The sequence below is a fragment of the Ruditapes philippinarum genome, unplaced genomic scaffold (genome assembly GCF_026571515.1).
Source record: "Ruditapes philippinarum isolate M1 unplaced genomic scaffold, ASM2657151v2 ctg4923_1_1_1_1, whole genome shotgun sequence".
Classification (NCBI taxonomy): domain Eukaryota; kingdom Metazoa; phylum Mollusca; class Bivalvia; order Venerida; family Veneridae; genus Ruditapes; species Ruditapes philippinarum.
Window position 1 is genome coordinate 85963 of NW_026856337.1, and position 72089 is coordinate 158051.

Sequence of the window (72089 nt, forward strand, 5' to 3'; positions counted from 1 at the left end):
CTGGTCCACATGAGAATGTAAAATCTCACTACTTTATCTATAAAATACAATATGGCGACGCAACATTTAGAAAATATTGCATGTCAATAGGTATCATTTATTTCAGCTGCACTAAATCCACGTAATCCGCGTGGAAGGTTGTTTAAATGTGTCTTCTTACAGACGTTAGAAGACAGTTTTGAATAGCTCTGCTTAGGTTATAATCGTATAAATTCGTTTAATTGGCAATTTGTAGTTAAGGCTAGTGTAGCTTATTCAGGCTTGCACACAATTTCCTTTTCAAATGTACTTACGAGTATGTGGTTGAATTGCAAATTTACAAATATACGAACATAAAATGATATTGAAAATATAAACATAAAGTTCGCTAGCAGAAAAATAATTTCATTACAATAATAAAGTTTATATTTTTCTTTAATTAGCGCTTAAAATTTGGTATACGATGTTTTACACACTTAACCAATCTCGAATCAGAGTTTACATGGCCGCATTCGACAAGGCGTTGTCAGTTTTACCTTTTACAGGTCCATGCACTTGTAAGTGTTAATACATTGGTTATCATTGACCCTAGGGCTACAATTTAACAATGTTGTCGCGGTCTGTATATAAAAGGTCTATGCTTGCAGTATTAAGGCTTTAATTTTTTTCTTTAAATTTCTGTTCAAATTTAGTGATCTATTTAGTGCAACGAGCTTTGACCCCAGGTTCATGATTAGGATAATATTGTTAGTGGTCCGCCAGTCAATATAAACCAACTATCTATTAAGAAAAACGGACGATTGCCCTTTGGTCGGTCATGTACAGTTCTATTTAGGGGGAGCTGTTGTTCTAAATGGACAAAATATCATATTAAAAGCTCACAGATATTCAATCTGATGAACTCCAAACTTTGCAACACCTTAAATGTATTTATTCAATACGATGAATTCTTTTAGTAGCTAATCCCATGACTTAAAGACGTTAGCTACGTTATCAGAGAGCTTTGTAACAACGCACTTTGGGGTCAAAGTTTGACGTTAAACAGGTACATATGTATTTTTGAACATCAGACAAACGACCACACTTTGGGATCATGATAATTAAATCAATAAAAATGAATTTAAGTGATAATTTAAGATAATATCTTGTAGTTGATGTAAATTTTAAACTAAAAATAAGGACTTGTGACAAGTCATTAAAACAGAAAAAAATGCACTGACATTAACTGCATTTTATTACATCCCATTCATATTTTAAAATGGGTTCAATATGGCACTAAAGGTTATCAAGTAAATGGCTGATAGAACAGGATATTTTTCGAAGCATCTTTTATTTTCTAGGAACCCATTCACAATTTCAGTACTATAATAGTTTGTTATATTTTTAGATATTTCAAGTGGTAAAATTAATAAAACATTTACCACTTAAGCAACAAACACATATTTTTATTACTGCTACACTAGAATTTACAGGACACTTAGTAAGATAGATGTATACAAGTATTGACCTTCATCTTGAACTCCACCTCAAATATTTCAATGTCGCAGATCGAAAATAACTCAGTACTCAGTATTTAAGTAGAACTCAGTTGACACCTTCAGAACTCTGGAACCCAAAGTGCGTTGATATGTAGCATTTACCGCACTTTGGGGTCAATTTCTCGAGTTCGACCCAAAGTGCGTTTGACCCCAAAGTGCGGTGTTACAGAAAGATGCTTTCCTCTCAGTATTGAAATAGGAAAACTTGAGATTACAATGGAATTTATCATCAAGTTCATGATTATAACACATTTTAAACAATCTTTTTCTAGCACTTACAAGAGTATAAGGAAGCTTAAATTTGTTAACCGCCTCCGTGGTCGAGGGGTTAGAGTCGATGACTTCTAATCCAGATACCTCTCTGGCGTGGGTTCGATGCCCGGGAGATGCTTTGGTGGTTTGACGCGGAGGAAGGTAGTCTAGTACTGGTGTAACTCTCCAGGAACGATGGTTAGGAAACTACCCGCCTATATGACTGAAATACTGTTGGAAAAAGGCCTAAAATGAAACAAACAAACAAACTTAAAATTGTTTGTTCTGAGTTTACATAAATGCTGAGCTAAACAACCCGTACAAAGAAGAATAATCATAGTGTCAAAATGAACCTCGTTCTTCTAACATCAGTACCAACAACGTCTTCTATAACATACCTAACCAGAATATTTCTAGTTTTTTTTTTTTAAATGGTGGTGAAATTAAATTAAAGTCTTTCAAATTGTAATGTAAAAAATTATATATCTATAATTAACAGAAAATTCTAGTTTTTCCTAAAAATGCAGGATTTATTTATATCTTGTGGTTGGTATGAAAATTATCATATTTCACTCGTGGCTACCGCCACTGATTGAATATATATTTACTTGTAAAGAAACTCTACCTTAAACCAAATATAACAACGTTTAAAGATATAGGCAAATTACAGAAGAAGAAGAAGAAGAAGAAGAAGAAGAAGAAGAAGAAGAAGAAGAAGAAGATAAAGATGAAGCTCTATTCTTTCATAAATATCACAGTTCACAATTTACAAAGCCATTATCGCACATAGTCACATTTTTGGTAAATAAACATATGAATTAATATTGGTATTAAATCATTACAATAAATTTGTCAATATAATAAAAATAGATGAGAAAAAACTGAATACACTACTCTTGCAAGCTTTAAATGTGTTTTACTCGTACTTACTTCCCTTGCATTTCAAAAATATCTAGTATGTGACTAGCAAAAAAACAACGAATAGTTGTGTTCCTAGAAATGTGTCTGTACAGTAATAATCTGTTTTTGTTGATAATTAAATAATCGTACAACTCGAAGAAAATAAATCCTATATTTATTATAGAAAGTCCACTACGTATGAAATGGCACAGCTCTCACAATAATTATAGTTATTTATTTATTCGTGTATCACAAGTTATCCATACTAATCATATGATTTTACAAAAAAACTCACTAAAAGCACAGCTTTAAAGTTTTTATTTCTTTATTATAAATTTTAAGGCAAATACAGTACAATTAAAATACATAAACCAACCCTTTGTAAAAAAAATTCCTCTTCGTGACTTGTGTGACATAATTGTCATTTGAAGTTCTTATCAGTGAATGAAATCTGACTACGTGAACTAAATTAGCAGAGATTCTACTAAAGTAAGGTAAGAATGTCAAGTAATGATAACAAGCATGTGTACAAGTTCACAAAATTATTCCCTCTATCTATATGTGCATTATACACTTTAAAACAGTTCATGACGACATTTTAATGAAATCTCCTTCATCATGGTAAGCATTTACTTGACTTATTATTAAGCTTTTGTTACAGAATTTTGCTAACTTCAATGAGAATTTTACATCTGACAGTATGTACATATGATAATATACGTCACATACGATTGTCTTTATGGAAGTTTGGGACATAAAAAAAATAATTCCATAACTTTTCAGATGTTTGAAGTTTGGAACAAACTTTACATATATAGTACAATTCTAATTGTAAGCTGTCATGTAGCGGTATCATTGAACTGTTATTGCACCACACACGACAACGTAAACCCGGTGTTTCGAAACAATTTCATACCTGCTAAAGAAGTTCTGATAGAGAACAAATGTTTCAAAGGAAGTATACATGGAGATTTATTTTGTCCGGAGAATTTACCGGTATGTTGAAAAATTTAATTCCATCTATATCATAAAATAAATGTTAGGTAATGTGTTTGAAAAGAATAATCTTGTTCGAATAAATCAGTCAATAATATCAAAATAGATACAATGTATATTAGAAATAGAGTAACAGGGCTGGTATAGACTAAAGTTGCGAATTAAAACAATATTTTTTGTCAATAATCAGATTAAAGTTTGTAGCTACTATTCATTGACGACGCCGGTGAGCGGCGTCGTCTGTTATGGATTGCTTTTTTATTTTGGCCTATGGAAGGAGTTGTTATTATAAGCAGTTAATGTCATGTTGTGTTAATTAGTTTTTTTTTTATTCGTAAAAATCAACTAAACAAATATGTTGTTATATTTGCACACCGTACAATCAAATGGGCAGACAGCTGTTCCAGCGTCGACAGCTGTACCAGTATATACATGTCGGCGTTGGGAATGCAATTGACGTACGGTAAGTATTCATATATTTTTAACATATCCAAACTGTGTTCAAGTAAATCAATGTTATGGATTTATAGTCAACATCCAAAGGAGCATGCTAACAATTTTCTGGCCCTGTGCAAGCTTTACTTCACGTGAATTTTGACTGAAAATAACCGCACTATCCGATGAGATGCGGTATTTTTAATTTAAAGTCACAAAAACTTAATATATTTTTTCATGATAATAAATCCTTTTTTCATACGATTCGTAAACGTCAACATTTCGTCATTAAATATTCCAAACCATACCTTCAAAAAAGCTTTTCTGTTAAAGTATTTAAGGTATTTAAGTTTGAGTGTCATCAAAATTTTAGTAACGTCATCAGCTGTTTGCCTCTTTTTAATGATAACATCGACAGCGATTCATCGGCAAGAATGAATAACGCTGAAAGCTGTTCAAAGAAACAATTTTCAGCGCTTTTGTGCTACAATAACTAGGAAAGAGTAAAACTTTTTTGTTCATTTAAAATATTACTTCATTCATGATACTTTCTAATTATATTATTTTTATTATTACTTTCTATTATTTGTTGTATCTTAGCTCAGAGGCCTTTATCTCCATTTACCGCACTGTACTTCAATATAAAAGGTAGCAAGATCTATTAATATGTTTCTGAAATATTAAATTCAAAGAAAGTAAAGGCAAATTTAACGCTTAATACGAATACTCTGTAATATAAATAAAGGCATCCATCAAGTGAAAATTTTGTTTTTAGCAGCTCCAAAAATGAATAATATCAGAGCCTCTATAAAGGTCCATATCATTTACTTGATTTGACATTTTATATTTATCTTAGTCCCGGCTCAACATGAAGTGCCTCAACGCGAAACTTGTTTAATATGCATTTCCGCTTTTCAAAGTATCTATAGACGGCACAAAATTATGCTCATATGAATGTATACAAGATTTCACGTATCATATCTGTCTTACTTTTTACCCGTTAACTTAATTGACATAAATTTTAAGTGTTAACAATATATCTCTAAATATCATTAAAAGGGAAAAACACTTTGACTTACCGCAAACGTTAACGATACTTCTTTGCAAGGCGATCTGTTTTATACTTTTATTGTTATTAAGTGTCTATGTGGTTTTCCAAAAGTCAGTTTTTTTTCTAATAGCACATGAAGGTAAAGTCAAAGAATAAACATATAAACACACAGTAATCTGATTGGAAATCCCCCGCATATACAAATCATAGATATGAATGATTTGATGTTCGTTCTCTTTTGTACCATAGTCTGAATATGTATATCCTATAAAATGTAACCCATCTGCAAGAATGCAAACATGGCATCCGCATTATTCATCCATGCACTTTCATATCTCGGGTTACACAGCCATTCACTGCATATGACTTGTCAACTATATGCCTTTCTTATATAATACTTGATGGATGCCTTCATTTACAAGACTGAATGTTCGTATTAAGCGTTAAATTTGCCTTTGCCTTTTGAATTAAACATTTCATAAACCCATTACACGAACTCCACTGAGGTTTACAATTATAAGCCTAAAACATGAAGTTTTATTTTTTCACATAGATAAACATGAGCACATAAAACATAAATATTAATAAAATATAACCAAGAAATATAGAAGAAATACATTGGAAATCATATGTTTGTGCTATTCTCCTTCCGATTTGAGTGAAAAGCGTTTAAACTCTTTTCAATTTTGGGTCATTTTTCACTATTTTTATAATTATCATATATTCTGGAAAAACGGAGCAAGCTAATGATCGGAAAATTTGCACATAAGTTATTAGAATAGATCTACATCAAATGGAGAAATAATCTCAAAAAATTATTTCCAGTCCCGTTATGTCAAAAAACCTTAGTGCCTTTAATAGATCTTGCTACCTTTTAATATTGAAATACAATGCTGTAAATGGAGATAAAGGCCTCTCAGCTACGATACAACAAATAATAGAAAATAATAATAAAAATAATATAATTAGAAAGTATCATGAATAAAGTAATATTTTAAATGAACAAAAATTTTTTACTCTTTCCTAGTTATTGTAGCACAAAAGCGCTGAAAATTGTTTCTTTGAACAGTTTTCAGCGTTATTCATTCTTGCCGATGAATTGCTGTCGATGTTATCATTAAAAAGAGGCAAACAGCTGATGACGTTACTAAAATTTTGATGACACTCAAACTTAAATACCTTATAACTTTAACAGAAAAGCTGTTTGGAATATTTAATGACGAAATGTTGACGTTTACGAATCGTATGAAAAAAGGATTTATTATCATGAGAAAATATAAGTTTTTGTGACTTTAAACTAAACTATTTTCAGTCAAAATGCACGTGAAGTAAAGCTTGCACAGGGCTAGAAATTTGTTAGCATGCTCCTTTGGATGTTGACTATGAATCCATAACATTGATTTACTCGAACTCAGTTGGGGTATGATAAAAATATATGAATACTTACCGTACGTCAATTGCATTCCCCGCGCCGACATGTATATACTGGTACAGCTGTCGACGCTGAAACAGCTGTCTGCCCATTTGATTGTACGGTGTGATTTGTATTTACTAACGTTATGTAAAAAACATGTGCATTATGATATTATTTTCACGACATTGCAGGCTCAGTTTAACAGCTTGTCCCTTAGCTTTATTGGCAATACTAAACCCCGGATTTCGAATATCGTTGTGGTGTACATTGATGCCGTATTCTTTTTCATTCATTTATATTTTTTCAAAATTTTCCTTCAAGAAGAACGTTCACCTGCAAATGAGTATTAAGATTGGTAATGGAACTGTTGTAAACGATTATCCTATTGATTTTATCCATATTACGTTTATCTACTGCACAGACTAATTGTTTTTACAAAGTGAACCATTATCCGGATGTTAAAAGCTGTCCGATTTTTTGCAATTACTGCTGTCACATGGCCATCAGACTTTTTATGAATACTTTACCATTACTTTGCATGGCTTAATAAAACTGAGCCTGCAACATTTCATAATTTTGCTGTTTATGGTGTTATTTTGGGTTTCAGGTTTTCTCTATTTTAAGGGGAAGTAACTCATGTTTACTAAATTATTTGTTCTTTTCTGTCTATCTTAGGTATTACTTACTATTTTTGTTGTTTGCTTTTCTTGTATATCCTTTAAATAATAAGAATTGTCTTTAGAACTAAATGCCGTTTCATTGTTTAAATAACATTTCTGCAACATTAAAATTTTTGGCCGCCAGCCGCTGGCCGCTGACTTCACAAAAAAATGATAAAATAAAAAAATCTCAAAAGTGATTTTTTTCCTTTTTATATATCCTTTAAATAAATGAGAAATGTCTTTAAAACTTCATTAAATGCCGTTTTATTGTTAAAATAACATGTTTGTATTCTAGTATGCTTAGACATATTCTGTAGTATTTTAATAAGCATGAACTAACCTAATAAAGGCTTTTAATTTTCTATAAACTGGCCTTCTGTACATTTTATTATCTGATATAATTAATATAATTGAAATTAAAAATATATATTGTACATTGTTTCGGATCATGTACGGCTATGTATATACTGTAATATTAATGATGTATATAGTATAATAATAATTTCGTGTGAACCATTATAAATGATTACATATTTCAGGTGACTTATTGGTCCATTGGGCCGGGTATTATGTTAAATTATTTATTCCCGTTATAATTTATGTAAATTTTCATAAACATGTCATTACAATAAAATATAACTTGCTTATTTATATTAAGAAACTTAAATACATAAAAACTACAAATTCTAAAACAAGTAATTGACAGACAGTAAAGCTACAAATTCTAGTACAGTTGATTAACATTGATTAACAGATATAATTACTACACTGATTAACAGACACTAAGGCTACAAAATCTAATACAGTTGATCAACAGATATAAATAATATGTACAACGTCCAATTCAATGTAGTTGATTACCAGGCAAAATACTACAAAGTCTAATATTGTTGACAAACAGACATAAATACTACAAAGTCTAATACTGTTGACGAACAGACATAAATACTACAAAGTCTAATACTGTTGATTAACAGACATATATACTACAAAGTCTAATACTGTTGACGAACAGACATAAATACTACAAAGTCTAATACTGTTGATTAACAGACATAAATACTACAAAGTCTTATACTGTTGACAAACAGACATAAATACTACAAAGTCTAATACTGTTGACGAACAGACATAAATACTACAAAGTCTAATACTGTTGATTAACAGACATAAATACTACAAAGTCTAATACTGTTGACGAACAGACATAAATACTACAAAGTCTAATACCGTTGATTAACAGACATAAATACTACAAAGTCTAATACTGTTGACGAACAGACATAAATACTACAAAGTCTAATACTGTTGACGAACAGACATAAATACTACAAAGTCTAATACTGTTGATTAACAGACATAAATACTACAAAGTCTAATACTGTTGACGAACAGACATAAATACTACAAAGTCTTATACTGTTGATTAACAGACATAAATACTACAAAGTCTAATACTGTTGACGAACAGACATAAATACTACAAAGTCTTATACTGTTGACGAACAGACATAAATACTACAAAGTCTAATACTGTTGATTAACAGACATAAATACTACAAAGTCTAATACTGTTGACGAACAGACATAAATACTACAAAGTCTTATACTGTTGATTAACAGACATAAATACTACAAAGTCTAATACTGTTGACGAACAGACATAAATACTACAAAGTCTAATACTGTTGACGAACAGACATAAATACTACAAAGTCTAATACTGTTGATTAACAGACATAAATACTACAAAGTCTAATACTGTTGACGAACAGACATAAATACTACAAAGTCTTATACTGTTGATTAACAGACATAAATACTACAAAGTCTAATACTGTTGACGAACAGACATAAATACTACAAAGTCTAATACTGTTGATTAACAGACATAAATACTACAAAGTCTAATACTGTTGACGAACAGACATAAATACTACAAAGTCTAATACCGTTGATTAACAGACATAAATACTACAAAGTCTAATACTGTTGACGAACAGACATAAATACTACAAAGTCTAATACTGTTGACGAACAGACATAAATACTACAAAGTCTAATACTGTTGATTAACAGACATAAATACTACAAAGTCTAATACTGTTGACGAACAGACATAAATACTACAAAGTCTAATACCGTTGATTAACAGACATAAATACTACAAAGTCTAATACTGTTGACGAACAGACATAAATACTACAAAGTCTTATACTGTTGACGAACAGACATAAATACTACAAAGTCTAATACTGTTGATTAACAGACATAAATACTACAAAGTCTAATACTGTTGATTAACAGACATAAATACTACAAAGTCTAATACTGTTGATTAACAGACATAAATACTACAAAGTCTAATACTGTTGACGAACAGACATAAATACTACAAAGTCTAATACCGTTGATTAACAGACATAAATACTACAAAGTCTTATACTGTTGATTAACAGACATAAATACTACAAAGTCTAATACTGTTGATTAACAGACATAAATACTACAAAGTCTAATACTGTTGATTAACAGACATAAATACTACAAAGTCTAATACTGTTGATTTACAGACATGAATACTACAAAGTCTAATACTGTTGACGAACAGACATAAATACTTCAAAGTCTAATACTGTTGACGAACAGACATAAATACTACAAAGTCTAATACTGTTGACGAACAGACATAAATACTACAAAGTCTAATACTGTTGATTAACAGACATAAATACTACAAAGTCTAATACTGTTGACGAACAGACATAAATACTACAAAGTCTAATACTGTTGACGAACAGACATAAATACTACAAAGTCTAATACTGTTGATTAACAGACATAAATACTACAAAGTCTAATACTGTTGACGAACAGACATAAAATACTTCAAAGTCTAATACTGTTGATTAACAGACATAAATACTACAAAGTCTAATACTGTTGACGAACAGACATAAATACTACAAAGTCTTATACTGTTGACGAACAGACATAAATACTACAAAGTCTAATACTGTTGACGAACAGACATAAATACTACAAAGTCTAATACTGTTGATTAACAGACATAAATACTACAAAGTCTAATACTGTTGATTAACAGACATAAATACTACAAAGTCTAATACTGTTGACGAACAGACATAAATACTACAAAGTCTAATACCGTTGATTAACAGACATAAATACTACAAAGTCTTATACTGTTGATTAACAGACATAAATACTACAAAGTCTAATACTGTTGATTAACAGACATAAATACTACAAAGTCTAATACTGTTGATTAACAGACATAAATACTACAAAGTCTAATACTGTTGACGAACAGACATAAATACTACAAAGTCTAATACTGTTGATTAACAGACATAAATACTACAAAGTCTAATACTGTTGACGAACAGACATAAATACTTCAAAGTCTAATACTGTTGATTAACAGACATAAATACTACAAAGTCTTATACTGTTGATTAACAGACATAAATACTACAAAGTCTAATACTGTTGACGAACAGACATAAATACTACAAAGTCTAATACCGTTGATTAACAGACATAAATATTACAAAGTCTAATACTGTTGACGAACAGACATAAATACTTCAAAATCTAATACTGTTGATTAACAGACATAAATACTACAAAGTCTAATACTGTTGACGAACAGACATAAATACTACAAAGTCTAATACCGTTGATTAACAGACATAAATATTACAAAGTCTATTATTGTTAATAAACAAACAAAAATTTATACTACAAAGTCTAATATTGATAATTAACAGACATAAATAGTACAAAGTCTAATACTGTTGATTATCAGACATAAATGCTACAAAGTCTAATACTGTTGATTAACAGACATAAATGCTACAACGTGTTATATTGTTGACTTACAAACATAAATACTACAAAGTCTAATGATGTTGATTTACAGACATAAATAAAATAAATATTACAAAGTCGAATACTGTTGATTAACAGACATAAATACTACAAAGTCGAATACTGTTGATCTACAGACATAAATTCTACAAAGTCTGATAATGTTGTTTTACAGACATAAATACTACAAAGTCGAATACTGGTGATTAACAGACATAAATACTACTACGTCTAATACTGTTAATAAACAGACATAAATACTGCAAACTCTAATATTGTTGATTTACGGACATAAATGCTACAACGTCTAATACTGTTGATTAACAGACATAAATATTTCCACGTTTAAAACTGTTGATTTACAGACATGAATACTACAAAGTGTAATACTGTTGATTTACAGAAATGAATACTTCATGGTCTAATACTGTTGATTTACAGAAATGAATACTTCATGGTCTAATACTGTTGATTTACAGACATAATTACTACAAAGTCTAATACTGTTGATTTACAGACATAAATATTACAAAGTCTAATTCTGTTGATTTACAGACATAAATACTACAAAGTCTAATACTGTTGATTTACAGACATGAATACTTCAAAGTCTAATACTGTTGATTTACAGACATAAATACTACAAAGTCTAAAAGATCAGCACAAATCATTAAAAAGCACAATTATTTATCTGCACAAGTTATTTATCTTTTTATTAGCACAAATTATATATATATTCATCATTGGGATCAAAATTCAGCACAAATTTTTATCATATATGTTCTGCAATTAAAGCAGCAAAAACTTATTAAGATAGCACAGACAACAACAAATCTTTCAAGCAACAAATCCGTATTAATGCTTGTACGGCATAAAATAATCAAAGTGCTGCAGCACTGAATGCTAGGAAAATGCAACCGGAGAGACATTAAGCCATTTTTTAGAAAAAAAAAACACAAAAGATATAACAGAGAAAATTTGTTCCATACAAGTTCGAGATTTGTAGAGCATTATATTTTATGTGCCCCAATCTGACATAATTCAGATTTTTTACTTTCAAGCAGAACAAGTCCAAATTTTTAAATACAGAATGAAATTTATGCCTAAAAACTCTGGTCAAACTTGTAAATCAGTGTCCTTATCGATTTATTCCAAGAAATGATATGTAAATAGAAAAAAAAACTTTCAACGAAATATTTCTAAAATAAAACCATGCAAATAAACTTCAAGCATAATACATAATACATGTGAGAATGTTAATTAGAATTGCTTCGTGTTATGTCATAGTGGGCATATAGACAATAAAATATAAGTCATTTGTATTTTTATTTTTATTTCTCTTGGATATGTCTCATTAAAAATATTTTTGGTTAAAATCATCAGCAATTAATGGTGTATTTTTTTTTCATTTACAAGGTTAAGATATAGAGGCCAGAGCACATCGTTTTTATTTTAATTTAAATGTCACTTTTAAGCACTACAGTGTTTAGTTGTCCCTTTCAATTTCACACTAAATTCCATTTTCAACTTGTTTGCTTCTTACAATTGTATAGAATTTCTTAAAATATTGCATGTAAACAAAGTAAGTATCCGCTGGTTTATTACATGTATAATGTGTATTCCCTAATCGCTTGTCCGAAAGTTAGCACATGTGATGCAGAATCTATTTTTAGAATAGTGTTATCTTCAGGTCGAAGGCTATTATAATCTCATAGCAGGTTAACTCATACCGTGACCTAGAAAATTATGTAAACAAAACACAAGAATCGGAAGTAGAACTGATATGAAAGACTACATGGTGGTAAAGTGTTGAAAACTCCTTTGTTACATGCATTTTCAAAAATAGATATTTATAATACTAGTCTAATTTATTAATAACTGCTGGATATTCAGCTAAACCCGCGGTATGAGTCACGAAAAGAGTTCTTCTTTTATTAATGCGCGAGTTGTTCTAAAGTCACGAACAACTTTTGATCTGTTAATAAAAATGTTTTGTTTAATGGAGAAATATTTATTTCCTACTTATAATTTCTATGAGTTATTGAGCTTACTCCTTAATTATAGCATAATTTGCTGCCCTACCTTTTCGACAGCGGTAAATCGTTTCAGCAGTTATTTGCATAATTGCGCAATAATACTACGGGGCTACAGCGTTTTTATCAATCAAATACGTTTATATTTTAATTTGGATAACTTAATTTGAAATTGAAAAGGCTAAAAATGGAAGTTTTTAATATATCCCGACAAAGTATGGGAGTTTCATAGGATCAAATTCATGTACTATTTCTTGGGCTGTTATTCGGTTGAGGACACTTGCGCGATTGTAGCCGACGAAATCCCATGTGTAGATGACATAGCTCTGAACGCGCCTGAGGGCACGTCCGTCGCAAAAAAGAGCGATGAAGAACAGAGCAGTGTTTTAACAGATATGTCAAACACATATTTTTCCTCTAGCCCTCTTTCTTATTATTCGTCCCTTTTGTAAAATAAAATATGGTGAAAGTAAAACAATATTGTTTTTGTTGTGTTTTTATTTGGCATTTTACAGTTATGCTTACCATTGGAAAATCTACAAGCTTGTGATGACTCAGCATTTAGTGAAACCGGTAGGTAACTTTACAAATCAGTTTTTAGCTACCTCTAATGTTCAAAAAGAATTATTAATGACCCGGTCACTCCGCAAGAACTTTAGAAGTTTTTGAAGAGGGCACCGAACCGAATTTCGACAACGCTCGTCACCGCACACAAAATAGGGAAAAATCGAAAACACGGGCGTTGCCTTAGCGGTGCGCCGCTGAAGCTGGCGTTGCAATAGCGTTGGCTTAACGGTAGCGAGCGTTGGTTTACGGTGACGCGTTGCGTTGATAGAGCGGCGTTCTGCGCACGCCGGCGTTGGCTTGGCGGGGGTTTAAAGTTGGTTTAGCGGCAAACCGCTTTAGACTACGGAGCTGAACAGATCGCTTTGATCATTCCTCAGCTCCACCATCAACTTGTCATACAGTCCATGAAATCTCAGTATCCACTGTCTGACTCACACAACTCTGTCTCTCCTTCTTCTCTCAACAGCTTGTTGCAATCTGAGGAGGTTCTGATTCTGCTGCTGGACTAGTGCACCAATCATAGCAAGTCTCTCAGCATTCATGGAAGTAAAGTTTTACTGTAACTTTGAGCAAATTCGATGTAAATGAGTTCTGCCCTCAACGGCAGCTCGATTCCATATGGGCTCTTGGTTCATCCCCCCCCCCTCTTCCTTAATTATAGCTACATTCTGGTCCCGCTCTGACACCTCTATAACAACGCCAAACCGAAGTTCATCACCGCAATGGATCGCTGCTTCAACGCCCAACACCGTTTCAGCAATCCCGTGGCCGCTCATAAAACGTTTACAACCGCTCCACTATAGTTTGTGCAACGTTTAAACGCCGCTCGGGTAAAGCTGGCGAAGCATCGGTGGTCTAGCATTTAAGATTTCTGCGTTAGCCTATCGGACTCAAGCGTCCATGAACTTGCGTCTAGCGGTACTAAACTTTGACTGGCGTTGTTGGAGCGGTGGTGAACTTTGCCGGAACGGAAAATTTCGCGCTCCTCACCGCTCGCAGCTAGCGTATACGGCGTTGCCTTAACGGAGACCAACTTCTGGTGTACGGTAACGAGCGGTGATAAATTCTTTTCATCGCTCAAGGAACGCTCCTGCAAAGTGTTTGCGGTGTGTCCGGGCCTTTACGTTTATTACGAAAATATCAATTAGTGCTAAAATAACATTATCTATCGCAGACATAGTCTAAAATTATCTACCTCTTTTTTACGTGTATATGAATCGTCAAAACATCCACGTGTATTACATAATTTTGTGTCTCACTAATCGTATATAGAATTATCTATCTCACTAATCGTATATAGAATTCCATATCTAACTACTCGTATATGGATTTATCTATCTCATTAACTGGGCGTACATATTTAACATCGTTGGTTCATTACCTGGGCTTACATATTTAACATTGTTGGTTCATTACCTTGGCGCACATATTTAACATTGTTGGTTCATTACCTGATTGTACATATTTAACATTGTTGGTTCATTACTTGGGTTTACATATTTAACATTGATGGTTCATTACCTTGGCGCACATATTTAACATTGTTGGTTCATTACCTGGTTGTACATATTTAACATTGTTGGTTCATTACTTGGGTGTGCATATTAAACATTGTTGGTCCATTATTTGGGCGTATATATTTAACATTGTTGATCTATTACCTGATTGTACATATTTAACATTGTTGGTTCATTACCTGGGTGAACATATTTAACATTGTTGATTCATTGTCCGGGCGTACATATTTAACATTGTTGGTTCATTACTTGGGTGTATATATTCAACATTGTTGGTTCATTACTAGGGCGTACATAATTAACATTGTTGCTTCATTACCTGGGTGTACATATTTAACATTGTTGCTTCATTACCTGGGTGTACATATTCAACATTGTTGGTTCATTACTTGGGCGTACATATTTAACATTGTTGGTTCATTACCTGGGTGTACATATTTAACATTGTTGGTTCATTACTTGGGCGTACATATTCAACATTGTTGGTTCATTACTTGGGCGTACATATTTAACATTGTTGATCAATTACCTGGGTGTACATATTTAACATTTTTGGTTCATTACCTGGGCGTACATATTTAACATTGTTGATCAATTACCTGGGTGTACATATTTAACATTGTTGTTTCATTACCTGGGCGAACATATTTAACATTGTTGATCCATTACTTGGGCGTACATATTTAACATTGTTGATCCATTACCTAAGTGTACATATTCAACATTGTTGGTTCATTACTTGAGCGTATATATCTAACATTGTTGCTTCATTACCTGGGTGTACATATTTAACATTGTTGGTTCATTACTTGGGCGAATATATTTAACATTGTTGGTTCATTGCTTGGGCGTACATATTTAATATTGTTGATCCATTTCTTGGGCGTACATATTTAACATTGTTGATCTATTTCCTGGGTGTACATATTTAACATTGTTGATCCATTTCCTGGGTGTACATATTTAACATTGTTGGTTCATTACTTGGGTGTATATATTCAACATTGTTGGTTCATTACTAGGGCGTACATAATTAACATTGTTGCTTCATTACCTGGGTGTACATATTTAACATTGTTGCTTCATTACCTGGGTGTACATATTCAACATTGTTGGTTCATTACTTGGGCGTACATATTTAACATTGTTGGTTCATTACCTGGGTGTACATATTTAACATTGTTGGTTTCATTGTCCGGGCGTACATATTTAACTTTTGTTGGTTCATTACTTGGGCGTACATATTCAACATTTTTTGTTCATTACTTGGCGTACATATTTAACATTGTTGATCCATTACCTGGGTGTACATATCTAACATTGTTGGTTCATTACTTGGGCGTACATATTCAACATTGTTGGTTCATTACTTGGGCGTACATATTTAACATTGTTGATCCATTACCTGGGTGTACATATTTAACATTGTTGGTTCATTACCTGGGCGTACATATTTAACATTGTTGGTTCATTGCTTGGGCGTACATATTCAACATTGTTGGTTCATTACTTGGGCGTACATATTTAACATTGTTGATCAATTACCTGGGTGTACATATTTAACATTTTTGGTTCATTACCTGGGGCGTACATATTTAACATTGTTGATCAGTTACCTGGGTGTACATATTTAACATTGTTGCTTCATTACCTGGGTGTACATATTTAACATTGTTGGTTCATTACTTGGGCGTACATATTCAACATTGTTGGTTCATTAATTGGGTGTACATATTCAACATTGTTGATCCATTACCTGGGTGTACATATTTGACATTGTTGGTTCATTACCTGGGTGAATATATTTAACATTGTTGGTTCATTACCTGGGCGTACATATTTAACATTGTTGGTTCATTACCTGGGCGTACATATTTAACATTGTTGATCTATTACCTGGGTGTACATATAATATTGTTGGTTCATTACCTGGGCGAACATATTTAACATTGTTGATCCATTACTTGGGCGTACATATTTAACATTGTTGGTTCATTACCTTGGCGTACATATTTAACATTGTTGGTTCATAACCTGGTTGTACATATTTAACATTGTTGATCCATTACCTGGGTGTACATATTTAACATTGTTGGTTCATTACCTGGGTGTACATATTTAACATTGTTGATCCATTACCTGGGGTACTTATTTAACATTGTTGGTTCATTACCTTGGCGTACATATTTAACATTGTTGGTTCATTACCTGGGTGTACATATTTAACATTGTTGATCCATTACCTGGGTGTACATATTTAATATTGTTGGTTCATTACCTGGGCGAACATATTTAACATTGTTGATCCATTACCTAGGTGTACATATTCAACATTGTTGGTTCATTACTTGAGCGTATATATTTAACATTGTTGCTTCATTACCTGGGTGTACATATTTAACATTGTTGGTTCATTACTTGGGCGAATATATTTAACATTGTTGGTTCATTACTTGGGCGTACATATTTAACATTGTTGATCCATTTCTTGGGCGTACATATTTAACATTGTTGATCCATTTCCTGGGTGTACATATTTAACATTGTTGATCCATTTCCTGGGTGTACATATTTAACATTGTTGGTCCATTACCTGGGTGAACATATTTAATATAGTGATAACCAGAATCATCTAATTAAAGTATTTATATAAAATAAAATCATATTTGCAAATGTTTAGATTATTGTAAGTATATGTTTAATTAACTCTCTCTTTATATCAGTTAGCATGACTACTTGATAAGAGAAATGTTCTTTATGTTTTAGGAAAAAAAATAGATAATGATGCTGACACCTTATTACCAGGTACAACACATGGATACGCATACGAAAAACGTTTCTTAAGTAAGTATTGAAGAATTTAGGAACAAATTTAAACTTATATGTTTGAATTCTTTACTAAATGTTCACCTCTTGAAATTTTAACTGATGCAAATAGCTTTCTATAAGTGTAGGTAAGCGAACAGCATGGATCCTGATCAGACTGTGCGGATGCGCAGGCTGGTCTGGATCCATGCTTGTCGCAAACCCATTATATTGGTTTTGTCATGACGCGGCTCATATGTGAATGTTTGTATTTAGTTTCAGATACATACTGGGGATCTTGGAGCACGTGGGAAGACTGCCAGGTAGCCTCGTGTAACGTATCTGGGTTCCGATCACGACATAGAGAATGTCTACCAAAACTAACACAGGAACAATGTATTGGTGAACCTTTACAATTTGAACATTGTACTGAAACGTGTACAGACCAAACAGGTTTTTACGTTGTTCTTTTTTTGTTCTTATCTCGTTTATTTTCATTATATTTTGTATGTAAACTTATATAATTATACTAGAAACGTTTAATAAATAAGGATAAACTTATAACTTAGACCTCATTTAATTTGTAAAACTATCAGAATATATACATTTTGTACATTCATTTCAACAGTGTTCAACCCTACTTGGGGGTCATGGTTTCCATGGGACGAATGTTTGGCGACACAGTGCGGGTTGGCTGGAGTTCGCAAGAGAAAACGAGTGTGTCTGCACAGCACAGCACCTGAAGACTGTAGCGGATTCGACACAGAATTAGACTCTTGTTTCAAATATTGTAAAGGTATGTTAATGTAAATTTAATTGCATATTTGACAACTTTGTTTGAGTGGGTTTACACCACGCGGTCATATGGAGACGTTCTTAGAAAGACCCCAGGTGCCCGTCCGTGCATTACTAGTGGATATTTATGCGTCCAAAAAATATATGAATGTAAAAAAATGACTTTTGCGTGAGGAAATATTTGCGAAAATATGATTTTTTTAAAAATTTAATACTGTTTTTGCGATATCATTAATTAAGTAGGTACATGTAAAGAATATGCCGTTATTGTAGTCGTTCTATTCAGTTGTTCAATAGCTTTATAATTTATATAATTATTTGAAATACATGTATATACATTGTTGGTTTGATTAATAGCCTGATCACACATTTATTTGTCATATTAAAAATCATTTTTTTGTTATATGAATAACTTTTTATGTTATCATCACATAAGCTTTTTTTTTTCATTAAAACATAAATGATTTGTTAAGACCAAACGACGTAAACATGAACAATGAGAAAAATTAATTTCCTGAACTATCAAACGTATTAATTTAAAATGCTGTATGAAAACGTGTTTTCAAACGATAGAAGGAAGTTTGCCTAAAAAGAAAAATTATTTTTGCGCGATCAAATATTTGCGAATAATTTCAATTCACAATCAAAGCACAGAAGGCGCTTAATTTGATGTCTGTAAGGTGAAGGTTGTGAGATTTTAAACCAATTTGTTTTTGTATAGTGCCAACCAAGCTCTTCAGTGTATTAACTGTAGTAAATTGGCTATAAGAGTAATTGCAACACTGATAGTCAATTCAATGTTTATTTGACTTAAAAATTTAAAAAATGAGTTACCTCAACTGGGATTTGAACTCTAGACCTTTCGGCGTGCAGACCCCTCGGCCACGGTGAAGTTAAATGTTACGGCATGAAGAAAACCATATTATTTCAAATAAGGGTTTGTAACTATTATTTCGACGCTAAACCTGTTGTTTAACACAGATGTAAATAATCAAGGAGCTTACTGTAAGCATGTATATCTATACAGAATGAAACAATATTAGAAATCATCGACCATTCGGGAACTTCTTAGCTTGAAAATTGATGCGCCTGTCATTTGACAATCTTTACGCATTGATCTCCCCTGAATTTTTCGGTGTAAGTGTATCATAAAGGGAAGTAACCGCTTCAAAAAAGTGTACTACTTTAGGCATTTGCAATTAAATTTCGCTACCATTATTTGTTTGGTCTGACAACCCAAACAAATAAAAATCGCAAATATTTCCCCGTCGCAAAATTAACCAATTATACGAACAGGCACCTGAGTAGAACCACCGACGTTCCGAAAGCTAGCTGGAGAGCGTCATCACAAGTCATGAAAGAATCCAAAGTCCCTGTCACATATATGATAACAATGAATTTCAACAAAATAAACGTTGCACAAAATTATAAAAAAGAAATCTTTATGATTTAATCAGTTCGTGAGTAACACGTAACTCATTGTAATCAACGATAAACCATAAAAATATATTTTCACTTAAATTCATGAGCATATTTATCATTTCAAAACTCTTGACCTTATCAGTTTATATTTGAACGCGAGGCGGTTTTTGTAGAATATATTCAAGGATAACATTGGAATTAGATAGTCTGATAAATATTTACTTGTTCAGTGTTGTTTTAGTTGATAGTGTATGGTCAGAGTGGGGGCCATGGGCAACATGTTCCAATTATACAACTGGTTTTACACGCAGGTAAGTGAACATAGTATATTCTTTACGTCCACTCTTCTTTGCCGGTAAACAGTGTGATGTTAACTTAATGAAAGTAATTAAATTATAAAGTATATAATATTAAATATAAAACATTTAACCATTGTACTAGTATCACCAGGTGGTTTCTATAAGATCACACCTGATACCATGGTTTCTATAAGATCACACCTGATACCATAGTTTCTATAAGATCATACCTAATACCGTGGTTTTCTATAAGATCATACCTGATACCGTGTTTTCTATAAGATAACACCTGATACCGTGGTTTGCTGTAAGATCTCACCTGATACCGTGGTTTTCTATTAGTTTACACCTGATACTGTGGTTTAAATAAGATCACAACTGATACCAAGGTTTCTATAAGATCACACCTGATACCGTGGTTTCTATAAGATCACACCTGATACCGTGGTTTACTATAAGATCACACCCGATACCATGATTTTCTATAAGATCACACCTGATACCGTGGTTTCTATAAGATCACACCTGATACCATAATTTCTATAAGATCACACCTGATACCATGGTTTCTATAAGATCACACCTGATACAATGGTTTCTATAGGATCACACCTGATACCATGGTTTCTATAAGATCACGCCTGATACCATGTTTGCTATAAGATTACACCTGATACCGTGGTTTTCTATAAGATCATACCCGATACCGTGGTTTTCTATAAGATCACACCTGATACGGCGGTTTCTTTAAAATCACACATGATACGGTGGTTTTTATAAGAATACACCCGATATGCGGTTCCAAAATATCACACCTAATACCTTGGTTTACTATAAGATCACGCCTGAAACCGTGGTTTTCAATAAGAATTAGCACCTTGATACCTTGTTTGCTATAAAGATTCACTCCTGATAACCATGGTTTATATAACATCAACACCTGTACTGTGGTTTATAAGAATCAACACATGATTACAGTGGTTTACTATAAAGATCATAACACCTGATACCTAAGGTTTCTATTAAGAACACCCCTAAAATAACCGTGGTTTCTATAAGATCACAACTGATACCGTGGTTTCTATAAGATCAAACCTGATACCGTGATTTCTGTAAGATCACACCTGAAACAAAGGTTTCTATAAGATCACACCCGAAACCATGGTTTTTTCTATAAGATCACACCTGAAACCATGGTTTCTATAAGATCACAACTGATACAGAAACCATGGTTTCTATAAGATCACAACTGATACAAAGGTTTCTATAAGATCACACCTGATACCGCGGTTTCTATAAGATCACAACTGATACCTAGGTTTCTATAAGATCACACCTGATACCAAGGTTTTTTTATAAGATCACACCTGAACCCTTGTTTTCTATAAGATTACACCTGTTACCTTGGTTTCTATAAGATCACACCTGACACCGTGGTTTTCAATAAGATCACACCTGATACCAAAATTTTTATAAGAACACACCAGATACCAAGGTTTCTATTAGATAACACCTGATACCGAGGTTTCTATAAATTCACACCTGATGCCAATGTTTCTATAAGATCACACCTGATACCGTGGTTTCTATAAGATCACACCTGATACCATGGTTTGCTATAAGATCACACCTGATACCATTGTTTCTTTAAGATCACACCTGATACCAAGATTTCTTTAAGATCACACCGGATACTGTGGTTTTCTATAAGATCACACCTGATATCGTGTTTTCTATAAGATCACACCTGATACCAAGGTTTCTATAAGATAACACCTGATACCTTTTTTTTATAAGATCACAACTGATACCGTGATACCATAGTTTCTATAAGATCACACCTGATACCAAGGTTTCTATATGATCACACCTGATTCCTTGTTTTCTATAAGATTACACCTGATACCTTGGTTTTTATAAGATCACACCTGACACCGTGGTTTTCAATAAGATCACACCTGATACCAAAATTTTTATAAGAACACACCTGATATTGTAGTTTTCTATAAGATATTACCTGACACCGTGGTTTGCTATAAGATCACACCTGATGCCAAGGTTTCTATAAGATCACACCTGATACCGTGGTTTCTATAAGATCACGCCTGATACCATGGTTGTCTATAGGATAACACCTGATACCCTGGTTTTCTATAAGATAACACCTGATACCGTGGTTTTCTATAAGATCACACTTGATACCATGGTTGTCCATAAGATAACACCTGATACCCTGGTTTTCTATAAGATAACACCTGAGACCGTGATTTTCTATAAGATCACACCTGATACCATGGTTTTCTATAAGATAACACCTGATACCATGGTTTTCTATAAGATAACACCTGATACCATGGTTTTCTATAAGATCACACCTGATACCATGGTTGTCTTTAAGATAACACCGGATAACGTGGTTTTCTATAAGATAACACCTGATACCGTGGTTTTCTATAAGATCACACCTGATACCGTGATTTCTATTAGATCACACCTGATATTGTAGTTTTCTATAAGATCTCACCCGATACCGTGCTTTTTAAAGATCACACCTGATACCAAGATTTATTTGAGACAGGAAAATAATTTTTTTCTATACTGTATAAATTATAGCCTGAGTATACTATCTTTTATTCATTTCATTATTCAAAAATTTGATATAGACTTCGACAGTGTGAACCACCACCAGAAAAAGGAGGTACTGTATGTCCGGGGGGAAAATCATGGGACATTATTAGCTGTGCTGACCGTAAGTTATTCAAGTTCATTTTTAAATATCTCTCTACGTTCTAATAAGAGAAATTCTCATGGAGAGGAAAATGGTCTAACAATGATTTTATTCAAGAAGGAAATAAGTATGACAAAAGTGTCATATTTATCAGTGTATACAGACATTTGTCTACAAATAATGTTTCTTTATCAAATAGACAGTTACTGTTTATGATGATTTTTATTAAAAGTTTGCTGGGCAATTTATGACAAAAATTAATTAAAAAAAAAACTTATTACTTATTGTCGAGAAGCATAAGAAGGAAACGCTGATTCAGGTATTTGTCCAATATGTATGTTTTTTGGAAACTAAACAATGTTTAACAAGACACAAATGATAAATACCTTTAAATAACAAAATAAGAATAATAGCATCTTGGGGCATAATGGGCCTTTAACATGAATAACAATTGAAATCAAGATGCTATTAAATATTACTCAATCTCCTACGCTACGTAGCGAAGAGAAACGGGGCGAAAAACGATGATCTATTTTAATGAGATTGAGTATTACTTGTTTTATTTAATTAATTTATACAAAAATGTTGTAAGGTGCTAATGTTTAGAAATTAAGCAATTGTACTTTGATGTAGTATCTGGCTGGACATCCTGGGAGGCCTGGAGTATCTGCTATACAACTTCAGGCATTGATATCAAATTGAGGTAACTTATCAACATGCTTAACTACACACTTGAATTTTGATTCTTTTTTTTTATTTTTTATTTTTTTATCAAATTTGTAATATTCGATATCTGTTCACTTGATTTAATGTATTTTTTAAGTTTTGTATTCAATGCATGAACAAACTTAGCAATTATGTGTTTATTGAATGTCTCCCTTCTGCTTATCGTTCATGCTTTCATGTTTAGGCAGTAAAAATGTACCGGGGAACAAACACGATTATGAGCATGTTTGCATTTGTTATTATCGACAATTTACTGTTGTTAGTCCCCTACCGGATAACCGGAGGGGACTTAGGTTTACCCTCCGTCCGTCTGTCTGTCCGTCCGTCCGTCCGTCTGTCTGTCTGTCAGTCCGTCCGTCCACAAAACTGGATCCCGCGATAACGCAAAAAAGTACTAAAAATATTTTTATGAAACTTGATATATGGATAGATAGCAGTATGAAGATTATGCACGTCTATTTCTTTTGTTCCTATGTTGAAAATTCTGGTTGCTATGGCAACAAATAGTCTGAAAATATGGCAAATTTAACACATAAACTGGATCCAGTGATAACTCAAAAAGTACTGAAAATATTTTTATGAAATTTGAAATATGGGTAGATGGCAGTCTGGAAATTATGCACATCTTTTTCTTTTCTTCCTGTGTTGAAAATTCTGGTTGGTATGGCAACAAATAGTCTGAAAATATGGCAAATTTAACACATAAACTGGATCCAGTGATAACTCAAAAAGTACTGAAAATATTTTTATGAAACTTGAAATATGGGTAGATGGCAGTCTTGAGATTATGCACATTTTTTTCTTTTCTTCCTGTGTTGAAAATTCTGTTTGCTATGGCAACAAATAGCCTGAATTTCAAGATTTCTGATATAAATTTTTCAGCTTTTTCACTATAAGTTCTTTATTTTTTAAGGTGTTTACTTCAAACTTTAAATATAAGTTTCTGGTCATCAACCACATCATATGTGACAATGTTTACAAATCTATCACAAACAATATCAGTATTACCTTCCTTGAACTTAGAATATTTATGAAAAAAAATGTTGTCTTTTTTAAATAACTTCTTTATTTCCTAATGTATCTACTTCAAACTTCATATATATGTTTCTTATTATCACTCAACATTTTTGAGAAGGTTAAATACTCTAGCAAGACTATTTTCAGAACTATGTCCCCCTTGAACTTAGAATTTTTTCGAGAAATTGGTATTTTTTACTCCAACTTCTTCATTCCTTATAGGATTTACTTTAAAATCCCACATCGTAATAATATGACAAGGTTGTATAAACATAATTTTCTTACTAGGCAAGGACACTGAACACATTACTGTGATATAGACAAACATAGATCTCAAAAGATTTATGTTCATTCATGTCATTCATTCACTGGTAAAATTGAATGGCCAATGGCCCATCAGAATGTTGCTGGAGTTCTAACCGGTAGGGGACTTATGGATTGCTTGCAATACTATGATAATTGCTTGTTTTATTTCTGTTGTATCATATTATTTTAACTTTTGTTACATTAATGTTAAATTCATATTACACACAATCCTTTGCCTTAAATTACAAATACCGGTAATACAGTCATGTACACAATGTGTGCTACGACGAACTAAGATTGTTCGTGAAGTTGATATAGCGCTATGTACATCAGGATTTTTAAACGGCACTAGAATGATTTTCTTAGAAATAAATTAACATAGATTTTGACTGCCTAAATCACACATAGTATTCAACAAAACAGTATAATATTTCATAACATGACAGTGTATTACAGCATTTATATATCAACAATAATTTTCAGCAGAGTGTATACGGACTCACAATAATATGTAGCAAACAACATGGGACATAATTTTCTTCAGTATTATTAATAATAATATCAGTAATATTATGAGATTATAATACATTGTTAAATACATTACTGAATTTTGTTGGAGTACACAGCCTATAAAGTTCTTGCAGGTTAGTACATGTACGAGTCAAACAGAATCAGTTAAGTTCTCTACTATGTATATATATTTTTGACTTTTGAAATGAGGTAAAATGGGATACAATATGAATTTGATTTAGGAATTATTCTAAATAACGTTGATGTGGGTTGTTTCGGCTCTGGAAAAGGAAACAGACTTAATTCGATAATGATTTCTATTGGAACGTCACGTGGTTTAAATGTTGAATGTTCATTGGTTATATTTTATAAGTATTGATTTTGTATTTTAGGAGCAGGATATGTACAACGGGACCGTGTCCTGGTAAAAAAGTTGATGCTACTTTATGTAATGGTGAGATAATGCAATAATTTGTTCTCTTGGTAGTGTAAGGTCCCTTGTTGTGTGGTCACTTAATTCTAGACCCGTCACGGTCGCTTGAACTAATGTACTTAATGGCTGATTAACAAATTGTTCTTGATAAATAAATAAATCACTTTCCGTAAAGTCATTTTTTGAATTACATTTTCAATACGAGTTAATACCGAGTTTTGCAAATTTCTTCTAATGTAGAAAATAATTGTAAGAGCTAATTGTTATGTGTCTGTACAAACAAACAGAACCTCCTGTATATTCGGACTGGGGTACATGGGGTGCCTGTTCAGTTACCTGTGGAGAAGGTGATCAAACGCGGCAACGTAATTGCATCGTTGTAAACACAGCAAACAGTAACACTTCGGCCGACAGTCTATCCTGTGCCGGGAACTCTTCGGAGTCAAGAAAATGCATGACCCCTTCATGTGCTGGTAGGTGAATATAAACCTAAAAACTAGACACTCATACATGTATTATTTGATTTGTGGTGAACATAGAAAATCTAAATTCATATTTATGCAAATGCCAAATTTGGAAAGAAAAAATATTTCTTTCACAAACTTATCAGTCTCCAACGTTTCGATAGGTAAAACTCCTCTTTATGAAAGAGATTGCTAGTTATTTTAATAATCACATGTTTCTTCGTTACACTACGTTATTGTTATTTACAAGTTTTTTTTCTTCAAATGATCAAATATTTTTGCTGAACCTTTTGTTTAGCATAGATATGAGACATTTGTTTGCTTTAAAAGAAATAATATTGACAAAATACATCATGAGCATATGCTGCATCATAGTGAACTCATTTTAATTGTAGTTCTCAATTTCACCCATTTGTAAACACATAATGTATTTTTGAAGATTCGAGCCTAGCATTCTGGTCAGAGTGGTCGTCGTGGGATCTGTGTCAGCCACCATGTGATACCAGTATAACAACCAGAAACAGAACATGTAATGGTGCAGGTGTTTGTTCCGGCCCATCTTCTGAGAACATGACTTGTACGCAAAGTATTTGCAACGGTATGTCTATTTATCTTATTTCTTATATATCATTCAGAAATCCTAATTATAACAAATTACATCATTTTAAAAACTATCTCTAGTAGTAAATCGCCATTTATGAAATAACACATATTTTACTAACATCGTAGAATCGAAGATTTCTTTTCCAAATATCATCCTAAATTTTTATTCTATGAAATACATATAGATATTTATAATGCATTTCATAAACATGTTCCTTTGCTAAAGATCTAAACCTTTCTAAACTATAGATAAACTCTCATCTTGAAATCTTTAAAATAAGCAACGGTCTTGTTTACAAATTGGGAGAAAAATGCATTGTGTAGAATCAGCAATAATACAAATTCATAGAAGAAGCGTATTGTTAAATATAAGAATTTACATTAACAGTGGACGGAGGTTGGACGTCATGGGAGGAATGGAGTAATTGCGTATCTGGCCTAAAATACAACATCACAGTCAGGTTAAGTTTTCTTATGATCTACTTAAACAATATTTAACCACACCGCTTGTGCATACAATTTTTATTTAGGTCGATTTTATAATAATGTTCTTATTAGTTCATAAGTTATAAAGATTTGACAGGTTATACGACACTATAAAAACGTTTGATTTAAAGTATAATCCGAGCCGATAGGCTACGGCCAGGAAATAACGTTTATCATATATATAATTATTATATTGTACATTATGATAATGTACATGTATATACATGTAATCATGTAATATAAAACACAACACTATGTTAACAGGTTTCGCAACTGCTCAAAACCAAAACCAAAGAACTCGGGAAAAGATTGTTATGGTCGCTTTTATGACATAGAAGCTTGTAAGAAAGGTAACGTTATTTGCTCGTATGTAGGTAGATAGGTAGGAATCAAGTACTTAGGTACTGTGCGATATTAAGTGTATGTCTGAAATAATATATAGAACTAAATCATCTGATAAATCAAGTTATGTGATTTGTTAAAAACATGTAAAAATATCTTTTACAGTTAACATTACCTACATAGTGTCATAAGTGTTTATGTTATAGTTTTTATTTTCATATTATTTATTCAAAAGTTCGTTATTTAACAATCATTGACGACTAGTCATCTCAGGTGTAAAAATTCAGTTTCTTGTATATTCAAATGATATTGTAAATCATGCATGTCTCTGTTATTCTATTTTCAGAATCATCATGGGGAAGTTGGAACAATGTTGGCCCATGTCTTAAAACTGTCGATGCCAATGGAAGTAACTCAAATTTACAATACAGGTAATAAAAATGATAAATCTTTAAATTTAATTTAGTTTAACATGAGCAAATTCATTTTACGCAGACGAAATGTTACTTAAATAGATTATAATCAGAATTTTGAAACAATGATTGATAAAATAACAGTAACTACAATGACCCGGCACGGTATATACATGTATAGTAGTAAAAAATGAATAACACAGAAAACTATAATTATATCCACAAGTCATTGCTATATGAAACACTGGTTCTAGGCTAAAATGATTTGGTACATATATAAATGTAAAGACGTACGCATTGCTTATATGCAATAAAACAAACTCACTTCTGGATAATAAATAACAATAATAATGGAATCGAATAAGGCAATTTTTTAAGATCAAGATCATTGTCTAGCTAAAGCTTTAAACGTGCATATTATTTAAAATAATTCTGATTATTTTTTCTTAAATTCACCATCTCATATGCTTCTTCAATGTCCACTTTTATGGTAACATTAAATATGCATGGTATTAGTAAACAATAAAAATAGATTAAATATAAATTTATTCTGATCTTGATCCTAATTTTTAAATATTTTTGATAACTGTTGTACTGTATTAGGAATCCCAAAGGAGTAAATCGTTAGTGCATTATCAAATAGTGCGGTTTAAATATCACCATTAATCTCACTATTTCAATATCTGATCTACACCAAGATATGACAAGTACATCGTTGATTAAAATATTTAACAAAAACTCATACTTGTTTTTTTTAGTCCCCTACCGGTTTACCGGAGGGGACTTTAGGTTTACCCTCCGTCCGTCTGTCCGTCTGTCCGTCAGTCCGTCCGTCCGTCAGTCCGTCCGTCCACAAAACTGGATCCCGCGATAACGCAAAAAGTACTGAAAATATTTTAATGAAACTTGATATATGGATAGATGGCAGTATGGAGATTATGCACGTCTTTTTCTTTTCTTCCTATGTTGAAAATTCTGGTTGCTATGGCAACAAATAGACTGAAAATATGGCAAATTTTACACATAACCTGGATCCCGCGATAACGCAAAAAGTACTGAAAATATTTTTATGAAACTTGATATATGGATAGATGGCAGTATGAAGATTATGCACATCTTTTTCTTTTCTTCCTATGTTGAAAATTCTGGTTGCTATGGCAACAAAATAGACTGAAAATATGGCAAATTTTACACATAACCTGGATCCAGTGATAACACAAAAAGTACTGAAAATATGTTTATGAAACTTGACATATGGGTAGATGGCAGTATGGAAATTATGCACATTCTTTTCTTATCTTCCTATGTTGAAAATTCTGGTTGCTATGGCAACAAATAGACTGAATTTCAAGATTTCTGATTCTAGTTTTTAAGTTTTTTTCACTAAAAGTTCTTTATTTCTTAAGGTATTTTCTTCAAACTTTAAATATAAGTTGCTTGTCATCAACCACATCATATGTGACAAGGTTTACAACTCTAGCACAAAATTTATCAGAATTACCTCCCTTGAACTTAAAATTTTCATGAAAAAAACATTGTTTTTTTTAATAACTTCTTTTTTTGAATGTATCTACTTCAAACTTCATATAAATGTTTCTTATTATCACTCAACATTTGTGAGTGTTCAATACTCTAGCAAGACTATTTCCAGAATTATGCCCCTTTTGAACTTAGACTTTTTTTTGAGAAATTGGTAATTTTTACTCCAACTTCTTCAATCATGATAGGATTTTAAAAAATGTTATATTTTGATAACAGGGATGTTTAAAAAATAACTTTAGAGTGTCCTTCAGTCTGTCTGTCTGTACATAAAAACTGTTTCCATGTGATAACTTTTAAATAACTTTTTTAACAAATTTACTTAAAATAGGAACATAAGTGAATGCCAAATGGCCCTTCAGAATGTTGCTTGGGCTCTTACCGGTAGGGGACTTATGTATTGCTTGCAATACTATGATAATTGCTTGTTTTTTTAGAAACCGGACTTGCCTCAAAGGATACGCAAACACAGATTGTCTGGGAGAGAGTAATACCCGTGAACCATGTACATGTAAGGCATGCTTTCTTTATTCTGTCTGTAATTAAAATACAACTGACTCTATTATATACTGAGTATATCAATAACGTTGGAGCTGTTTTCATGTACAATATTTTGTAAAACGCATAGCTGAAATGTGCTGCCTGTAACTGTTTGTTTTAAGTAGTACAAAAGAAAATATGTAATAGAATTTAAAGGACATTAAAAATTGATCAGTGAGAAAATGCTGATTTTATAGAACATCTTCACCAGTACGTTTCTGCTAATTTAAAGTACGTGTATCTATCGCAAGATGTTTGTTTGGTACGATTATTTGAAATCGTTGGTACGATTATTTGAAAAAGAAATCCATTCCGTTCCTCATTGTCAACAACATCAACAATTCCTCCTAAATGATTGTATTGATCCGGATATTTTCCTAGACTTATTCTGCCATAAAATCAGTTATAATTGTGTTATTTGGAATTATTTAAGTGACCGGAGTGTGGGAAATCTGGGGCAACTGGTCAGCTTGTTCTATTACATGTGGTGAAGGAGTAAAAACTAGACAGAGGACATGTATGAGTGGAGATGTTCGTGAATGTGAAGGAAATGACACGGACACATCAACATGCTCCGATGCACTAAATTGTCCAAGTACACATTTATCTTTGCCTTATGCATTAGTACAATATCTATTGGTTTTACAGAAGTTAAAATCTAGACTATAGATAGATAAATAGATTGTTAATAAAGTGACAACAAATGAGTTGTACACAGTACAATACTCTTAAACAATATATAAATCAATTTTATAAGTCAATATGAACTACTAATATTCAAACATAACTTAACACTTATCAGTACATGTATTCAAACCATATATATAGAAAATAAACGAAAAAAGTCACTAACTTTCAAGTTTTTATATAAACTACATTCTAATAAAAAATGAAATTCATCCATATGAGTTTTACATACAAAACATTTTCTTTCATTTCTTTGTATTTCATTTGGTGTGTGCCACTGACTTGTTTCTGGTGATAATCTGTTTACTGTCAAGCGGAATTTTGTAAATGCAGTTTGAAAGTATCCAAATAAATCCTTTTAGAGAATTCTTTAAAAGTAATCTGTAAGAAGATGCCCGTGTTGACTTTTCACAAGGTCTTGCAAAATGTTTCTTTAATCTCTATTTATACGATTAAAGGGACTCCACTGAGGGTTTTTGACGTGAAGGGACCAAAAATATTTTCTCAAATTTTTTGTATAACTAGATGTATGTCTAGACCAATAACTCGTGTACAAAATTTCAGATCATTCGCTTACTCCGTTTCTATGTTTTCGTTACCTACACACTGCTTTTCAGTCCTTGACCACGTAATCCATCGTATGTTTGTAAAAATGCTCCCCTGAAGAGAAAAACAATTCCCAACTGAGAAAACCTGTGAGTCTGCACCATCATACTTGAAATTTAAAGTCGTTTTGTTTCTATATATAGCTTTTTATTACTACACTTAATAGGAAGGAACCTGAAAGCTATATGATAAAGTGCATGTAACGATTTTCCCAGGTAAGAAAGTCTTCGGACGAATTTATTTATCTGAAATTTGCACATACTAAAGATTTATGTATATAATGCGGCAGTACCATACATGATAATTCATTATACACTGTATCCTTCAAATTAGTGTAATTGTCACAATATGGTATTTGTTTACAGTTGATGGTATGTTTTCGGTGTGGTCTGCCTGGGATACATGTCCTGTCAGTTGTGGCGGGAGCGCGAAAACCAGAAATCGTTACTGTAATAGCCCTGGCCCTAGTTATGGAGGACGTGACTGTGTAGGAGAGTATAGTGAAGCACAAGTGTGTAATACACAAGATTGTCCACGTAGGTATATCATCACAAGTGTGTAATACACAAGATTGTCCACGTAGGTATACCATCACAAGTGTGTAATACACAAGATTGTCCACGTAGGTATACCATCACAAGTGTGTAATACACAATATTGTCCACGTAGGTATATCATCACAAGTGTGTAATACACAAGATTGTCCACGTAGGTATACCATCACAAGTGTGTAATACACAAGATTGTCCACGTAGGTATACCATCACAAGTGTGTAATACACAAGATTGTCCACGTAGGTATATCAGTTGTTAGAATAAATCCAATAATTACAGTTACCAGATTTTGAATGTTTGTTTCATTTAACGCCTTTTCCCAACAGTATTTCAGTCATTTAGGCGGGTAGTTTCCTAACCATCGTTCCTGGAGAGTTACACCAGTACTAGACTACCTTCCTCCGCGCTAAACTACCAAAGCATCTCCCGGGGATCGAACCCACGCCAGAGAGGTAACTGGATAAGAAGTCATCGACTCTAACCCCTCGACCACGGAGGCGGTCCAGTTACCAGAGTGAATATACATGTAAATATAAATGTTGACAGTTGTTGAGAAATCGTCATATGATCTTTATGTATGTTACCACAATCATTGTCAAAATATCATGCTGAAATATTTAACTCAGTTCTAGGGATTAAGGGACCTTCAGATAAGAGCAAATGAATTCTACATTTTTGTCTCTTTCCCGTCATCCTTTTGCCATTTGATCTTGGAGTACTCTTTAAGTTTTTTCATTGGTTCTTTCCCTTTTCGATGCTCTTTGTGCGATTTCTTTTTCGTCTTGTCTTAAGCAGCTTTCGTGCGGTCCATTTCCTTTCGTTCACATTTCCTGTTCACTATTGTAGGGTCCTCATTATTCTTCTTTTCTTCGCGATTCTTCTCTTGTGACCTTTACACAGCTAAACATATACATAATATATATAATTAATGCTGCTGATCTTTAAAACCTTCCGTTTGAGTTCTAGTATCTTCAACTAGGTACTTTCTGAAGGCACATACGAATGATCTCTTAGTTTTGACTGTGAGGTCATGCTCCACTATGAATTAACCGATTTAGTTTTGGTGCCTTAAAGAAAATGTTACTCACTGGAAATACAGCTGAACCGTCTTTTGTTTCTTTTACATTTTAGCAATAAGAACAGTTATAGTAATGAAGTATTTTGTACGGAAGTACTTTGGTAACTGTTTGGTACCTTGATGACAGATTATTCAAGATAAAGGCTACTGTTTTACGTGATAAAATCATTTAACAAGCCCTTCTATCGAGTATTTAAACTATATAAAGCATATGATTTCTTATTCTAAAGTAAACAGAAACATATATTTATTTCTTAGGCTTAGGCCGGTGCTACTGGGCTTTAGAGACGTTATATTTGTTCATATTTTTCATGTAATATTGTTTTCATTGCCTCCGTATAGTACAAATACAATTGTTTAAACACACTATAGTAGACGTTTTGCTACTGATCATCATTCCAAGGCGATGCCCATCCATGTTCTTCTATATAACTGTCTCATTTATTGTTTATCTTCAACTCGTCTTATCATGCAATATGTCGTGCATATTAAGTACTGTAAATCCTTTCCCCCGCATCTTCCATACTTGCATCTCAAAATTCGTTGCCTTATCCCCCTTTTTATATGCCCGAAAGAATTTCGGGCATATAATGTTATACCCCCTGGCGTCCGTCCGTGCGTCTGTCTATCCGTCCGTCCGTCTATCCGTCCGTTTGCAATTTGGTTTCCGGAGCATAACTTAAGTTCCATTTGTCCCACAATATTCAAACTTCATAGGATGATTGTCCATATTGGGTAGAAGACACCTATTGATTTTGGGGTCACAAGGTCAAGGTCACTATGACCTTAAAACTGAAAACAGTTTCCGGAGCATAACTTAAGTCCAATTTGACCCACAGTGTTCAAACTTAAGATAGGATGATTGTCCATATTGGGTAGAAGACCCCGATTGATTTTGAAGTCACAAGGTCAAATGTTAAGGTCACTATTACTTTAAAACTGAAAACAGTTTCCGGAGCATAACTTAAGTTCCATTTGGCCCACAGTGTTCAAACTTCATAGGATGAGTGTCCATATTAGGTAGAAGACCCCAATTGATTTGACGTCACAAGGTCAAAGGTCAAGGTCACTATTACCTTAAAACTGAAAACAGTTTCCGGGGCATAACTTAAGTTCCATTTGGACCACAATATTCAAACTTCATAGGAGGATTGTTATGTGAAGGAGGTAATTCCAATGTCTTACAAATGCTTCATCTTTACTAAAAAAATCACTTTCGGGCATATAATGCTCCGCCTAGCGGTGCTCTTGTTTTCTTTAATTTCACTTTAAAGCTCCTAAATCTTTCCGACTTGAGTTGTTGATTGCTCGCAGATGACTTTATCTTACAAGGAAGGTTCAGTGTTCTACTTATTGTTGGATTCGTAAGAGACTATGATGACAATTGAGAAGCCATATATCATTAGAATGTAAAACTGTAAAATATTATTAAAATAAATGAGTGATAACTGAAATAATACAACTCAACAGTTTTCATTAAAAGTTGGACGAAGTTAATATAGTGCGTCAAAAATATCATATTTGTTTCTGTTTGCAAATTTAGTAACATACGAGTAGAATATCAAAACAAAAACCTTTAATGTGGAAAAATGTGACTTGTCTCACGATAACTAGTCTAAATACATTAAGAAACAATCCCATGTCTGATGTAGCTGATGTAGTGTATTATCGGAGCCCTAGCTCAACACCTTTCATTTTCTTTACCTAACAACTTTATTTACCTGTAAGTAAACAAATTAATACAGTCGCAATTTTGAAACAATTCAATAATAAACATTCTTCCTAACATGAAAAAAGGTGCTGTCATCAATTTTATGTATATCCTTCCTTAGATGATTCAGTCGAATTGTCAACGAAATGATATCTTTTTTAAATAGGTGATGGGCATTGGACAGATTGGTCATCATGGGATCCTTGCAGTGTGACTTGTGGCAATGGAACAAAAGAACGTACACGCACATGTTCTAACCCAGCCCCGTCCAACGGAGGTGCCGATTGTGTAGGAACAAACAAAAACAATGATGGTTGTAATGAGGCAGTGTGTGACGGTATGGGTTCTGATTCTCATTATTATATTCATCCATAAATACTAGCATTTGTATGTTAAAATAGTGACTTGTTTTGTTTTTTGTAAGTTTTCTTATAATTTTCTTTTGGTTTTTATGCTTTTAGAATAGTTTCAAAACTATATAAATGAGAAAACTGAAAAGAAACACATGACAGGATATATATAGGACCTCTGAGATGAAATGAAAATGTCAACTTTTGTGTTGTTTTATTCATAAGAAGTTACATCAAACAGTTCATACTTTAAAGCGGGTATTTTGTTATTTTTTCTTAGTTGATGGTGAATGGAGCCAGTGGCAAGAATGGGCAGAATGCACGTGTCAGAAAACTCGTCGGAGAAAACGAGACTGTGATAATCCGACACCTGTGGCTAATGGAGCATATTGTATAGGCAGTGCCACAGAGACAGGCCCATGTGTGCCTGATACCAATCTGCTTGTGTGCCCTGGTAAATTTGTCCAGACGTTTGTAGGTTTTGTTTATATGTGTGTTCCAATTGTGTGTATCTGAGCAAATTTTCTTTCTTATTCATTGTCGATGTTATATACGTTAAACACGAAAACAATTACCATGTAGCATTTTACTTGTTTTCATAAACAATATGCTCAATCAGTAAATAATAATTGGAATACAGCTTTATGAAGACAGTACTAAGCTGGTGTAATTTAAATTACATTTTTTTATTACCATTTTAAATCTAATTTAAAATCTGACCTTTTGATGCCCAGCTTTTGTTCAATGTTTTATTAGAAGTTTAAATTAATCGATATTAAATTGGTATGAATACAGTGAATGGTGGTTGGAACACCTGGCTCGAGTGGAGTTACAGGTGCAGTGTGACATGCGGTAACGGCGTGGTTCACAGATACAGACAATGTCTGAACCCAAAACCTATCCATGGCGGAGCTTATTGCGGCGGGGAAACGTCACAAGCAAAGGCGTGTCTTAAACCAGAGTGTCCAAGTAAGATTATTTGTAACTTTACTCTAGTTGATAGATAATTAGTTATGTCGTTGATTAATTTGACTTTAGGTTTTGTTCGTCAATCGCGGATAGTGATATGCATCATTTGAATGAACTGTTGTATTATACTAATTTTATCTCCTAAGACCAACACATTTATGAAAAATATTTCCGTTGTATTCAAAAATTGCCATGTGAAATAAATGAATTTAAAAGAGTCAAGCTGTAGTAATAGCCTTTGTTCGATTAAATAAGTATTCCAAAAAGTTTATATATTACATATTTGATTATATAATAGACAAATCACTTACATGTTCACATTTCAAGCTAATTGGTGTTTTGAATTGAAAATGCAACATGATTGTATTTCAAAGAAGTCCTCAATTTGCGTTTTGCTGATGTATATACCAAATCAATCTTTATTTCGTATGGTACAAATAAAATTGTTTTAAAAAAAAGTTTCGTATTAGAAAAATGTTTCGTATTAAAGTTGACGGAGAATGGTCATCGTGGTCAGCTTGGACACATTGTGACGTCACATGTGAAAATGGAACACAGTACAGAAATCGAACATGCAACAATCCAAAACCGGAGTTTGGAGGAGCGGATTGCCAGGGTGGAACGGATGAGTCGAGGATATGTACGCTAAACCCGTGTCCAAGTACGAATATTTATTTTGTTGTTCTTTAATGTAAGATTGTTTTTCCCCTTGTAGTTGCTCAGATTATATTAAAAAGGAAAGGTTTATAAAGAGACAATTTTACAATAAATTTTATAGTTGATGGTAATTGGTCAGCATGGCTTGAGTGGTCTAGTTGGGATGTTACGTGTGCTAATGGATCAAGGACACGTACTCGAAAGTGTGACAACCCGGCACCACAGAATGGAGGTCAAAACTGCCCTGGAGATTTTAATAAACATGAAAGTCAAGACCTTGGGAATTGTCCAGGTATACAGCAAAATGCTCATTTAGAAATGTATATGGAATAGGCTTAGCAATGTACAAGAATATAATATAGCACAAGTTACATTTCAGTATATGTTATGTTTCTTTGATTAAATTGTACATACATTAAAGGTAATTGTAATTTTCTTACCGATTTAGATAAGAACTTAAGTTAGTTAACATTGAATCAATTAATGGTATGTTACCAACCATTCCTAAAGCAAGAGTATCAATGTCTAATGAATTAAATTCTAATTATAATAGTAAATGGTTCGTGGACTGATTGGACTGCATGGACAAAATGTTCTGTATCGTGTGAAAATGGGACACAATCTAGAACACGCACGTGCTCCAATCCGACACCGATGTATGGTGGAGAAAATTGTACTGGAGTTGATAATGAAAGCCAATTTTGCTCAGAAAGACCTTCATGTATCAGTATGAACATCTTCCTTTCATAATAACGACATAATATATTATTTATATTTCTGTGACACAAGTAAAGCTGATAAGTACTTTTTTAAACTATTGCCAAAAAATACATTTGTTTCAGGCAACATACAAAATGGTCGTATGCTTGAATATCTTAGATTGTACATGCTTTAAGTTACAGCTTGAATTGAGGTGAGAAAAATAGAATCCTGGTTAACAAAATACGTTGGTCATAGGATTAAAAAATATGGCTATAAACTCTTTTCCCTAATTAAATAAATTCATAAATCATTATTTTCCGCTTATCTGTTCAATTAAGTAAAATTTTATACTAGCACATGTATAAACTATTATAATTATGACCAATATATTTCAGTTGATGGGGGTTGGTCAGAATGGAGTAGTTGGTTTGGTTGTAATGCCACGTGTGGAGTGGGGTCTAATATCCGCTACAGGGCCTGCTCTAATCCGATTCCACAAAATCACGGCAAGCCATGCAAAGGAAGATTTGCAGATATTGCTACCTGTAATGAAGCTGAATGTCCAGGTAGATATTTACTTCATTGTGTTCAGATAACATTATCAGATATATCAGATAAATATTGTTAGTGAGATAACATTATCAGATATATCAGACATATATTGTTAGTGAGATAACATTATTAGATATATCAGATAAATATCGTTAGTGAGATAACATTATTAGATATATCAGATAAATATCGTTAGTGAGATAACATTATCAGATATATCAGATAAATATCGTTAGTGAGATAACATTATCAGATATATCAGATAAATATCGTTAGTGAGATAACATTATCAGATATATCAGATAAATATCGTTAGTGAGATAACATTATCAGATATATCAGATAAATATCGTTAGTTAGATAACATTATCAGATATATCAGATAAATATCGTTAGTGAGATAACATTATCAGATATATATTGTTAGTGAGATAACATTATCAGATATATCAGACATTTATTGTTAGTGAGATAACATTATCAGATATATCAGATATATATTGTTAGTGAGATAACATTATCAGATATATCAGACATATATTGTTAATGAGATAACATTAACAGCTATATCAGATATATAGTGTTAGTGAGATAACATTATCAGATATGTCAGATATATATTGTTAGTGAGATAACATTATTAGATATATCAGATATATAGTGTTAGTGAGATAACATTATCAGATATATCAGATAAATATCGTTAGTGAGATAACATTATCAGATATATCAGATAAATATTGTTAGTGAGATAACATTATCAGATACATCAGATATATATTGTTAGTGAGAAAACATTATCACATATATCAGATATATATGGTTAGTGAGATAACATTATCAGACATATCAGACATATATCGTTAGTGAGATAACATTATCAGATATATCAGACATTTATTGTTAGTGAGATAACATTATCAGATATATCAGATAAATATCGTTAGTGAGATAACATTATCAGATATATATTGTTAGTGAGATAACATTATCAGATATATCAGATATATATTGTTAGTGAGATAACATTATCAGATATATCAGATAAATATCGTTAGTGAGATAACATTATCAGATATATCAGATAAATATCGTTAGTGAGATAACATTATCAGATATATCAGATAAATATCGTTAGTGAGATAACATTATCAGATATATCAGATATATATTGTTAGTGAGATAACATTATCAGATATATCAGATAAATATCGTTAGTGAGATAACATTATCAGATATATATTGTTAGTGAGATAACATTATCAGATATATCAGACATATATTGTTAATGAGATAACATAAACAGATATATCAGATATATAGTGTTAGTGAGATAACATTATCAGATATATCAGATATATATTGTTAGTGAGATAACATTATTAGATATATCAGATATATAGTGTTAGTGAGATAACATTATCAGATATATCAGATAAATATCGTAAGTGAGATAACATTATCAGATATATCAGACATATATTGTTAGTGAGATAACATTATTAGATATATCAGATAAATATCGTTAGTGAGATAACATTATCAGATATATCAGACATATATTGTTAGTGAGATAACATTATTAGATATATCAGATAAATATCGTTAGTGAGATAACATTATCAGATATATCAGACATATATTGTTAGTGAGATAACATTATCAGATATATCAGACATATATTGTTAGTGAAAATTCGTTTTAAATTTCATCACCTGACAAAATTAGTTAAGGCCTGTAGATGTCCTCTGTCAAATGTGAGATGAAAAGTGAAGAAAGTTTGACATGACCAGTATATAAAACTATTTTGTGATAAATTGTTTTGGTCACTGTGACTTTAACGACAGTCTTCAGATTTGGTAAAGAGATGTTAACGTGTCTACTTGGTTACTATTATGACTATGAGGACATGGATATGCCAGAAACCTCACGTATAACATTGATACCTCTTGTGTTTGAAGGTTATTTAATACAATAAACACGTTTTAAACTTAATATATACAACTCCGGAAATGACGTGTTTTAACATTATATAAGCGGGCACGTTTGATCTCGCCTAAAGCCAGTAGACAGTAGTCATGTCATATTGTACTGCCTGCAACATGAAAACAGTTTTCAGATGTTAAGATATTCATTGTTGGATATTTAAGAGATATCTGCTATCATAAGTACACTATAATAATTGATTTTGCCATTATCAATGCCATAACTGCTACCATAAGTACACTATAATAATTGATTTTGCCATTATCAATGCCAAAATTGCTATCATAAGTACACTTTAATAATTGATTTTGCCATACTGCTATCATAAGTACACTATGATATTTGATTTTGCCATTATCAATGCCATTATAGCATGTTCAGCTTGTTATTATAACGTACTTCTGTTTTACAGTGGATGGTAATTGGGCAGATTGGCAAGCCTGGGGTAGCTGTTCTGTTACATGCTCGCATGGTATCAACCAGAGAACACGAACATGTTCAAATCCCTTACCAAAAGGCGGTGGTAAACAATGTGCTGGAAACTTCACAGAATCAGGAGACTGTTATGAAGGTGAATGTCCTGGTAAGTACATTAAATAATATAAATATAGTTATCAAACTTTAAGTCAAAATTATATGCTAAATGAAGTCGATTTTTGAAAAATGTGGATTTGACAGCAACACGGTTGTAATCACATATCAAAACAATTGTGCTGTTTCGGAAATAAAACCGTACAGATTTTGATTTGCTGATTGTTATTAATTAGTACTTTTAATTATAAGAATTGTGTATGTTAGGTCAAATATCATTTGTGTGTAAAAACGGTAAAGTATTATCTGTGACGTTTGTTATCTAAATTACAAATAAAAACATAGTCGTAGCCATTTTGGTCGATGAAGTTTTTCTAGTCCTAGTCGTGGTCATGTTCGCAATTTTCGGCGAAGTCTTGTAAGTCGTAGTCGTAATAGTCAAAGTAATTGTAGCTGTGCCTTAGTTGTCGGCTTATTTTTGAAGTCGCTGTTGCTTATTCGTAAACGTCGTATTGGCCGGGTTGTCGCTACCTTCGGGATCGTAGTCGTTTAATTTGTAATCGTAGAAATGGTCGTAGCCATCGGCGAACTCGAAAAATCGTAGATATACGATAAGTCATAGTGGTTATAGTAGTGGTAATTGTCGTCATAGTTGTACTCGTGGTCATTAATGATGTAGAAAATGTCGTGGACAAAGTCGTCGTCGAAGTCGAACTCTCTTAGTCGTAAAAGTTGTAGTCGTGGTTGCTGTCATAGTCGTGGTAGACGTAGGCGTAGTCGCAGCATAGACGAAAAAAGTGTGGACAATCACCAGTTTGGTCATCTTACGAAAATGAGCTGTATACGGTGATATGCAACATCTTTACGTTTACAGCTAACGGGATGCTGTATTCGATGTAAGCTGTATACGGTCGTACATGCAACGTATACAGCTCGCGTGTAAGCTATATAAGTCATAACCTGTATACGGTGCAACACGACAGTCAAATCAGTGCAAGACCGGTTTTGTCGTGCTTTCCATATTTTGAGCCCTGTTCTTGTGAAACAAAACGTTATTACATACTTTTTCAGAATATTTCTTAGATGTGGCGATATACTCGTATGTTTTACTATCTGATTATTGTCGACATGATCTACCATACCTTTCCACAACTGATATAAAAAGTGTTTGTGTCTTCTTTTTACTTGAACAAACTTGTTTTCATTTATATTTGTACATTTTCTCAGAAACTTTCAGAAAATAAAAGGTTCAGATGAGTATGAGACGTATACACTCTTGTGTGTGTGCGTTTTTTTTTTTTTTGTTTTTTTTTTATTTTTTTTTATTTTTTTTTTTTTTTTTCTGGTCATTAATTTACAAATCGTATATCTATTAACTTGCTGTGTTTTAGTTGATGGAGAATGGACAGAATGGGCTGTGTGGACAACTTGTTCAGCAACATGTGGCATTGGTTACAAATTTAGAAACAGATCGTGTAACAATCCCGCTCCACAATATGGTGGGGTCAATTGTTCAGGCAATTACGATGACAATTCAACATGTTCAATTACCCACTGTCCAAGTAAGTGTATTACCTTAGATATTAAACAGAACACTTTTTTGTACACCATACTTATTAATGCTTCTTAGAATTGTTAATTAATATTCATTAATATAAAACACTAGTGAGATTATAAACTAAATTGTTTTTGTATTGTGCCACCAATGCTGTTTCCAATGTTATAACTGTAGTAAATTGGCTATAATGCTAATTGCAAAACTCAGATATTCAAATAAATGTTTTTTATTGGCTTAAACAATGAATATAAAAACTAACAAAAAAACGTAAGTTACCTTAACTGGGATTTGAACTCCAGACATCTCGTTTCCTAAACGAGCGTGTTTCCCCTCGGCCACGGGGAAGTTATAGGATAATAGCCAGAAGAAAACCACATTATTCTAAATTAAGGTTTGTAACCCTTATTAATTTCGAGATATTTTGTTCACGGTAAACCTGTTATTTAACATTGATGTAAATAATCATGGAGCTTAATATAAGCATGTATATCTGTAAAGAATTACACAATGTTAGAAATATTTGACCAATCAGGAACTATTTTTTCTTCCCCGGGAAGGCTTGAAAAGTAATGCACCTGTCATTTGACAACCTTTACGCAGTGATCTCCCCTTATTTTTTCGTCGTTATTGTACTTATAAAGGGAAGTAACCACTTCGAGGAGTTCGGACTACTTTCGGTTTTTGCAAATAAGCATATCAATGTCTGAAATTTCGCTACCATAATTTGTTTGGTCTGACGACCTAAACAAATATTTGTTAGGTCATTATGGATTGATTCCCCAACATATACTGATCATTCGAACGAGGAGCGGGGAGAATAAATGGGATCACCATAAGTATTTGTGGCCCGAGAAAAAGAAAAACACAATATGTAATACGACAGCTTATTTAGAGATTAAGAGAAAATATTATTGTGTAAGTTTGCAACTAAAGCAGAGTGATATTATATTTTACATTGCGAGACGAAGTGTACATGTGTTTGTCTAAACTGCATAGAAGTAACAAAGTAAATTAGAGTAAATCGTTTAAGAAAACGAGAAGCACCTTATCTGATACCATATATTGCAAGTTGACGGACAATGGGGATCATGGCATGAATGGAGCGATTGTTCTACTACATGTGGTAGCGGCTTCAAACTAAGGAATCGTACCTGTGATAATCCACCAAAGTTCGGGGGAGCAAACTGTTCCGGTATGACCACAGAATCTGATACCTGCCTAAAAGAATTGTGCCCAGGTAAATATATTTCTAGATGTATTTGGTGTATTTATAGTTATTTATTGCTAAATGCAATTATGATATTTTTCTTTTGTTTCTTGGAATGAAAATAAACGAGTACTAAGTAATTATTTATTTGTCTTATTGAACCTTTTCGAATATTTCATAATTTTTTATTTCATCTTAAGGTAATTTACATTTCTACTTACTGACATATATATGTATACCTAAATGTTTTGAACATAGCATTTGATTTATAACAATTAGCACCAGGTGGCTGGGGTCCTTGGCAGCCATGGAGTCCGTGTTTGGGAAGTTGCACAGCAGCAAATAAGCAGCGTTTCAGAAATTGCGACCACCCCGCACCAGTAAATGGGGGAGACTACTGTGCAGGGAAACCTATCGAATCGCAGAGTTGTCGTCCCACAGGATGTAAAAGAGCTGCACGTGAGTACATGTGAATTATATAACACTGGTTTCACATAACATACTTATAGGCCTAAATCTACTGTATTATAATAGTCATAATTTTAGTAGTTATAGCTTCAAATTTATAATTTTAAGATTTTCATTTAAAAATCGTTTTCATCTTCTTTTAAAACAAGCCTTTATATCTAAGATTAAAAAATATTTTGTTAGAACTAGAGACCATTTTAAAGCCCATAAGATGGTTTGTCCCTTAAGTAAATATTCATATTTGCACCTTACTTTTTTATTTTGTTTTTGTTCAGCAAAATTAACAGCGTCCGCAAATAATTTACGTCTCTTACTTTAGGTTGGTGGTGTACTTTTATATTGTGATTTTGACTACGTCTGATTATCATAATATATAGCATTTAAGATGGTGCATGACCTACCTTGTCTTTGTATGAATAAAATAAAGTCACATCAATTTGCCTACTTTCAAACGTATACATAACATAACATAACATAATCTTTATTTGGCATAAAATAGCATGAGCATACATATAGCCAATATACTTTCAATTACATATGAAAAGGGATGAACGTGTTACAAACATTGTACAATATTTAACAATTTACAGAAGAATGGTACAAAACAACAATTAATACTGAACAGAATAGAACAATAAATTAACCTCTTAAAAGTAATATATTTTCAGTTTATTTTATTCTAAATATTTTGTAATTCTCTTTTTTGAAATGCAAAGTATAAATATTTTGATAAATTGATAATTTCTTTAGGATTTCTACTTGTCATCAGTAATTCGAATTTTTTAATAGTAGGCCACCTACAAAAATATGGTTTTAGATATTGTTTCCTTAAGTTATAATAATTTGGACATATAAGGAGGAAATGAAACTCATTTTCAATTACATTCATGGTACATTTTTGGCACTTTCTTTCTTCCCTAGGCGTTCCTTGATGTCTACCTGTTTCAATGGCAAGATTATGTGCTGACAGTCTAAATTTTGTTAAAGCTATTCTGAATTTATTTGTATTTATAACACTTAGATATAAGTCTTGATTAAATTCATGTTTGAAAATACAATAGGAAGATAATCTACTTGAATTTTTTATTTTTCTATACCAGTCTTGTTTATATATGTCCAAAATCCTGTTTTTTATAGAAATGAAATTATTTTGATTAGCAGTATGATTTAACCATAAATTAGACATCCCAATCTCCTGAAGAATAGTTCTATATGAATTTTCGTTGTCAGCGTCAATTTTAAGTATGTTGTACATTTGTTTAAGAAAACAATGTTCTTCGAGATTTATAATCTTTAGCCAATATTTAACAAGTATAATTTTTCTTTGAATTTTCATTGGATGTCGGCCAAGCTCTCCGTATAGACCCTCTAAATTTGTTGACTTCCTAACATTAAGAACTTTTCGTAAAAATTTACAATGAACTAATTCAATATCCTTTGCTTCTTCATATCCAAATACTTCTGCCCCATAATTAAGAATAGAACTTACAAGACTGTCGAAAAGCTTGCATTTATCCACGACTTTTAATTCTAACTGATTGAATACAATAAATAAATTATGGAGAGCGTAAAGTATACTAGTACTGTGTTAGTGTTCACATTTACATTCAGATAACACCAAGATTGTTGTCATACCATCAATTCACGGTCACGATCCATGATAATCATGTCAACAAGATAATTAAAACATGTCTTCTTTGTATAGACCTTTTTATAGTACGAATTTCCATAGTAACGAATGTTGCATTTCGCATATGCGCATTTTGTGTAGGGCAAAAAAGCAATAACGAGGACTACAATTTATCTTAGTTAAAGGCTTTAATAGACGTGATTTCAAGTAAAGTCATCCAGAGAAACAGTAATTTTGGGATGACTTAAAGAAGTAAGTACGTTAAACGTAAATTGATAACAGACATACGAAACTATGAGGGACAAATAATTTTATGAAAAAAAAAACCGCATGAACATAAGCCCTTTTTTAAGATATCATTAGACGACTTTCCTATCAGAAATTCAAATTGAAACAGCAAGGGTGTTAAAGACAAAATATTTTACTTCCCATGTATTACATAATAAAACGAATACGAATACACAAAGTATTCGTATTACATAAAACTACACAATCTGTATTGTACACTTCCTTTGAATAAGTGGATTGGCAAGGCGGTAAGTGCCAAACAGATTGACACGTGACTGTGTTTATTTCCAACCATTCAACCGGGAGGGTTAAAGCTACATTAAATAAATTTCATTAAAACAGAAATGGCGACATTTTATTAATAAATTGCGTTTCAAATCGACTCCAGATTTTATTTTGGTGACAAGACAACCAAAATAAGATTTATAAGCATAAAAAATTGGCAACCTCATAGTGGCGAAATCGGAAGTACAATAATAATTATTTCTGTTTGCATGAGAAACTCCGCCCTCGGTTCATCCATACATCAATATTAAATAAACAAACATGACTATGTGCAGCAGTTCTAATCTAACGGTATATTTCCGCATTGTAACGGATGTTTTCATACAAATTTAATCCTTATTATGAGATGATTACTTTTTCTGAACCACAGGCCTAGTGCACCGTGAAGCTAAAACGGTTAATGTGTGTTTGCACAAGAAAATCTCATATTTACTGTGTTCCGGATTGCAACTATAACAATGTGATGTAGCGCATACACGAGCTGATTATTGTCTTCATTTGCATGTTAAAATTTGTATACGAACTTTAGTGTTACCGTGGGGTTTTCCGTTTAAAATCCTAATTTATGAACAATATTTGATTACATTTACAACATAACTGTTAAAAAGGTTTATGAAACTGTATAATGCTTGTTTTTTTAGGGCGACGGCAAAATATTTTTGCATATTTATTTAATGTAACTTTAAGTACCATGGCATAGTTAATCACGCAAAAGTTTGAAAATCGTAATATTAGTAACTTTTACATACAGTCGACTATGTATTAAGAGACCACTCAAGGGACTGCCAAAAAGTGGTCTCTTAATAAAGTGGTCTCTCAATAGAATTCTGGAAAATTCGAGACTTTTTATATTACAAGTCATAGGTATAATAACATATTTTTATAAAAACAAAAACTGTACAATATTATATATGTATTACAGTTTCATTAATTTCATTTATGCCTTTCGTTTAAAAAAGTCATCAATATGTGTTTGGGTTTTTTTAGTCGAAATTTGTGTACAAATGTGATCTACGCTCATAATACTATTAACAGGAAATTTTGACCTTGAAACAAAGCATATTGTCATATATTATTAATATGTTCATACACATCTCATGCTGAACATACTTTCAAATCATCAGCCAGACCTCTAAATAATTTTTCTTCTTGATTTTTTCAGCAATTAGTTTTCACACTATCCCGATTTCAAATATTAAAGATGTATACCAATCGCATGAATTTTTATGGATTTTGAGGTGACAAATAGTGTGACGTGCATTTACATGTGTAACGAGGAACCGGATAACAAAAAGTGTGTTATTTCACTACCCATCGTAATTTCTCAATATTTTGAAAAATCATGGAAATATATTTATGTGACTAATAACTTTTTTGTTTGGCATCAATCGGATAAATGATAAAATCAAGTAAACTGTTAACTCAAATGCATTAAAATTGGCCACAAAGCTTTAAAGGCATCTTTTATAATAAAAAATTAGAGCTATTTCATATAATTTTCTACTTTTTACCTAAAACTAACTCGGAATTGTCAACAAAATTCTACAATATTTCCATGTAGGGCGATGCTTTTTTTGTTTCGTTACGCAGATTGCGCATACTCGAGAAAATACTACTTCCGATCGATTTATCATTAGCAACGGACCGCGTCGTATAAAGGTCTATAGACAGCAAGTAATACAGTCCTATAATGAATTACTAGTACTTGTGAAAATTTTAAGTAATTGAAGAAAGCTGGGACGGAAGATCTTTCTGTCCCAGAAGAAAGTAACAGTTTGTCCTAAGGTTAAAATAGAAATATTTCATTATATATACAATGTATAGCGGTAAATGGACATTTTCGTCCCATAACACATATACACTATAAATGAATAATTTAATAATGTTCTGCCGTTGTTCCTGGTATATCAGTCAGTATTCCATTTTAAACACCTTTGAATGTCAATAAGAATCAGATTCAAGAGGATAGGACGAGGTTATAGTCTGATAGCTACATTAGACTTTAAAGTTGAATCATAAACATATATATTTAAGTATTCAAGTGCTATCAATGTGACATTGACCATCAGGGAACATTGTGTACCAAAATAAAGCAGACAGATTGTCATGAACCTTACTGTGTCAACGAACTCACAAGCTTGGCTGATGGCACGAGAATAATTGATAGAAGGAACGTTCAGTTTGTTTTAAATAATTTATCTTAAACTGTGCGTAAGATTTTTTTAAAAATAAAGATTAAAATAGATCCACAGTTTAGATCATTTATTGAAATACAGTATTGAGTATTGATAATTGCAGTCTAATGTTTTATGTTTGAATGTTAAGAAATATTTTTAAAAAGTGCCTCTAACCGGAAATCCATGTTAAAAATATCTGTTTCACGTAAAGAAGACAATCATTTACCTTCACGCAAGACAAATTGTATTTACATGTAACCTCGTGAATATCCTACACAAACCTAATGAATGATTTTCAATGGATGATATGTCACTAATAGTATACATATAATGAGACCATTATTATTATTCCTGCGGTCTGAAGACCGCAGGGTATTGGTACGCGTTTAACTTTTGAGGCATGGAGGAGCACGTGACCTGTTTTCGGAACATGGAGGAGCATGTGATCTGTAAACCGCACATGATGGTAAATTGACCTTTTCGAAAACCTAGCTAAATACCGTTAGCCGGTACGTTACGGATTTACCTCTAGGGAATTGTCCGAATTACACCTTATTAACAACAAAAAAACTATTACGTGGTATTTCTAATTTTCTATAATTATTTTACCGTTTAAGGTTGAAAAGCTTGAATGATGTGTTTGAAAATTATCAATGTTTCTTTAATATCTATCTCAAATTTTACAAACAATAAGTTGTTTATACTGAAAATCTACAAAATTAAAATATTCGTAGTGGCATCTGCCATACCAAATAGAGATATTTTCTGCGTAAACTTATGTGTTTACTTTTTATTTTTTTGCTCGGATTTATTCAGAAAGTGGTATTTTATCATTTTCTTGAAAAGAAATAATTGTTATATGTTCGACCTTCTCCGGTCTCAGGTCTTCAACGGTCACTAGTTTCCAAAGACCTTCTTCTATATTGATCGATTATTGTCAACTATAATCCTGATAAAAACGTTTATTTATCCACCGAAACAATGTTGAAAATAGTTAAATGAAATATCTTTATATTATTAAAAATGTTCCCCGCAGGAAACCATTTTACTTGTACTTCTATTGTTATGTTATATCAGATGTGGGACACAACATGAGTGTGATACAAACTGGTGGGCACATACACGTAATAGAGAGGAATGTATGTTGAATGACGTCAATAGGACGCTCACGAGCGACAGACGCTGTACCTTCTGCTGTGTGAACGAGCTCTGTAACGCAGATGTTATACCACCTGCGGACACGCTTTATGAACCATTGCCTTGATGTGACAAATATTTCTTATTGGAAAATGAAATATATGATACAATCATTTTGGGCGTCTTGTATTTAATTATGAATATTAGAATATATAACTTGTTTCATGTTTCATTAAATGGTTTGACATCGGTGACCAGAAACTAGAACGCAAGACCCTCTCGACTGTTTTAGCGTTAAGTAAGTCCAGATTTTAATTAAATTAATTAATTTTAAAACAATTAACTGATAAGTTTCCATGAAATTATGATTGTTATAAACACAGTACGCTGTGTTTAATTATCTGATAAGTTTACCACCTAATTAACACAATCTTATATAGACCAGTCAGTTATTTATAAACAATTCTTATTAGAGAATACAGAAAGGACATGAAAACAAAAAAAAATTGAATGAAATATGAACAAAAAGTGAAATAAAATAGAATAAGTGTGCGAAAAGCTCCGATAATTTAGCTTTAAATATTTTAGAGATTTTTAGCTTTTAATAGTTTTAGAGATATTTTCTTAACTGAGACTTACTTTTTAAGACATATGATTAAGCGACTATGCTCAAACTTGAACCGTCAAATTGTTCATTGTCGGTTTGACTAAAATATGCAACTCTTTGGCATGGGTTGTAAATTTGTGTAAAAATAGTAATGCTAGAAGTCATAGAATGTCAAATTCCCCGTCGTACAGGAGAAAAATTATAAAGAGGATAGTCCCTTAAACAATCGCTAAGATTAAATTGCACACCAAAAGGAAATAAAAATTACAATGCTAGTCTATGCCATGGAGTTTCAAGCTTATATCTGTTAAACAATTAGCGTTACAACCTCATAATAAATACTCATTTTAAAAGGAAAGGCTTGCCCCGTTGTGCCATCATCCCATCCCTTTAAAAATGATTTTTAAAAAAAAAACAAGATATGTTTGTAAAACATGTATGCCCCCTATCAGCAGCCAATTAGTCATGTGATAAGGTTATTATGCATGACTTCTGACCCAGTGATCAAACAATTAATAAGGGTTATAAAGTATCTACTGGTCATGACCTTGACCTTTGACCTCTTGACCCAAAACTCAATAGGGGTCATCTGCTGGTCACGACCAATCATCATACAAAGTTTGAAGTTCCTAGGCCTAGGCGTTTTTAGTAAATTGATCAGAAACCGTTTTTACCTACAAGGTCAATGTGACCTTGACCTTTGACCCCTTGACCCCAAAACAATAGGGGTCATCTGCTGGTCATGACCAATCACCATGCCTTGGTTGAAGTTCCTAGGCCTAAGGGTTCTCTTATTATTGATCGGAAACCGTTTTAACATACAAGGTCAATGTGACCTTGACCTTTGACCCCAAAATCAATAGGGGTCATCTGCTGGTCATGACCAATCACCATGCCAAGTTTGAAGTTCTTGGGCCGAAGCGTTCTTTAGTTATTGATCAGAAACCGTTTTTACTTACAAGGTCATTGTGACCTTGACCTTTGACCCCTTAATCCCAAAATCAATAGGAGTAATCTGCTGGTCATGACAAATCACCATACCAAGTTTGAAGTTCCTAGGCCTAAGTGTTCTTGAGAAATTGATCAGAAACCGTTTTTACTTAAAAGGTCAATGTGACCTTGACCTTTGACCCCTTCACCTAAAACTCAATAGGGGTCTTCTGCTGGTCATGACCAATCATCACACAAAGGTTGAAGTTCCTAGGCCTAAGCGTTTTTAGTTTATTGATCGGAAACCGTTTTTACCTACAAGGTCAATGTGACCTTGACCTTTGACCCCTTGACCCCAAAATCAATAGGTCATCTGCTGGTCATGACCAATCACCATACCAAGTTTGAAGTTCCTAGGCATAAGGGTTCTTAAGTTATTGATCGGAAAGCATTTTTACCTACAAGGTCAATGTGACCTTGCCCTTTAACTCCTTAACCCCAAAATCAATAGGGGTCATCTGCTGGTCATGACCAATCACCATACCAAGTTTGAAGTTCCTAGGCCTAAGGGTTCTTTAGTTATTGATCGGAAACCGTTTTTACCTAAGAGGTCAATGTGACCTTGACCTTTGACCCCTTGACCCCAAAATCAATAGGATTCATCTACTGATCATGACCAATCGACATCTCAAGTTTGAAGTCCCTAGGCCTAAGGGTTCTTTCATTATTGATCGGAAACTGTTTTTACCTACAAGGTCAATGTGACCTTGACCTTTGACCCCTTAACCCCAAAATCAATAGGGGTCATCTGATTGGTCATAACCAATCATCATACCAAGTTTGAAGTTCCTAGGTCTTAAGGTTCTTTAGTTATTGATTGGAAACCGTTTTTACCTACAAGGTCAATGTGACCTTGACCTTTGACCCCTTGACCCCAAAATCAATAAGGGTCATCTACTGATCATGACCAATCACCATACCAAGTTTGAAGTTCCTAGGCCTTAAGGTTCTTTAGTTATTGATCGGAAACCGTTTTTGCTTTCAAGGTCAATGTGACCTTGACCTTTGACCCCTTGACCCCAAAATCAATAGGGGTCATCTACTGATCATGACCAATCACCATACCAAGTTTGAAGTTCCTAGGCCTTAAGGTTCTTTAGTTATTGATCGGAAACCGTTTTTGCTTTCAAGGTCAATGTGACCTTGACCTTTGACCCCTTGACCCCAAAATCAATAGGGGTCATCTACTGGTCATGACCAATCACCATGCCAAGTTTGAAGTTCCTAGGCCTTAAGGTTCTTTAGTTATTGATCGGAAACCGTTTTTGCTTTCAAGGTCAATGTGACCTTGACCTTTGACCCCTTGACCCCAAAATCAATAGGGGTCATCTACTGGTCATGACCAATCACCATACCAAGTTTGAAGTTCCTAGGCCTAAGGGTTCTTTAGTTATCACTCGGAAACCATTTGGTCTACGGACCGACGGACCGACGGACCGACAAGTGCAAAGCAATATACCCCCTTTTCTTCGAAATGGGGGCATAAAAACTGCTAAAGCAACTCTTTATGATAAAGAAATAATTATATTTAAAAAATATAATAAATTGACATTATATACCGGTAAATAACAAGGTAGGTATAGAGTGTCAATTTATTATCACTATTTTTTTAATTATTTGTATATCATAAAGGGTTTATTTAGGATTTTTTTTTTAAATATGTTTCACTTTTAAAGGAGTAGGTAAGGTAACCCCAAGACTGGACGAGCACCTGTACCCATTTGTGCCAACAGTGTTATGCGTGCAAATTTGGACAAAAGAAGGACCAGAGGTCCGCTGATTATAACTGAACCAGAACATGCTGACGATAACAGTAACAACTTTTTTTGTAAAAACGAATATTTTTTTGTCAAAAACGATTTGAAATCTATTTCTCTATTGTATAAAACTAATAAAGAAAATAATCAATCGTAAAAATACTAACATTGGCTCTCCCACGTGGAGGAAATAAAAGTATCTATCTATCATACTGAAGGGAAACAGCAGAGTCATTCGTTTTGGCAGTTGCTAATTTCATTTAAATAGCAGCTTTATAGACAAATGAATGCACTAAAAGACTTAGTTACGTGGTACCAATTAATATGCATTTATCAACTATGATTCACCTAAAATATCTATGTCACTTGTCTATTGATCACAGATATACCGACAACACAGGATGCGCTATCTGTAGATCAGCACGTGGTAAGGTTAATGATATGCATGGGCTATCTTTAGATTACCTATCTCCTGTAGTTTTAACTCCACGTTAGAATTGCGTTTAAATATAAGACAAATTAGATCTAAATATAACTCGATCACAGACAAATGTGATTGAGCTATGCAATTTTAAACTTGTTCGCACTAATTCTCTGTGTGATTCGGTCACGATCTTTTGGAAAGTAGGACCGTCCTTTGGAGACGGAATACTACTACAGTAGCCATTCTCTATTGTATGAAACAAATAAAGACAAAAATCAATCATAAAAGAAACTAACTTTACCTCTTGAAAACGAATTGAAACGGAACATTTTCGTTTATAATTAATTTCTTCCTTCTACCGATAAATCAAGTAAAAATAAGAAACAAACTGGGATTACCGAAGTAACTAAAAATAACTTTCCGTAATATTACTTCGTCTCATTCCGCAGTATGACGGAATCGCCCGAATTGCCACGAATGCAGCGGAAACCTAGACTGGTTTTCCGTTCCATCATGCACTAACAAATGTAAGCAGGAAACCACCTAACCGGAACAACTTTTTCAAAACAATAGCTTGCGGCTGTGCAAGCTAAAAATAACATGAAAGCACGAAACAATAACAAAAGACAATATTAAATAAATCATGTGATGAGTTGTCATTCTTGTTAACTGTTTACAATGACCAATACTCTAATAACATTCCGAATAAATAACTATAAAGCTTTATGAATTCTGGACAAAAATTATGCAAGAAAAATAACAGAGATTTAAGCTCCAATTACAAAAAGTATTTTTGGCTAATGCTCTGGACAAATATTAGCATTAAAATAACGAAAGAGAAATAACTTAAAAGATGATTATTATAGTTATTAATCTTGTGAAAAGTTCAACTACCTCTTAAATTAGATACATCTCCCTGGTATGTTTCAAATTGATATTCAAAATACGATTTGAGTATAACAAACAAAAAGCAACATTTATAGAAAGTATAATGGTACTGTAGAGTTATTCTATCTTTGCAAAGCACTCCTCCTGAATAAGTTCCATTCACATATGAAGCTTTAAGGTGATATCTCAAATACATGCACTTTTATGCTCTAGGAAAAATTTACTTAATTAATTACTAAAACAATTACAGAAATAAGAGTTATTATTCTTGCGAGCTGCACTCCATCTTAATGATCAATCCACCTATAAAGTTTCAAGTTGCTCCCTCAGTCATAAAAAAGATCACGAAGGGCAATAACTCAGAGATAATTATGAATACCATGAGTATCATTTCTGTGAATTGCAGTCCTTCAGAAAAAAGATGTATTCACGTTTATATCTCATAAACATACCAAAGTTACGCTCCGGATAAAAATAAGCATGAAAAATATCAAAAGGCAATAACTTAAACATTATGAAAGGTAGAGTTATCATTCTTGGGCACTACATTCCTGGATGAAATATGTCCACCTACAGGTTTCAAGTTGATTCCTCGAAAACGTTTCATGTTATGCTCCGGACAAAAATTAATGATGACTACAATACAACTTTACCGAAAGTATTAACTTTGTTAACATACTCTCATATATATAAAAGCTGTTAGTAAAACAGTGTGCTTGACTATTCTCAATGCTTAAAAGTAAAGCAAGAGCCTTGATAATGTAACTTTTTAAATTCAAAAAGAGCCATAATTGTGTCAAAATCCATGTTAGAACAGTGGTCTATTATACTCTCGAATAAATGTGTGGAGTTTGAACCCATTCCCTTCATTAGTTTTTGAGTTACAAACTTGCACCAATGTGTGACGCCGACACCGGTGCCGCCACCCTGGATGACAACAATGGCTCTCCCTATTCTTCGAAAAGTCGAGCTTAGATGCATTTTTTCTTCTTTTTGTTTTGTCAGATTATTCTTTTCTTCCTTAATTTATAAGCAAAATTTTTAATTAAGAAAAAATTGAAGTTTTATGTATAATTTTTACTGTGAAATGTATGAAATTGGATAGCATAACGAATTCAAATGATTATAATTTAAAATTAGCATGGTAAACTTTCTTTATATTTTGCACAAATGTTAAGGATAGTTTCCAAATAATTATTATTAAAAAATATTTGATGCCTCGATTACATTAGACAAAATCTGATGTTTTTTCTAACACCACCCTCGTCTTATTTGATGGCCCAGTCAATAGTGGAGTCCATAAAACTTGAGCGCATACATCGTATGGGAGCGCCCGGCTCTCGTCGGGACCGCAACGTTGTTATAAAATTTGCGTTTTTCTCAGACAGGGAGATTGTTCGTCGGCAAAAGCGTTTGTTCAGAGGATCGGATTATTACCTTTATGAACAATTCCCGCCGGAAATAGCAGCCCGACGAAGGAGGTTAGTACCAAAACTACAGGAGGCAATTAAGGCCAACAAAAAGGCATGGATGGTATATGATACCCTTTATATCGATGGACAGCCAGTTAAGTGTCAATAGGAACGGACGGAGAATGGGCTTGCCTGGAACTGTAACGGTTTAACAGACAGCAGACTATCAGACCCAGAATTTATTTCTTTTTTGACGAAATATGACATTATTATTATTAGTGAATCATGGACCGATAATAATTCTGTTGTTGATATTGAAAATTTTGCTACATATAACTTTTTCAGGAAATTTAAGCATAAGAAAGCTAAGCGTAATAGTGGAGGAATTACCATATATGTTAGAAATACTTGTAATGAGGGAGTGTCCGTAGTAAAAAATCACTTTGATACTATTATTTGGTTAAAGCTAAATGCATTTTTTTTTCAATTTTGATAGAGATATTTACTTATGTGGTCTATATTTATGGTCCGATGAGTCGCCGGCTGCTAATGTAATTGATGCGGATCTGTTCGAACTATTAATGCAAGACATCTATTACTTTGATCAAATCGGATGTATGTTATTGGCGGGGGAACTGGAATTGTAGAGTAGGAAATAGGCCAGATTATATACTTTGTGATTCAAATATAAATTTTACGGAGGATTTGAATTATATACCCGATGAGACCCTTCCCAGAACCTCATGCGATATCGTATGCAATAGCCGGGGATTAAAAATGTTAGATCTGTGTAAAGCAACAGGTTTGCGAATTGCTAATGGGCGTTATATAAACACGGACTCCTTTACATTTTTAACCGTAATTCAAGCAGTACAATCGACTATCTTTTGTTAAAAGAGTTTCACTCACTTAATTCTTTTGAAATATTACCTTTCAACACATTTAGCGACCACGCAGCGTTGTCGTTTAATATAAATGGAATTGAGCCGTATCGTACAGATACAGATGTACATTCTTCCGAATCACATATTTACTATAAATGGAAAGCTGATAAAAAGGCATCATTTAGAAGCAATATTATTGGAAATTTAAATATTTTTAATAATACTGATTTTGATGACACTCTTGACGTAGATTCAGTAGTAACGCAGTTCTCGCGAGCTATTTTAGACGCGGCGGATTCATTATTTAAAAAAGAATATAAGGGTAATTCAAATAATAGGAACACGGCGCGTGATAATAGTTCTTCATGGTTCGATGATGAATGTTTAATGCTTAAAAATGAATTTAAAAACACACTAATTTTATTTAATTACTGCAAGTCTGATTATAATAGAGCGCAGTTGTGCGACGCAAGGAAACGTTTCAAATATATTTCACGCAAAAAGAAACGTGCACATAAAATAAAGAAATCAAGGGAATTGACCGATCTAAAAAATAAAAAGCCTCGTGACTTCTGGAAACATTTTAAGGCAAAATATAATAATTCAAATGGTAATATATCGCCGGATGAGTTTAAGACATATTTCTCTGGATTATTTAGTTATATTAGGACAACTTCCATTGATAATGTTGAAACTTTCAACGAAACTTCCTATTTTAATGTGAATGATTCAACATTCAGTGAACTTAATGGCCCTATATCGCTACAAGAGGTTATCACAGCAGTAAAAAGTCTTAAGCGCAACAAATCATCGTGTCCAAGTGATCACTTAATTCACGAATATTTAATAGAAACAATTGATATACTTGGTAGCCATATTACTGATTTATTCAACAAAGTGTTCAATGCTGGACAATTCCCAGAATCCTGGTCTCAAGGATTTAAAGTGCCTATCTTTAAAAAGGGGGATAAAAATTTGCCAAATAGTTATCGTGGGATCACTTTATTAAGCAATCTGGGAAAATTATATACAAGTATACTGACAGGTAGAATTAAAAAAAGGTTAGAAAAAAAAACAATTTTATTTCAGACGCTCACTTTGGTTTTAGAAAGGGTAGGAGTACGGTTGATGCGGCCTTTGTATTACATAACTTAATAGAACACGTTTTATCACAAAAGTTGAGACTGCACTGCGCATTCATTAATCTGCAGAAAGCCTTCGAATCCGTCGACCGCAATGCACTGTGGTTCAAACTTTTCAATATGGGCATCGATGGCAAAATTCTACAAACGTTTAGGGCAATGTATGCTGTAGTAAAATCGTGCGTTAAAAGTTGTAATAAGTACTCAGACTTCTTCGAAATATCAATCGGTCTAAGACAAGGTCTTAATAATTCTCCTGCCTTGTTCGCGTTATTTCTAGAGGATTTAGAACTATTTTTGCAAGATTCGAACACGTCTGGTTTAACAATGTATGACATTTGTGTAATATTACTAATGTTTACAGACGATATGGTAATATTTTTATGGCATACACATTCATAATGTCTACTTTACTTAATCATGTATAACTATTGATTGAAACAGATGCTGAGGACATGTCCATATTATCAACGACTATATATGATATTCCGTTCGTTCTCCAATAGTACTTTTTATAAATTGTTTTTCTTTACTGCCAAAAATAATATTTGATGTAATCAGTTTAAAAAAAAATATTTCTAGAACAGGTGTTAATTTTATTCTAACTTGTATGATTGTTCAATTGATAGAAAGTATTTGTTCACTTTACTTAAGTTAATTTTCAAATTTGATTTTTCTTTTTCTAAGATGAATATTTAAGTACATATTTTCGAAGGTAATGTCTTAAGAACATACACATACTTATTTAATCTTTAATAAACATTATTGATTGCTGATACAGAATGTTAACATTGTCAATCATAGTGACCATATGCCATATATTTTGTAAATGTATATTGTACAACGATGTACCATATGTTGTGTACAAGTTGAAAATAAAATCATTCTTCTTCTTCTTCTTCTTATTCTCATATTTGATGTAAAATGACAGGTACAAACATTTTTTTTTCATTTACATTTTACAAGATTTATTTGAAGTTATTTAAAAACTATAGTTCAATAAAATCACTTTTCAAGTAAGAAAAATATTAAATAAAAGACATTTTTCTACAGATAGTGAAAACATAATTGTTGTTGTTGTTTAAAACCGATACAAATGTTGAACTTTTTTGTCAATATTTTTCAAACATATAAATATTTTTTTTTTAACTTTTGTAATTTCTTGTATTTATGTCTGGAATATAGTAAAACTTAATAATATAAAGTTTTAAACGCCTTTTGAAAAAGTGTCATTTATACATCTAATACCTTAATCAAATTTCATTTTGCCGTCAATAACAACCACGTACAAACATCATTCTTCTAATACAGGAACGGAATATAAAGAGGAATGGCCTCATACCCTGTCATGTTTTAATCTATTATCTATAATCTTTTACGTAAAGTCTTCTCCAGAAAAAATAATAAGATGTGTTTAATTGTACGCCCATTTTTAACAAGTATCGGTGGTTCTACTTAGTGCTATTTATTGCACGAAGGCGCACCCCGAGGGTTTCCTCCACCAGTAAGACTGGAAAATCCCCATAAAACATTTACTGTGTTTTTTTTTTATAATTTATTTTTTTCTCAGTGATCATGCAATAGTACAGTGTACATAACATATAATAAACTTCTGTCCAGTTATAAAAGCATGGTCACAAAGAGTTGTTTTTTTCACACCCAAACACACGCCCGCACACACATCCGCACCCATACACCCACATTTCCAATTCATAGATACCAACGGGTTTTATAACTATACATATTTCGAACATAACGCACACACAAAACAGCACACACAAAACAGCACACATACATTTCGGGTACCATCGGCAATACGATACTCGTATTAGTGTAACCTAATATTTAAACAAAAAGAAAAAGGGAAAGTAAAGGGGGTGAAAAATTAAATACAAAAGAACAAGAAAAAAAAAAACAACAGAAGATACATCTACAGTTTTTGACTGCTTTTATCGGTGGTTCTACTTAGTGCTATTTATTGCACGAAGGCGCACCCCGAGGGTTTCCTCCACCAGTAAGACTGGAAAATCCCCATAAAACATTTACTGTGTTGCTGCGAACTAAATCCTGTACGAATATTTTGGCAGTATTTGGAAGGACAAGTCGTTTTCAACAACATATTTTCAGTTTGGTTATCATAAGAACATGATTATATAAAACGGAAACACTTTAGTTTAAATAAGTTTTATAAAGTATCCAAGTATATCTGGTAATGATTTATTACAATTTATCCAACGAATGCTGTGTCACCACCATCTGTGAAATAAAACAATAAAATAAACTATTTTGAAGAGTCAAAGAAACAAAACATGTTAACAAAAATCCATGTATATGTGGTAATTATAATGTAACTATGTCAAACTGATGTACCATTCTGCTGTTGCTGTGATTTAATCAACATAACGATTGACAATCTCCCACTCAGTGATCTCCCTTTACAGGATTAGATTCTCTGCCATCAAAACATTTTCATCAAGATTTTTTGACGATATGATTTTTTTTTCAATTTTGATATTTATTTTAAAAAGTAAAACACGGTTTTTGATAATGATTCAAGACCGTAAGGAGTTAGATGTGAACTCAAAAAACAAGAAGTATCTTTAAAAAAAAGTAAACTAAATAAATGCAAAAGAACTTTTCAGTACAAAAAATTAATGTTAGCAATGCTTGCATAACAATGACATAAAATTATTTCTTGTAGCTAAGAAAATACCCTGTTTTATGAACATTGAAATTAAATCATAACTTATTGATATTGATGGTTTTTCAAAGTAGAACAACTCCTATTTTATATGTCTCTTTATTGTTTTATGTTTGACTTTATAACGTTTTGTAATCGTTTACAAATTAACAATTAAAAACCTATTCTCATTCCTAAACATTATCCTTTACATTATACATTCTATATTCTATAGTGGCAAAAACTATCCCTTACATTTTATTTTCGAGATATCCTTAACATATTATTTTAGAATAGTAATAACTACCCATCTAGAATGACCAGACCAATGAGATTCACCGAGTTCGGGTTGTTTTTTTTTTAAATGACGAATGAACAATTTTTCAAATATTCAGTCCTTCCCTGTTAGTTTTACAGGAAGTCAAACTGATAACAGACGGACGTCGTCCGAAAAAAAATCGGTAACATGAATATTATGAAATAATTTTTAATATCGCACCGTTTATTTCCAAAACAATAGCCGCTTTCAAAAGAGGAATCATTCAAGTAATTAATAATTTCGATTCTACACTTCTTTTTGACATTATGCTCATATTTTCATGGTGAAGATGAGCTGAATTGACTTTATATTTGAAAAGATTGACTGTCAAATTGGTGTTTGACCAACAGTTGATATTGGAAAATGTTTAGGACTGCCACTGCCCCACTCTTTTTATAAACTGAGCGTTAATAGGTAAATTCTTATTGAAATTTGCAGAAAATTTGGTTGGATCTGTGAGTTATTCATTGTTCATGCGAACTTAATTATTAAATTAAAAGGAATTATGGCAAAATGAAAACTTATTTTGACCATCATCCGTTCACTCACTATATACCCTTGGATGGGAATGTCACTTTAACAAAAATATTGTTTGTATTTTCAATCATATCGAAAGACTTTACACCAAAGCTCAAGTTATAATGTCCCTGTTTATTACACACAAGACAATAATTAGGTTATACGATTTCTTTGGCGTATCCGCCATCTTGACAAAATCATGTGATAAGACCATCATCACCTGATTTGTGTGAAGGCACGAAAGTTGAAATATTCTGATTCCCTCTACGGTGTTGGCACCGCAACGATTATTGTGTTTAGTTGATATATGTGCTGTGATCGTTCTACATACATATAAACATTCTATATGGTATTGACAACATAAACAATGGTTTTGTTGAGTTACTGTGATCGTTATATAACTATGTGTTTGGTACTGACGACATGAACTATTAGTTTGTCGGGTTAATGTGGTGCTGTTGTTTCGGTCCTTATACGTGCTATGGCGACATAAACAATGTTTTTGTCAGTTGTCTTGAATAAAGAACGTTTGTGTATGTGTATTTCAGACGGAGTCCTTCTCTCCGTCAGTTATCGATTTGGGAAGAACTGAATAAAATTAGATTTCTCATTGGTCATTTTTAAATTACAAACCGAAATCGGTGAATCTCATTGGTCATCCTCAAATGAAATGTCAAGGACAGTTCTAACCATTTTTGTCCGAAAAAAATGAAAAGGATAGTTCCTACCATACTAAAGTAAAATTTTAAGGATGGCTAGATATGATAAAATGTAAGGGATAGTTTTGTCACTATAAAATCTAATTTAAGTACAGGAAAGAGGACAGTTCTTTAACTTTTATCAAAAGTAAAACAAGTAAAAAGGACACCTTCAATAGTAGTTGTTGTTCTTTAAAAAAATCATCAATATCAATATGCTATAATTTAATTTCAATGTTTCTATGCAATATATGATAATTATAAAAAATCCCTTGTTATATTTTATATTTAGCAAGGTGTAATGTCAATTATATTTCAAAAACATGTATCTTAGACTAGAAAACTGAGTAATATTTGTACACATCGCGACTTATGTGGGGATGCAGGCAGCAACATTCGCCCACGGTAAACCTGCTTACCATTTGAACAGATCAGTATTTTGAACATTGTTGATTTGGAAATGCAATCAATCAATTAACACAATTTACAAAATCACCTGGACAGGCAGAAGCGGCTGTGCAATTCTTGTAATCTTGTGGATCTCCTAGACAGTACTTCCCTCCATGCTCAGGTTTTGGGTTCGAGCAGGTTCGAAGTCTTGTTTGACTCCCAACACCACATGTCTTAGTGCAACTAAACCATTCTCTCCACGATGACCAATTCCCATCCACTATAACATGAAGATTGTCAAAGTGAACTTTTTCTATCGATATACTACATTGTATTTACTTTAATTAAATTTCACTGTAAAACAGAAAGGCTTGAGCGCATCTACTTTAAGAAATTATATTCTTAAATAAGTTGGATGCGTCAGTGGCCGAGTGGTGAAGACTGTTTTTTTCTAGCCACTTGCCACCTCATCGATGAAGGCTCAAGGCCATAGCCCGAGTGATATAATGATGCGCATCCCAGTTATTGAGCAATAAAATCACTGTTTGGGATATATTATTTCTTAAATAGTCCTAGATGCTTCCTAAGTTTATATGAAATACATGAAATAACAATTAAGTTCAGAATTCTTTATCACAAGTCCCAATTTAACTTCTGTTATAAAATAGACGCTAAGCTACACAGTGCAAAAGGAGTACGAATATTAAGAAATACGTAATGTTATATAACATAGAAAACAAGCAATGTCACGTGACAGATAGTAATTTTCGTCAATTATTCTTGTTTCTCGATCTGAAAGTTAATGTCATGATACAGATGGTGTATGTCTGGAAAATGTAATTGTTTCATTAACAATATAGCATAACATTTATACTCATAATCTGAATGTCTGATTGTTGTACCTGGACATGAATGAGTAGTATTGCATGTCTTGTTGTCTATGCTCGCACCTACACACGGCTTGCCGGTTCCTCGTGGGGCAGGATTCGTACAACTCCTTGTCCGTGTTAGTGTTCCATTGCCGCATGTAACTTGACAACTTGTCCAGTTGCTCCAACCCGTCCATCCGCCATCAGCTGTAGTTAAATCATTTAGGTTATATCACTGTTTATGCCCCAGTCACATATTCACGTATAATGCCACGGAAGAGCTACGGTCTAATCGTTAATGGATTACTACGGAAATGTGAAATTTCGTAATCCGCTACGGTTCCAGTACGGACACACAACGGTATGAGTACGGAGTCCGACGGATTTACCACCAAAAGCCCCCGGAGAGACACGGATTGTTACGGACCGACACGGTTTGATACGGTGCGACACGAATCAGGACGGACGCAATACGGATACACTACGGAATAAGCACGGGTAAGTACGAATAAGTAAGGTCTGATACGGAGAAGAACGAATTGATACGGAGAAGAACGAATTGCCACGGATCTATACGGACCTAATTCATCCGTCCACAACCTGTTGCTTGCTCATTTTCAAAATGCCTCACAAGAAAAGAACACCTAGAAAACGAATTGCAGAGTTCAATGATTTTGGCGGAGAGGATTCGGCCTAATCGCGTCCGACCCCCGAGACACATCAGGTCCGATTAAAGTGAATTTCTTGAAGGACTCTTGATCCTCAACAAGTTCGGCCATGAGAGCCTCATACTTAACATGAAGCAGTCTTCGTAAAAGTTCATCTCTAATCCACCATCTCATCTGTCTTCTCTTACCTGATTAGATATGGACTAGTAATCATTAATGAAAAATGTTGATCAATACTGCTTCTCTTTTAATTTTTAGATTTGTTGTTAACCTTACAATTACATTAATTATCGTGATGTTTATGTTTTAAAAATATGTAAAAAGCTTGTTAATTCATCTTATTATCACTCAAGGGCCAGCGTCCGAGGCTTATGAGACACTTCGTTTTATATACATATTTACTCCAATTTCACGATCCAATGTTTGTAAAATATGTAACATTAAATGTTATTCTATTACTTATGAATTGTAGTACGATATTAATATAAATTTACTTCTATGCATTCTGAGCCATTTCAATATAAAGTTGCAGCCAGTAAATTGCAATTATCATTTATTGAATTTATTGAATGTTCCCGCAAATATGTCTGATTTTAACAAGAAGGTAGTATTTATACCCTTGGAAAAGTACATGATACTTAATTCATCCGTACTAAACAGTGGTGGACCGTACCATTCCGTACAGTTTCGTGTTGCAACGCAATAAACCGTATAAGATCGTGCTAATCCTTGCCTCTCCATAGTACAACGTATTACGATCGTGCCTTTCCGTGACAATACCGTATTAATCCGTATTAAAACCGTAGCTTATACGTAGGGTAACCGTACAAATAAGTAGTTCTCCGTACCACACCTTGGAAATCCTTGATAGACGGGCTTCATTTTCAGAAAAGACCCTCCGTTAAGAGCCTAACGGCATTTTTTAGTACAAGCAGGTAGTCAATCGTTTTTACGTAATTCGGGTACGCTGAATCCATTTTTTGTTCTACCACGGCTGTACTTGAAGTCCTTGACCTTCAAAAGGTCAAATCAAAATGACCGCCATTGTCCTTTACCATCTACTTAAAAAATTTTTTTTTTTGGTAGATCTACATATCGTATCGTATTTCCGTTAATCTATATGGAATAAAGTTTTAATTACTTTAAGGAATAATTGACTGATAATTATACATGCTTTACACATTGACTGCTTTCTTTGATTTCAAAATGGACACCTTTTTAATAAATATAAGTAAAGTGCTTTTAAACAAATGGATCTTTCTGTAGGAATGAGTATCAAAAATCGAATAATGATATGAGCAACATGTCATGTCGAATTGTACACACTGTGTAGGTATACTGCACACTTTAATTTATATCATTACTTCAAACTATCACAAGTCATTCTTTTTGGACCATTAATCTATATCAGGTATCTGAGATCCAAAATGTCTTACATAAAACCTGCACATTTTAATTTACCATTAGATGTTTAAGTAATCTTTATTTTAATAGAATATCATTTGTGTAAACCTTTATGGACACTAGATCATTTTATAATTTGAATGCCAAGAGGAAAGGTCAGTATGTAAATATTTTTAAAATTGCCTGTCTTCAGCGACTATGTCTTTGAGCCCGCATGTCTTTGCAACAATATCTTTTGTACGACCCGATTTCAAATAGAAAACAACAACAACAACAGAATCCCAAAACATTGATCAAAATGGCAAAATTGAAAACGTTTTAAATTCGATTTGATTGAGCCTGTACATGGATGTTACTGGAAATTGCAAAGTACTGTCCAAGCACCCTAGCACCGGCCTACGCAAAATTCATATATCAAAGGGGGAAATTGTGAGATTTGGAATTTAGAAACATCCGCAGATGTGTTTATACGATACTTTTTATTGTTGTATTGATATAGCTACTTTATAAAGGGTAAGTATTTATCAATCAAACTTTAAACATGCATAGACATGTTTAAAACAGATCATCTATTTATTAATTGAAATAAACTCAAATAAATGGTAAAGTCATTTTAATCTTTAGTATCTTTCACCTTGAAAAAAAGTCTCGCAAACATGAACCATAAACAGTCTACGAGCTTGCACTGTCTTACGGTTAATGAATAATATAAAGTAAAACATTATATGCCGTCGAAGCCTATGTCTTTAAATTTTATTTACTTAACTGAAAATACGAGTTTTTTTGCGTTTTGTCTTAATTCATTGGTATTTATTCATTGTCTTAGTTAATATCAACGTCTACATTATAATAATGTAACTTTGCCAAGGACGCTGCACCTTATTCAATCTCATGTTTTAAAATCATTCAAGTGACTAAGATATTTTCAAATCTTCATACTTATTTTGTTCTTGGCTATCTTTCAAGAAATTGATGAGTATCTTATTCCATTATGATATAACATATTTTTGATATCATTTTATCTCATATTTTTTCAACTATCACCCCATAAAATTACTATGGTATTTCTTAGTGTAGTTTTAGTCACTAAAATTTGTACCAACTATTTTTGGATACCCTGACAATTATGTAAAACAAAGATAAACAAGGGCATGCCACTTGAAATGTCTCCGAAGCTCGGCTCAGTTAAGGATCCATTACCTTTGTTGCTGGGTCGTGTTGGGGCTGCGTTTATTGAATGCCGCCTTTCTTTGTTTATCGTCTTTTCCATTTTTTACATTGAAGGCATGGTCACTGTAGTCTTACAAGTTTTACAAACATTAGAAACATTAAGAAGCATTTATTTATATCATCAGTATTTCTTATTATTTGAAAAAGCATCCATGAATAAATGACAAGGATTATATAGACACAACTATCAATGTTCTAAATTGACCTATCTAGCTATCAACCTATTAAATGTTTAAGCATTACAAGTAGTCCTAATGTGCCACAAATTTATGCCTAGATACGCCAATATTCATCCATATGACCGGACATGACCTTCAAAATATTTATATGAAATGAAATATGACATTTAATGTCTGAAATCTTACTTTATGCGATAATTCTTTTCTCACTCAAGGCAAATTGTTTCAAAGTACCACGTATTTATTCTAGGCTCCCGCTGAATAACACGTATATGGACTGGACATGGCCACAAATGCACTCTGATATCATGACTTTTGAAATACAAGTGTGACCTTGGAACATTTGTCCGCTACATGTCGTCTTATAAAGAGGCGCCATATTTACCCAAAAATGATTTTTAATTCATCCATGAATGACAAAATCGTTAACCAGACTTTTTAGAGATTTTAAGTAAATATTTTGTTCGAAGGGAAAGTATGATTTTGGTCTTTGATTTACATCATCAGCTGGGTTTTACATGTGAGTCATTGTCCCAATGTGCCATATATTTATGCATTTTTTATTATTTATGAACTATTTCAAAAGGCATCAATTAATGAGAAAGTAATAGATCGGACACAAACATCTTGTTACGTTTATATCATGATTTATGATATAGAAGTTTAACTGTAGACATAACCCTGCTTGCTGCTTGTGCATGACACGACCTTTTCAAATTACACATTTGCGCAAAGTTATTGTCGTTCCAGGACGGCGGCATATACAATTAACAAGATTCAAATAATTTTACCCGAACTCCGCCTGCTCTAGGCCAATCAAAACAGATAATTTAATATGACATGATAACAAAATAGACGAAAAAAGTCCTAACACAGGGGCCTCAACCACCATGTTCTTGTCGGGTTACATATAAGCAAATGAAATACTATCCTCATGCACGAAGCTCGGCACTAGTATGTAGAGGCTTCTATGGGATAAACACCATATGGAATATTTCTCTTACAAGAAGAAACTTTAACTCTATTATTCAGGAAAGTAGTCTATTTCATGAAAAAAAATATTTTTCGAATGCTAGCCTGGATGGCGATTCCTATATTACTTTTGGAAATACTAAGACTTTTTTTAAATATCAGGTCGTGCATGAAAAATTGTTGACCGGGTTCCCCACTTATGAACTTTTACAAAATTGCCTTTCTTGATAGACATGACCCTGATCTTTGGACTGTTGAATTGGCTCTCAAGCATTACACGTCCCAGTACATGTTCTTGCGCAATTGACATTGACATAAGCAATAAACAAACAATTTTCATGGTATCCCTGTTTGAAGATTAAGTAATAATATAAAGTATATCATTTCCCAATCCGTTATAGGCCGTATATTTATGCTTTACTATTTCAAAATTAATCTCTAAATGACAGAATACTAAAATGCACATCTTTATTCAAGCACCTTCAAGTCTAACTTGAGGAGTTGAGATTCACACCTGGGTCTTTCTTATGACATTGTATCAATGTGCCACACATTAATGCAATTTATTTCAAAATCTATCCAAAAATGACAGATATGGACGGGATTAAAAACGGACTGACAGGGACAAGCTATTACTGTGAGATTTGTGAAGATGTCTGTTATCTTCATGTTTGTTTCTTACTCCAAAAGCAGCCTTTTGCCCCCCATAATCAATGATTCATCCTATAGGTCGGGGGTATACGGAATTAATCTAAAAGACAAATTGTGATCGCAAATACCCATAACTGACACAAGAGGACGCTGGGACAGATAGACAGACGGACAGATATTTGAGCAGGTCCCCCTCAGGTTTAAAAAAACATCGCACTAATTTAAAGAACATGCATTGTATTCTTAGAAGTATAAAAAACATCTAAATGACAAAAGTGAACGCAAATATGACTCTCATTTACGTTGTATTAGGGTATAAATTGTGACCTTTTTGCACCATTAAGTTTGTAGTTTTAATGGATGTTTTTCAACGTCTTCGCTTGGAAGTCTTAATTAGTAATAATAAAAGAAAACACGCCTAGTAAAATGCCTTCTTGTGCTTGTTTACTTTAATTATAATACAGTGTATAAAATATAGGAAATTGTCCGCCATTTTGAAATCCAAGATGGCTGCCGCAATAAATTCTATTGTTTTTGCATCTATTCTTCTCGTACACACTTCAGTAGTCTAAAATTAACAAAGCCACAAAATGTGTATATATCTCGCCCATGGGAGAATTAAAGTAAAATTAAAAAATTCAATGGCGGCCATTTTGAAATGATTTTTAAAGGTCAAGGACTAAAAATACAGCCTTGGTAGAGCAAAAAATGAATTCAGCGTACTCAAAATAGGTATGTAAGCCCAACTACCTGCTTATACTTAAAAATGCCGTTAGGATGAACATTTTCCCAAAATTAAACCAGTCTATGACAAGTTTTTGGACTACGAATCAGTACGAACTAGTACGGTTTTCGTACGGACCAGTACGTATCAGTACGGTTAAATACGGACTAGCAGGGATACGCTACGGTTGATTTTTCCGTAGCAAATTTTTGTGCATGTTCAAAAATTGTCCAGGATCGCTACGGATATACAAGGACTACTACGATTGATTACGGTTACAATACGGAGAGCTACTGACCAGTACGGGTAGCTACGGACGATGCCGGAATTAATCCGTGGCCCTTCCGTGGGCGTATTCCGTGAATACATTTGTATGTGACCGGGGTATAAAAATCTTCCGAATATTGCTGTGCAAATCTAATCACCAACATATAGCTTGATTTCCATTGATTGGCAGAAATAACACATTTAGCTAGGTACATTTTGTATTTTTGGGATTTGTATCTTAAAGGGTATATATCTAGTTTGTTTGTTTTGGGTTTAACGTTACATCGACACAGTATAGGTCATATCGCGACGTTCCAGCTTTACTGGTGGAGGAAGACCTCAGGTGCCCTTCCGTGCATTATTTCAGGCACGAACAGGCACCTGAGTAGAACCACCGACGTTCCGTAAGCTAGCTGGGTAGCTTCCTCACATGAAAGAATAAAACGTCCCTGTCGGGATTCGAACCCACAGAGGTGAGGGGCAAGTGGTTTGAAGTCAACGACCTTAACCACTCGGCCTATATATCTAGTGAAATATTTTTGATAAAATTTATAAATGTTAAAATTAAGTTGTTTCCATACTCCAGTAGATCTATTAGAGAAAAAAACTACATGTAACATAAAATGTTCTGTTATTTAACAAGCATGATAACGATACATACAAAATTAAATGTTCCAGAAAAAAATTTGTTATGCTGGTATTTTAACTCCGTTTTAAACCATTCAGCAATGATTGCATGTATGCGCAATTTGCCAGCATATACCAGCATAATGTTTACATGCAGGCATTTTCGGATAATTCTTTTTCAAAAATTCAAATTCAAACAAAATATTTGTAAACTGCAGGCATCAGAGTTATAGCATTCTACACTTTAAACTATCATTTATTATTGCATGTTATTAAGACTGGTTACCTTCATTTTTTGTTAAAATGGACTATAAAGATCATGGCATTCGTTGATATCGTTTTGATATTATACTTGTGAAATATATGATGTTCATATATATGTGTACTATTTGTACTTTAAACATGAAAATAAAAATTACATTAAGCATAAAACTAACCAAAATTTTGAAATACTTATTACTAAAAGGCGCATATATCGAACAGCAAAAAGAAGAGCACGCACTAAATATAATCTAAACCAAAAAAAGAAAATGGCTTCCTTAGCTTCAAAACAACCTCAGAAATTTTGGAAAGAAATCAAAAGGCTCCGAAAAAAATGTAGTAAGAATGAAATATCATCAGATGAATTTTATGAACACTTCAAAAATTTATATTCTAATGAAGATCTTTTCAAAAACGACTTTGTTGAGGAAAGAATAAATAATATTGATATGGATTCTACCAATATTGAAGAGCTTGATGTTAAATTTACAAATGAGGACGTTGTTAGGGCAATTTCTTCTTTAAAAAGCGGTAAGAGTGCGGGGGTAGATTTACTTATACCCGAAATTTTTATACATTGTAAAAATATTTTAGCTCCTGTACTTTGTAAATTATTTAATCACATTTTTGATACAGGTGAATACCCGGAATCTTGGTGCAAGGGAATCATAGTTCCTGTGCCCAAAAAAGGGGATAATAATGATGTGAACAATTATAGAGGCATCACTCTGACCAGTGTATTTTCAAAACTATTTTCAATTATTCTAGATTTTCGTTTACGTAAATGGGCTGAAAGGAATCACGTGTTAAACGATTTTCAATTTGGTTTTAGAAACAATAAGAGCACTACTGACTGTATATTTGTATTGAGTTCTATTATAGATAGGATAACAAAACATGAAAAGAAAAAAATGTATGCTGCATTTATAGACTTTAAAAAATGTTTTGATCTTTTGTATAGAAATGGGATTTGGTATAAATTGATTGAAATTGGAGTATCATTGAAAATTGTAAAAATGTTACGTAGTATGTATGCCTGTGTAAAGTCATGTGTAAGAGCAAATGGAAGATTGTCTGATTATTTCGATAGTTATATGGGTTTAAAACAAGGGGAGCCACTCTCACCTCTCTTATTCATATTTTTCGTGAATGATATGCACAGCGACTTGCTTAATGATACTGTTGGCTCTTTCACAATAGACGACATACAAATATTTCTTTTATTATTTGCTGATGACACAGTTTTATTTTCTTATTCTAAAGAAGGACTACAACATCTTCTAAACAAATTGTATAATTATTGTAACAATTGGGGAATTGTTGTTAATGTACATAAAACTGTTGCTATGACCTTCAAAACCGGTAATCGAAATGATGATTTAGAGGTCTATTATAATAATGAACGTCTTAAAGTTGTTAAATCATTTACATATCTTGGTGTTACCTTGTCATCTAATGGGAATTTTTATCAAGCTCAAAAGTCTTTATCCAACCAAGCATTAAAAGCATTGTTTTCGTTGAATTCTTTATTTGATTATATTTCCTTGAATGTATCTGAAAAGGTTAGACTTTTCGATACTATGATTTTACCAATTTTGACATATGGATCAGAGGTGTGGGGCTTTCATAACTCGCCGGATATTGCTAAAGTTCACTTAAAATTCTTGAAACAAGTTTTAGGCGTTCGTCCGCAAACATCAACTTCGACAGTACTTGGTGAATTTGGC

General features: G+C 32.9%; 2 protein-coding genes across 4 annotated transcripts in view; one reads left to right on the top strand and one right to left on the bottom strand.

Moving 5' to 3' along the window:
• The first annotated feature begins 3143 nt into the window (after positions 1 to 3143).
• LOC132746241 (SCO-spondin-like) lies at positions 3144 to 49975 on the top strand. 3 transcript variants are annotated; one of them, XM_060735324.1, is made up of 31 exons: positions 3144 to 3163; positions 3453 to 3665; positions 13670 to 13727; positions 18005 to 18082; positions 18320 to 18496; positions 18672 to 18839; positions 20502 to 20571; positions 23223 to 23308; positions 23921 to 23990; positions 26239 to 26300; positions 26567 to 26752; positions 27183 to 27341; positions 27735 to 27807; positions 28097 to 28182; positions 28521 to 28605; positions 30564 to 30637; positions 31100 to 31261; positions 32325 to 32495; positions 35470 to 35640; positions 35934 to 36107; positions 36449 to 36622; positions 37113 to 37283; positions 37401 to 37571; positions 37833 to 38006; positions 38377 to 38547; positions 40932 to 41102; positions 42442 to 42612; positions 43678 to 43845; positions 44095 to 44274; positions 48521 to 48654; positions 49739 to 49975. In XM_060735324.1, exons 2-31 carry the CDS (start codon positions 3453 to 3455, stop codon positions 49925 to 49927), a joined length of 4197 nt encoding a protein of 1398 aa, XP_060591307.1. In that variant the 5' UTR covers positions 3144 to 3163; the 3' UTR covers positions 49928 to 49975. The 3 variants fall into 3 exon arrangements, with proteins under 3 accessions (XP_060591307.1, XP_060591306.1, XP_060591308.1); XM_060735323.1 differs by lacking the exon at positions 3144 to 3163 and adding an exon at positions 3166 to 3290; XM_060735325.1 differs by lacking the exons at positions 3144 to 3163; positions 48521 to 48654; positions 49739 to 49975 and adding exons at positions 3166 to 3290; positions 45205 to 45362.
• Positions 49976 to 60072: 10097 nt separating this feature from the next.
• Positions 60073 to 72089, bottom strand: part of LOC132746242 (coadhesin-like) — a 24402-nt gene continuing 12385 nt past the window's right edge. Inside the window, exons 11-13 of the mRNA XM_060735326.1 lie at positions 63413 to 63586; positions 62617 to 62790; positions 60073 to 60160 (exon numbers count right to left, since the gene is read on the bottom strand). Coding sequence (XP_060591309.1) covers positions 60132 to 60160; positions 62617 to 62790; positions 63413 to 63586 — 377 coding nt within the window. The 3' untranslated portion in view covers positions 60073 to 60131. The remainder of the gene's footprint in view (positions 60161 to 62616; positions 62791 to 63412; positions 63587 to 72089) is intronic.

Excerpts from the sequence above, each read along its gene's own strand:
- LOC132746241 (XM_060735323.1), top strand. Across the intron at positions 18,083-18,319 it reads ATACGAAAAACGTTTCTTAA|TTTCAGATACATACTGGGGA; the intron begins GTAAGTATTGAA and ends GTTTGTATTTAG. Across the intron at positions 36,623-37,112 it reads TCTTAAACCAGAGTGTCCAA|TTGACGGAGAATGGTCATCG; the intron begins GTAAGATTATTT and ends TTCGTATTAAAG.